Source organism: Helianthus annuus, chromosome 11 (assembly GCF_002127325.2).
Source record: "Helianthus annuus cultivar XRQ/B chromosome 11, HanXRQr2.0-SUNRISE, whole genome shotgun sequence".
NCBI classification, from domain to species: domain Eukaryota; kingdom Viridiplantae; phylum Streptophyta; class Magnoliopsida; order Asterales; family Asteraceae; genus Helianthus; species Helianthus annuus.
This window is the reverse complement of record NC_035443.2, coordinates 183,326,459-183,398,547: the sequence shown is the minus strand read 5'-3', so window position 1 is coordinate 183,398,547 and position 72,089 is coordinate 183,326,459. Positions and strand designations below refer to the sequence as shown.

Sequence of the window (72,089 nt, the reverse complement as noted above, 5' to 3'; positions counted from 1 at the left end):
GCGTTAACAAAACTTTGAACTCACCAGCGTTGTCTGATACACTTGTTGCATGCTCGCAGGTCGTTAGATATCTTGGATTTGGGAACTTGCTGCCTGGAGTAGCTGGAGTGGTCATGGGTCGACTGGAGGGATTCATGTGACTGAATTATTGATATTATACATTGGTTTTGAAACAGTTTAACTTTGGTTTACTATTTGCTTCCTCTGAACATGTTGGTTTTTATTGAAACTCGTTAATGCTATTTTTTCATTAATAATTAAGGATTTTATTTTGAAACTTGTATGGGTTCAATGTAAATAGTGGCTCATTGTTGGTACGTCATACGCCTAACAGGGGTATTCCCTAGGTGGTATTTTAGGGGTGTGACAAATTTCTATAGGGTTTGGTTATTTTCCTTAATAATAACCGGTTTCAACTCATACCAGTTTTCTTCAAATTTGACCAAACTAATTGGTTAAAAATAGCGCTTTTTAAACTAAAATGTATATGGTGCAATTTTATGTATACATAAAAGTTAATTTGTGTAATTTTGTCAAATTTAGTTGTTCACATGCTTTTTTGAGATATCTTTTATATTTTTGTTTGCCTAGCATTGATGCTGGGCAGAGAATTTGATAAATTGTTTATGCATGTGGAGTTTACAGAGCTGGTTTTGTCAAAGTTACCTTTTTTTTTACTATTATGGGGGCATGGGCGTAGCTTCCTTGGGGCGGATTTCGACGCGTAGTGTTATGAACAGTATTTTCGTATAGAAACTTTTAGGTATATACGTTTTCGCCCCCTCGGAATTGGGAAAAATTGACCCCCAAGCTTTGCCAATATGGGGGTGTTTGGCTAAGCTTATTTATCTCAAAAAAAGTATCTTTTTGTTAAAAAGACTTATTGACTTATGACTTCTTAAAAAATAGTTTTTAAAAAAGTGTTTGGATTAATTTATGTGATGAGAAAAGCCAATAAGTCAATAAGTTGTTTTTTAAATAGTGTTTGGTTTAACTTATTCATGTAAAATGACTAAGGAGCTTCAAAAAGCCACCATGTTCTATGAAAAGTTATAAGAAGCTACAAAAAATCACAGTGTTCTAATTTTTCAAAACTGACTTTTTCTCTCTATACAAAAAGTCATTTTAAAAAGTCATTTGGAGTTTGCCAAACACTTTTTCTCCTTATTAACTTTTTATAAAAGTCAATAAGTTATAAAGAGGTGTGAAAAAGTTTAGCCAAACACCCCTATATATGTGCCAAATGAGAGATAGAACGAAGTGTGGTCTTTTTCGTTTTTTTATATTAATATTAAGGTAAATGTATAAAACATAAATTCATGTCATATAGGTCTTAATTAGGGCTGTAAACGAACCGAACGAACACGAACAAGGCCATGTTCATGTTTGTTCGTTAAGAAAATTAACATGTTTACGAACGAATGACGAACATAAGTTTATATTCGTGTTCGTTCGTTAAGGAAATTCAGTTGTTCACGAACAGTTCGTGAACACTGGTCTCGAACACAAATGAACGCAAACAAATAAAAAAGAACGCAAACGAACATTTAATTTGAAAATAAAAAAATAAAAACATTGTTATCCTTAAACATTGGCTATAAGTAGTACCCTTAACTTCGATTCGATATGAGCCCATCTTCTACCTCTGCATCTAGGTTAATTAGAAAACCTAAACTCTTCAAGGTGGATTTGGATGGTAATGTCTTTTGCTATCACGACATTGTTGCAGTTCTTCGAGTAGTAGCTGGAGGAAAAAGTGAAAGACATGGTCAACAATTTTCGACTGCTCTCATTGGCCTGTAACTTCCCTTGTTCATCTTCCCTCTTTTTGGTTTGAATTTTTTAAAGTTGTGTTTTGTAGAGATCTGATTGCAAATTCTTCTTGTGGAAAGAAGATATTGATAACATGTTTAAAGAACATTTAAACGGCACCTCAACTCCAACCAGTTATGAAGACCCGAAGATACATAACCTTGAATAACAAAATATGGTGTTAGTAGAAGAGAACAAGATCTTCAAAGCAAGGATATGTGGTATAGATTCGAAGTTGAAGAAGCCATTTGTGTTAACCTTGTTAATTGCCACTGCAATATGGTTGTATTTGTCCAATTAGTATTTAGTGAGACCTGTTTGTATTTGTACCAACTTGTTTTGAATAGAATTTGCAAGTAGTTTCCCATTAATGAAGATTTTGTTACTTTCACCAAACTATAAATCTAAGTGTGATAATCAAAATGGCATTAGTGATAGAAAGTGTAATAACATTTTCTAAACTGCACATGTAAGTGTAATACACAAAGACTAAACTGAACCTGTAAGAAACTTTGACAAAAACTGAAATTGTAAGTGTAAGACACATTGACCAAACTTGAAATTGTGTACACAATGACCAAACTGAACATGTAATAACAAACCTGAAACATCTAAGTGTAAGTGCACATGTAATTACAAGGACCAAAATGCACATGTAATTACAAGGACCAAACTAAAATTGTAATAACATGGACCAAATTTGTGATAAACGGCAAAATAGCAGGTAATCCTGTACAACAAATAGCAGGTAATTCTGTACAACTTAATCACTAATCAAATATATAATTACGTATATTAGACTTAACTATGCTATAAATTGAGCCCCATAAATCTAGCAATCTACAAGAAAGCGCATATACATTTGCATATCATATGATCATATTTGCCATGTCATTGTACAATAAACAAAATTTCAGAGACCGTTGGTTGATTATCCGGTTACACTATTCATGTCAGGACGGTTCTAGTACACCGTGAAGCGTCACCTATAAGGCATTATATTATGTCAAATAGAAAACATATAAAAAACCCTAAGTAGGGAAACAAGTATATATGCTATAACTTTTCGGAAAAATATACAAGTAATACATTGTTCGAAACGAGCAATAAAAGTTACAATTGTCAACAAACCGGCTAACAATTACATGGTTATGGGAACATATGTGATCATAGATGATGTGATTATCATAGAATGCATCAAAGGTGTAATATACATTATAATAGTATTCAAACATTATTTATCAAATAATGTTACATAAGTGATCGCCATACGAATCATAAACGCAATTAATTGTCCAATCAATATCAAATAACCATCAAAGTCTAAACTAGTAAACTAGGTAATGCTAGCTAACACCCTAACACTAGTTTAGTGCACTAAACACCTCAGTAAAGCCGAACAACATAAATATCTTCAACCAAATTCATCACATGTTCTAAATCCATAAACAATTCAAATAACAGAAGGAACTCCCCCCCCCCCCCAAAATGGATGGTCATCATGGGGGCCCCACAAGCTCCCATGTTGTTATGTTGGAAGATCTGGATATAAGGTATGGTCTTGCACTTTTTATAAAGGAAGAAGTATGGGTGCAAGATTATAAGTGACATAACCAAGATCACACCCATCATATTTGCTTCAAAAATTAAAACCAAAACATATCTCACCTCACTCCCCAACGTTCGGCTCCCTCTCTCTCTACTCCCTATCTTCATTTTAAAATTTATACAAGTGTTCAAGGGTGTTCTAAGGCTAGAACAAGGGGTTACAAGGTGGTGCATGCATAGAAGATCAACAAGGAGGCTTTCTATACAAGATTTGGAGCTTTCTTATCTTCTTCTTTTCTTCAAGAACCTTTCCTAGTCGTGTACTAGTTATAAGTGTTTAAAAACCTTCCATTTTGCTTCTTATTAGATGTAGATCTCAAAAGTACAAATTGATCATCAAGAAACCTAGTTAAAATATACTTAAAATTTTGAAGTAACCGACATAACCTAAATAGTATTAAGAGTAAATTACAAGTTTTGTCCTTTATGTTTGTCCCAAATTTCAGGCGCTGTCCTTTACCTTTAAAATTGATGAGTTTTGTCCTTAATGTTTCAAAATCTTGCACGTTATGTTCTTTAGGGCAAACCCAGTTAATTTTTTTTGTTAAAACTGATCATCCAAGGGTATCTTTGTCTTTTTATCTATATATTTAATATTAATATTAAAAAATACTATTATTATTACTATTATATATATATATATATGAAAACATTAATCATAACCTTCCCCAACTCTCTCTCTGTAGTTCATCTCTCTCTCTTTAAACTCAATCCACCAAACACCCACCACCACCAAAGGGTTTTGATTCCACCACTGGCCACCACCTAATGAACCTGAAACTTTCCACCGTCACACGTCATCGCCACCGGAACTACTGTGCTCAACCACCACCACCACCATCATCAATCACCACCTCCCCACCTGCGATGATCCACCATCACCGTTTACATCTTCAAAAGATTGGGTTTTTGGGGATTTTGGGGGTTTTTGATTTTGTGGGTTTTAAGGTTTTTGATTTTGTGGATTTTGGGGGTTTTTGATTTTGTGGGTTTTAAGGGTTGTGCTGGTGTCAACGGTTGTTCTTTATTTGGTGGTGGAGGTGGAGGGTGGTGGTGAAGATCGGTGCAGGGGAGGCAGTGGGTGGATAGTAATGGTGGTTATGGTGGTGGTGGGAGGTGGGGGTGGTGGGTTTAATGGTGTTGGTTACTAATTTGGATTGTTGCAGGTTGGGGTTGGGGTTGGGGTTAGGGTTCCGGTGGGGGTGGGGATGGTGGAGACAGTGGTGGTGGTAGTCTGGTAATCGATGGTGGTGGTGGGTTAATCGATGGTGGTGGTGGGTCTGCAGAAGATGGTGAGTATTTATTTTAAAGGCTATGATGATAGTATTCTGATCCAACTTCTTCAAACTGGGACAAGATTTAGAGATGTTCTGTAGCTTGGTAAGGCAAAATCAGAGGAGGGTGAAGTGCTCTGCACATTGCAACCTCTCTTTTTGCAGCCATGGCAGATCATCCTCTTGCTCCCGCTCCCTTTCTTTCTTTCTAAACAGATCTGAGCCTCCTTTTCTACATTTTTTCTGCATGATTTAATATATTTACAAATAGATGATTTTATTTGATTTCGATTGTCTAAAATAACTTTAATTATTTGGTTATTGTTGCAAATGAGAAGGGTTGAATTATGAGACTGAAAAGTAGATTTTGGTGAAGGAAATTGCCACCATGGATTCCATGATGTATGATTTTCCACTTCCCTCTTTTAAATACATTTTCTAATTGATCAGATACTCTTTGATTGAATAAATTGATGCTCTTTGGGAAAGAATTTGGGATCCGTTGTACTAGTCGTTTGGTGGTGATGAATCGATGGTGGTGGGTGGTGGTGGTGGCGGCACTAGGTTGTGGCAGGTCTGATTTAATCGATGGTGGTGGTGGGTCTACAGAAGATGGTGGATATTTATTTTAAGTTAATTACATAAATTTCCCTAAAAATGAAATTACAAAAATGCCCTCATGTACCTTGCAAATGATCAGTTTTAACAAAAAAATTAACTAGGTTTGCCCTAAAGGACATAACGTGCAAGATTTTGAAACATTAAGGACAAAACTCATCAATTTAAGGGTAAAGGACAGCGCCTGAAATTTGGGACAAACATAAAGGACAAAACTTGTAATTTACTCTAGTATTAATGGTTTTGTGTTGATTTTGTTGTTGATGAAGTGGTGAACATGATAAACCTGCAAAATGATGTAAAAAAGATGATCTAATAAGATGTATAAATAGACCTAGCACGTTACGTAAGTAAAAAGATATGAAGAACTTGTTAAGTAACATACATGATCTTGAAAGTTGTTTTGTATTATTTAAAGTTATATAAGTTTTCATAATCTTCATGTTCATATTTTGATTTTAAAAGTGTATGTATAAAAGTTGTTGATATAGAACTTGTTTTAAAAGTGTAAGATCATGGAGAGTTGTATATAAATTTCATGATCTTGAACTTTGTTGAAAAATATATTAATGCGTATTCTTGGTGTGTTGAAACCTGTTGATGATAATTTTGGAAAACTTGATGAGGTTGATGATTTAAAAGGGAAAACTTGGTAGTTTAGGGGAAACCATGCCAAATTTTCTACAAATATAAGTTGTGATTAAGCGTGATTAAACAAGGATTTAGTTCACTAATCATGTTTATGTGCAACTTATGGTGGATTAGGTTTCTATAACTTAAAATGGATACTAATATATATATATATATATATATATAGATGATTATAGATATATATGGAAACGTAAATATATATATATATATTTAGCTTGAAAATGTAGGTGCTTATGACTTGAATGGTTGTTGTTTTCTAGAGGTTTAGCTACGTTCGAGTGTGTCCCTTATCTTTATGTATATTTTTCTTAGCTTCTTGCTTTTAACATATTTTTGTTTGTTAGTTTTTGGGTAAAACTATTCAACGAATGTGTGGGGAAGCTAGAAGCTTATGGTTTTTTCCTTGTGGATAGGAGCTTACTATCATAAGCCTTTAATTTTGTTGGTTATTGAAACGTTTCGTTTCTTTAAGTTTCTTGTTCATGCTTTGATCCACTTGTCCACTTGCCTATGCAAGTGGTACCGGACGACCAGGACTTGATTGATGGGACGTCGCCGCATGGGAGGTATTATTGCCCTATGCTTCCAGCTAATGGCAGTTTTAATCTTGGCCCTCCACCTGTTTGTAAATATAAGGATTCAAACTTTGAATTTATGGTTATCCTTTATAACCGTGTGACTTCCCTTCTTTTCTTTTCATCCTTTTCTTTTGCAATTCCCTTTGAAACACTTTAGATATTTCGGTGATCTTCCCTTTTTTCTGGCGAACTCCCTTTCCATAAATCGGTAAGTGTGTTTTCTTTTTGTTCATTGTTTTGTAATGGAAAGTTCTGAGAATGATATTCAAGTTCAATTTTCGCGTCTTACTCAAACTGAAGTTGATCAATTTTGTCTTGACCATGGCATTAATCCCTCGCTCGGGGTTGTTGCTCCTGGTGATCGGACAACGAATAAGTGTCCTGAAGGTCATGTCATGTTTTATACTCGCATCCTTGATCAACCTAACTTGTGTTACCCTTTTACAAACTTTTTCTTGGAAGTTTAAAAGTACTACCATTTATCCCTTGGTCAATTAGCCCCCATTGGGGTTGCTCGTGTGATGCATTTTGAGATACTTTGTCGTGATTTTAGTTATGAGCTCTCTTGGGTCATTTTTTGTCATTTTTTTCTTTTAGCTCGCCATGATGATTTGCTTACCATTTCAAAAACACAATGTGAAGCAGCCTTGATTATTGGGACCTTGTTGCGGTTCCTGTTCAGCCCGTTATAGAGGCTTCTGTGAGGGAAGAAAGCTTCCGACCATGTTAGAAGATCTGCCAGGGGAGCTTCCTCGGCTGGTACCACATTTCAAACTTCTGACCCTATCTCTGTAGATAGTGGAGATGAGAACGACATGGATGTTATAGCATTTGTGACTGGGGTCAAGCTTGTGAAGGCATAGAATGTTCAGGAAGTTCCTGGTGATATAGGGGGTGCTTCGGCTATCCCATCTACAGCCGAGATTTCTGTTGTTTTAAAGAAGTTGAACGAGAACAAGCAGACTGTGGAGAAGGAGTTGTAGAAGAAGGTATCTAAGGATGGTGTTAGTGGTTCTAAGCAGTCCAAGAAGAAGAAAGGGAAAGTAAGTTTGTCTGAGCCTGTGGTTGAAGTGGTGGATGAGGTTGTTGAGAAATGGTGGCTGGGAAAAGTAAGGGCATGATCGAGGGTGAGGCTTCGGTCGATGAGCCTGCGTTGTTTGTGCCAAAATGGCAAATTTGTCCAATTGATACCACCATGGATGGGGTAGTGTGTCATGACTTTCTCATGAATGTCACCCCAGCTGAGAAGAAATTGTTAAAGAGGTCATTTGACGAAGACGTTGCTTGCAGGATGGTTAATCATGTTGTTCGGTTGGTCATGTCACTTCCTGAGGGATTGAAGCATTGGGTTGCTCTTCGCCATGAATTTGATGATCTGAAGGCTTCTTTTGATGTAAGGGAAACAAAGCTTTAGGCCTTGAACAATGAATTGGCTGCTTCCCACGCCAAGGAAAGTGAGCTTGTGAGCAAACTGGCTGCTTCCCGGGTTAAAGTGGACGAAGGGATGAGGAAGTTGGAGACTTATTCGTACCAATTATCCTGAATTTAACAACAAACTTGCTAAGGAGAGATCAGAGTTAAATATGGAGCTGAATAAGTTTAAAGAGGAGAAGGCTACCAATGAAGCATATACGGAAGAGCTGAGGCAGCAGGTTGTATAGTTGAAGGATGAAAATATGTGGTTGATTGGAACCGGTGTTAGTCATTTCAGCACCTATCATCTTCAAAGCCAAGAGTTCAATCCTCCACTTGTTGGGATTATCATAAGGCTGTGGCTCATGGAAGGTATACAGGTTTAATTGCAGGTTTTAATGCTACTACTTGGGGGGAAGCTATCAAGAGCCATCCTACTTTCAAGTCAGACTCTCTACAAGAGTTTGTAAGTGCCGTGAAAGAGATGGAGATGTTGTCCTACCCCTTTGTCAACGCCTTGTCCCACATGATGGAGCAGCCTGTTTCTAAACTTGAAGGTATTGAGAAAGAGCCTTGTTCGAGATAAGTGATGATGTCGGGCCTTCATCAAAGAAGCTAAAGATGAGCGAGGAGCCTAAACAAGTTACTTCAATGTCCATTCCAATTGATGTTGCTCCGTTATCTTTTGTGAGGGTTGAGTCTGACCCCTTGCCACTGAAGATAAAGATCCTAAAGGTTTACATGGTTTGTATGATAGTCTTCCTGAAACGTCCCTGGTTCCTCAAGGCGAAAGAGCTGTTAATGAAGGTGTTAACGGTTCAGACCCTATTTTAGTGTTTTTATTTTGTGTTTCCAGGACTTTTGTGGTTGTCATGTTTGTAGGCCTTTTGTAAAGGCATTGTGGTTGTTGTGCCCTTTAAGGGATTTTAGTTATATGACCTTAGTTAACCTTCTAATGAAATGGGAGATTCCCTTCAGGGTGTTAGGCTTCCCTTATGTTTACATATGTGTGCTTTTCTATTTTTTTGTGCTCGTCAAATAGTTTGTTATTTTTACAACTTGGGATTGGACTTGACTTCTCATTTTGTTATCTTTCTTGTGCATGTGTTTCATGAGACTTGTTTAGCTTTTGCTGAGGGAAGGTATGCTTGAGCTCTTTAATTTATTTGTGTTTGTAATGTCTTTTTTATTAAACTAAGGCTAGATGCTGCAGACATCTTGGATTAATTATGTTAAAAAAGAACCGATGCAATTACTTTATCCTATCGCTTTTCTAGTCCATAACTTATATTTTTGTATGGTATATTGTACACAAGCTTCTACCTTCTTACTTTGTGCTTGTGGAGCAGGTTTGATGTGAGGTGCTCACCCTCTTTCATGGAGTTATGTTTTTTGTTTATTCGATCCATGGAGTAGTATTGGTTTAGGCACTCAACCTATATACAGAAAGGTATAGCGCCTTGTTTTCCGCTAAGCGATATGGTAAATATACCGTAGGATCCCATGGAGCTTAGTTAAGAGGAGCTCACCCTTAGGATAGGATAACAAAAATGTGTTTAACAAAAGTGCAACTGTTGTTTCATTAGAATTTTGTAGCCAAGTAAAAGCTCATTCATATTACATTGTTGGTCACCTAAACTATGAACTTTTTTAGGTGTTTGACCCTCCTTGGTGAACTTCGCCTATCACATATGGACCTTCCCACTTGGGGCCCATTATTCCTTGATTTTCTTACTTGCTAGCTTCATTGTTTCTAAGTACCAGATCACCCGGTCTGAAAGTTTCTTTACGAACTCTTGTGTTATAGTATCCTTCAAGCTTTTGTTTGTATCTGGCTAACCTGATTAAAGCAGCTTCTCGAGCTTCTTCTACTAAGTTGAGAAGGATCTCACAACCGTTCGTTGTCTTGTTTCTCCTTGCACTTCTTAGCGATTGTACTCCTATCTCAGCTAGGATGACAACTTTTGAACCGTAGACAAGGCTATGTGGGGTTCTTTGATGGCTTGTTTTTTTCTAAGGTTCATATGTTCCAAAGTACACTTGGGAGCTCCTCGACCCAGTTCTTTCCATATCTTCCCAACCTCATATTTAGCTCTTTGACTATGCTTTGGTTAATTCTTTCGACTTATTCATTTGAATAAGGATAGGAAATGGAGCTAAATATTTGCTTGGTGTTTAGCTCCTTGTTTTACCAACTTACCACGTGTGATAAAAATGAAGTGTCATCACCATGCAATAGAGAAAAGGGCAGACAACATCAGAAATGCAGCTCAACTTCTTGGTAAATCAAAACGGATCCTTAAAATACTTAAAGCACGCCAGCTTCGTAACATAGATTTTGACTCAATGACATACATCAATAAATGGTGTTTGCTACCCAAGAGTTCAATATCTAATGGTAATGCTCCCTTAGTTGTGATTCACCAAAATTGTTCAAGTTCAAATGAATCGCTCATAGTAAGTGATGTGTGTAAAATGCAACATATAAAACACATCAATTAAGGCATAAAACTAACCCTTTTTAAGTACTAATGTTGGAAAAAGAGTGTTTTTGTCTTCCTTTTGTATTTTCAGGATGAAATGAGCTCAAAATCACAAAAGAAGCAAAAAAGACCACTAATTCTACCATAAATACAAGAAAAGGAACAAAAGTGGACTGCCCGGACCCTCAACGGCACCTCCCAAGACAAAGAGAAGAAAACAGAGTCTGAACACGCCCCGTGTCCAGCGAACACGGGGGGGTGCCCAGGAAGCAGCAGAAAAGACAAACCAGTAGAAGCTTCCATTGCTGGGCACGGGGCCGTGTCCAGCGAGCACGGGGGCGTGTTGAAAGTACAGCAGGCGCATTAATTGTAATTCGCAATTACAATTAATGAAGAGAGAGAGTGTCAGACGGGCACGGGGCCGTGTCCAGCGGACACGGGGCCGTGTCCAGCGTTCTGTCCAGCCTATAAATAAAGGAGCTTGGTTTCATTCTCTCTCATCCCTTGGCACACCACCTCTCTCACACTTCATCCACCACCCACCACCACCATAACACCATCATCCATCACCATCATCCATTGTCCATCGTAGAGTGTGTGAGTCGTCTCGGGATCCAAGATTGATCGTAAGAGTTCTTGACAATCAAGGCCATGTTTGCCTAAGTCTCTTACATCACTTGGTGAAGACAAGTGTTTAGTATAATACTTTTTATTTTTAATCTTTTGCACTTTTTATTTGGTTTTGTATTAATGACTTTAATAACTAGTTACTTATGTTGAAGGTGATCTTTCCTTATCGTTTGTCCGTGGTGTCTTGGCATTATTTTACTGTCTATATAAAATAAAAGATTTTCACCATTCATATCTCCACGGTCTATATGGAGGTATGTTGGCTACCTGGTCGGGGGTTAAGGGAACGGTTTGGTAAGGGTCTTGCCCTTGTTCAGCGTTTAGAGGTCCTGCTTGGGACCTGGGTCAAATTTAGTAGGATCTCCTTCAATGCCCATAGGTATTGGATGGCGGGGATCCAAACTCTTTGACCCCCTCATAAGTTAACTACTATTAATACTATAACCCGGCTATTTAGGACTGTATCCCTGCTGACTCAGACTACTTAGCCGAGGGTAACGTCACCGCCAAAAGCGGGGCCTACCATAATTTGCATTAATAACTTAATTCATTATCTTTCAATAATCCGACCCTTTAGGATTGTATCCTTGCTGACTCAAACTACTGGGTTGAGGGTAACGTCGCCTTCAAAAGAGGGGCCTACTACAATAACTAAGATAATCTCTTAAACAAGTGCAAAAGTGCGAAAATAATCAAAGGTTATACTAATACACGTGTCGGATCCAAGTGATTCATCTTGTCTATCTGTTTTTATTTTTATTTTATTTTTCAGCATTTAGTTAGTTTTTATTTTTCTTAGTTTAAAACATTTTTCTAACTTTTTGATTTGGTTAGACGTTGAGGATAAACCGGTATTAAAAGCTCTTGTGTCCTTGGACGACCTCGGTATCTTACCAACACTATACTACGTCCACGATGGGTGCACTTGCCCATATGTGTGTTTAGTGTTAGTGAATATCGTGTTTTATAAATTTAAAACTTGGTTAAAAGTGTAAAAAGGGCTTAATTATTTATTAAAAACATATACACACTGACACGCATCAAGTTTTTGGCGCCGTTGCCGGGGACACAAGGATTTTAAGAAAGTTAGGAATCAACGGCCTAATCATCTTTTTATTTTTCTTTAATTTTTAGGATTTTTTTTTAGATTTTTCAGCTTCTGTAGAGCTCAGCACGGGGCCGTGCCTGGTCGGACACGGGCCGTGCTCAGCAACGTTACTGGCAGTTTTTGTTTTTCAAGTTACAGAAGGCTGACCACGGGGCCGTGTCGGTGCAACACGGGGCCGTGTCCAACTTCCAGTAACTGGGATCTGAAAAACAACCACTGTAACTCCGACCACGGGGCCGTGTTCGCTAGACACGGGGCCGTGGTGAACCTTCTGACCAACATTCTTTTCTGTTTTTATTGCAGGACTTGGAACCCGACACCAACTTCACGTAGTGTATGAGCTCCAGTTCCAATAAAGACATAAAGGAACCATTAGAAGAACCCGAACGCTTTCTCAGAAAAAGGTTAAAAGCCAAAAACCAAGAGAAGGTTTCGGGTGATCCACCCCCAATGGCGGACCAACGTACCCTCATGGATTACTTACGGCCCACCGTAGGTAATCTCGGCGCCGCTATCAATGCCCCGAATGTCGAAGCCAATAACTTCGAACTTCGACCGCACTTGATACAAATGCTCCAAAACTCCGCGACCTTTCACGGGCTCGCGGACGAGGATCCCCATCTACATATAACTAATTTTTTAGAAATATGTGATACCTTTCGGATCAATGGAGCATCAAACGACGCCATCCGCCTTCGTATGTTTCCATTCTCACTAAAAGACCGGGCGAAAGCTTGGCTCAACACCCTCCCAGCTGGATCGGTAAACACCTGGGATGAACTAGCCAAAAATTTCTATATAAGTATTTCCCTCCTTCTAAAACTGCTAAATTAATGGCTGAAATTAACACATACTCACAAGAGGACGGGGAATCCTTATATGAAACTTGGGAAAGGTTCAAGGAGCTATTACGCAAGTGTCCCCATCACGGCCTCGCAATATGGCAACAAGTATCCACTTTCTACAATGGGTTGTTGCCACATACTAGGCAGACACTTGATTCTAGCTCCGGGGGACTTTTAGGTAATCGTCGCCCACACGAAATATATAATCAGATTGAGGAAATTGCTCAAACCAATTTTCAGTGGCACACTCCCCGGGGAAATAAATCTATCGCCCCGGGCGCCCATAAGGTAGACGAAAGCACCTCTTTACAAGCCCAAATCGAGGCCCTTTCTTCAAAAATAAAAAAATTAGAAATGACCAAAACAGTCTCGGTCATGGCTTGTGAAGGGTGTGGTGGGTCACATGAAAATTGGAGTTGCATGAAAGAAACGGACGATCAACAAGAAATGGTAAACTACATTGATAATAGACCTAGGCCGTCGGGTCCTCCAACGGGGACCTACAACCAAGGATGGCGAAACCACCCAAACCTTGGTTGGAGGGAGCCCGGCAATAGTAGTAACCAACAACCGCAACGAACAAACTTTCAGCAATCAAGAAATGAGTCGCAAAATTTCACTCAACAAAGTGGAAGAGAGAGGCTCGAATATACCATATCTCGCCTTGTCTCCGACACTGATAAGAAAAATTCGGAAAGATTCCTACAATTAGAATCAAATTTTAGGAATCAACAAGCTAGCATTCAAAACATAGAAAAACAAATAAATCAACTAGCTCAAAATTTTTCCGAAAGACCACAAGGCGCATTACCTAGCAATACCGAAACCAACCCAAAGGCGCAAGTTCACCTCATCACACTACGAAACCGCACCGTAGGGCCTGCAGAAGTACCTCCAGCAACGGAAGAATCAACGCCAACACATCTGCAGGAGAAGGACACTCCCCCATCAACAGAGCCTACCAAGGCCCCTCGAGTTCCGTACCCCGGTAGGTTAATTCGTCAGAAAACCAATGAGCAATTCGCAAAATTCGAAAGTTTGCTAAAACAATTGCATGTCAATATTCCTTTTATCGAAGTCCTAACCCAAATGCCCAAATACTCTAAATTTATGAGGGACTTCCTTACACATAAAAAGAAAATTGAAAATTTGCAATTAGTTAACTTAGGCGAAGAATGCTCTGCCCTCGTACTCAATAAACTACCCCAAAAGAAGATCGATCCCGGAAGTTTCACGATTCCATGCTCAATAGGGGAATCTCCCATCCGCAATGCCTTGGCCGACTTAGGGGCTAGCATTAACCTCATGCCCTCTTCAATGTTCAAAAGGCGTGGCTTGGGAACCACAAGCCCTACAAAAATAAGCATACAACTCGCTGATCGATCGGTCAAGTTCCCGCAAGGTGTCATCGAGAATGTCTTGGTAAGGGTAAGCAGATTCGTTTATCCTGTTGACTTTGTCATACTCGACATGGAGGAAGACACCGAGGTCCCCCTTATTCTAGGGAGGCCTTTCCTTGCCACCGCACAAGCAGTAGTGGACATGAATGACGGGACACTAACTTTGAGATATGGGGACGATGAGGTAAAGTTTGGAGTTGGGAAGAGAATAGAGGATGACGACCCGGTCCACTACATGAAGGTTATTGATTCAAGCTTGGATGCCGCTCTCCGACGGTGTAACTTGGGAGGCAAGGCACTCCAATCAAAAGACGTGTGACCGGGAATCGGGTCTAGCCAAGGACCCTTATAAACGTGGCGCACCACGGAGGCATTCCGCGGACCTATCCTTAGTTTAGTCTAATCTTTTAGTTTTTGCAGAATAAATCACACTCATGGTGGTAATGGATGAAAAAGGGAACGAGAAAAAAAAATGGAACCATGCAGAAGAACAGAACAAACCGACAAAATCTCCATAACAGAAGGCTCCACACGGGCCGTGCCCAACCAACACGGCCCCGTGCTGAGCCCCTGCAGGAAATCACCCAGTTCAGGTAACTGGACACGGGCCGTGTTCAGCGGACACGCCCCCGTGTCCAGGCTTCTGTTTCAATTCTATAATTTTTGTTACTGGCACTTGACCACGGGGCCGTGCCCGGTCAACACGGGGCCGTGTCCAGAGCGCCAGTAACACAAAACTTTGTTTTTAAACACACTTTTACATATTCTAATCAACCAAAAACTTTATTTTTGGACACATTGAGGACAATGTGTAATTTAAGTGTGGGGGGGGGGAATGCTAAAACCTTGAAATTTTGCAAAATCCTAAAACAAGCCTTACACAAAACTCTATTGGAACCGCTAAACACCCCAAATTTTTTCAAAAACTTTTTCATTTTTTTTATTACTTGTCTTAGTTTAAGTTGGGAATAACAAGTTATAAAAGGGTTATATTTTTTTTTACAACCGATAGCGTCGTGATAAAAAGAACTAACATAAGAAAATTATGAAACGGTATAACAAGTCTAGTTAAAAATTCGATTATATATGCTTGGTCACATTAAAAACCCATTCCCACAAAAGTGAGTTTTGAGCCTTTATTGAGCATAAAAATATACATATTTAGATTAAATGCTCATTTTTCGTTTCTTGTGTGAATAGCCGCTCGGTCTTTACAAATCTAGAACTTGCCACGACGATACATTCCCGGTCCTTACCAACTTAAACCCAAGTAAGTAAATGATGGAGGCATTAGGACTAACTATTTTTCTTTCAAAACCATTATTTTTCATTTTTTTTTACCTACCCAAAATCCCCCTAGAAAAACCCCTTTGAGCCTAAACCTTTCATTTCATTACCCCCAAAACAATTTTTTTTTTACCCACCAAAAAAAAAAAAAAACCTTTTTCATTTTTTTTTCACCCTTATTTTAGTAACAAGCTCGGTTTTTCATAAACATACCCTTTACGTGACGAAAAAAAAAATGAATAATGAAGTCAAAAACAAACAAAAGCTACAAAAGCTTGTTTGGAGAAATACTTCAAAAATAAATGTCACTAGAAATAAGGTATTTTATGAAAACCGACACTTGTTACGATTTTCGCCCTTTTTACTAACCACTAACCAACTACCCACCTTTAAACCCAAGCCTTCACCCCAAAAGTCCTCTTGATATTTACAAAGGTAAAAAGTTAAAAAGGAGGAGGATTGATCGCTTGGCGAGCCTATGGAAAACGTAAGTCCGTGCCGCTCTCGAGCGATTCACTTAAATATACACCTTCGGCCGAGTGATTGAGTGATCTCCCGTGAGGTATGTGAACTTGTATATAAATGGAATTTTAAAAAAGGCATGTTATGCCCAAATAAGTAGTTTATCTTATGAAAAGTTCAAAATAAATCATGACGAATAGGATTGTAAATAAAACAAAAATAAAACCTATACAAACCTTGGATTCCCGACACTCTAGGACAAGCTAAGAAACTTCTCTTCTACCTATTCCATTTGGGAGTGTAAGCCACATTAAAAGAGTTTTGCTTTAGGACAAGCAAAAGTTCAAGTGTGGGGGTATTTGATGTGTGTAAAATGCAACATATAAAACACATCAATTAAGGCATAAAACTAACCCTTTTTAAGTACTAATGTTGGAAAAAGAGTGTTTTTGTCTTCCTTTTGTATTTTCAGGATGAAATGAGCTCAAAATCACAAAAGAAGCAAAAAAGACCACTAATTCTACCATAAATACAAGAAAAGGAACAAAAGTGGACTGCCCGGACCCTCAACGGCACCTCCCAAGACAAAGAGAAGAAAACAGAGTCTGAACACGCCCCGTGTCCAGCGAACACGGGGGCGTGCCCAGGAAGCAGCAGAAAAGACAAACCAGTAGAAGCTTCCATTGCTGGGCACGGGGCCGTGTCCAGCGAGCACGGGGGCGTGTTGAAAGTACAGCAGGCGCATTAATTGTAATTCGCAATTACAATTAATGAAGAGAGAGAGTGTCAGACGGGCACGGGGCCGTGTCCAGCGGACACGGGGCTGTGTCCAGCGTTCTGTCCAGCCTATAAATAAAGGAGCTTGGTTTCATTCTCTCTCATCCCTTGGCACACCACCTCTCTCACACTTCATCCACCACCCACCACCACCATAACACCATCATCCATCACCATCATCCATTGTCCATCGTAGAGTGTGTGAGTCGTCTCGGGATCCAAGATTGATCGTAAGAGTTCTTGTCAATCAAGGCCATGTTTGCCTAAGTCTCTTACATCACTTGGTGAAGACAAGTGTTTAGTATAATACTTTTTATTTTTAATCTTTTGCACTTTTTATTTGGTTTTGTATTAATGACTTTAATAACTAGTTACTTATGTTGAAGGTGATCTTTCCTTATCGTTTGTCCGTGGTGTCTTGGCATTATTTTACTGTCTATATAAAATAAAAGATTTTCACCATTCATATCTCCACGGTCTATATGGAGGTATGTTGGCTACCTGGTCGGGGGTTAAGGGAACAGTTTGGTAAGGGTCTTGCCCTTGTTCAGCGTTTAGAGGTCCTGCTTGGGACCTGGGTCAAATTTAGTAGGATCTCCTTCAATGCCCATAGGTATTGGATGGCGGGGATCCAAACTCTTTGACCCCCTCATAAGTTAACTACTATTAATACTATAACCCGGCTATTTAGGACTGTATCCCTGCTGACTCAGACTACTTAGCCGAGGGTAACGTCACCGCCAAAAGCGGGGCCTACCATAATTTGCATTAATAACTTAATTCATTATCTTTCAATAATCCGACCCTTTAGGATTGTATCCTTGCTGACTCAAACTACTGGGTTGAGGGTAACGTCGCCTTCAAAAGAGGGGCCTACTACAATAACTAAGATAATCTCTTAAACAAGTGCAAAAGTGCGAAAATAATCAAAGGTTATACTAATACACGTGTCGGATCCAAGTGATTCATCTTGTCTATCTGTTTTTATTTTTATTTTATTTTTCAGCATTTAGTTAGTTTTTATTTTTCTTAGTTTAAAACATTTTTTCTAACTTTTTGATTTGGTTAGACGTTGAGGATAAACCGGTATTAAAAGCTCTTGTGTCCTTGGACGACCTCGGTATCTTACCAACACTATACTACGTCCACGATGGGTGCACTTGCCCATATGTGTGTTTAGTGTTAGTGAATATCGTGTTTTATAAATTTAAAACTTGGTTAAAAGTGTAAAAAGGGCTTAATTATTTATTAAAAACATATACACACTGACACGCATCAGTAAGTATTATATAAGAAATGTTGATTCATTGATCTTCTCATAGTTTGACATATACTTCTAGGATCATCCTACCTGTCATTTGTGCTTATGTATAATTTTGTCATTATTATTTCGGGTAATATTAATGGTAGCCGGTGCCAGTAATGTAAGACCCGATCTTACGTAACGTAAATTTAATAAGTAATCTTGCATTTATAATTATAATGCAAATATCCATTCATACAAAATTATGGATAAAACTTCTTAAGTATTTGAAACGATCCATTACGTTAACATAGTTTGTTTTTATAAAAAAACTAAACAAAAGCGGAATTTTTGATCTTCTATTGTGTTCGGTTCGTCCATTATGCTTGATCTTCATCCGTAAGGTCCTAGCTATCACCTATACACCAATAACAACTCATATGTTAATTATAGGGTGCTTAGACATGGATTAGTAACCCAAATTTATCAAACAAACAAACAAAAATATATATATGAAACCCTCCGTAAGCTACGACATATATGTGGTAGCCTACGGGACCCTTAAACAACAAGAAGGCAGTCAACGTCTGCGGTAGCCTACGGAACTCAGCCGTAAACGGCTTGATTCTGCTGTCTTTTCTTTACCACCGTAGCCTACGGCAGTCGGCCGTAGGTTACGGTACATGCCTGCTGGTTCTTGTCTTTCCTATTTTGCCCTTTAACAAAAAAACTTACATATCTTTTTGTACACTTATCCGTTTTACCTCAAGTTTGTTCCAATGTGATCGTAAATTGATCACCCATATTATAGACTGAAAATCTGCCCTCCGGGATAATGAATTCTCACACTTCTTGATAGCGGCTTAAGATTAATTTATGCCATTATTTGACCCGTTACCATATTTAGCCATATTATCCACATTTCTATGATAAGGATTGATTCCTTACCTATTTTAACCCTCCTCCGGGTTTTCTAAACATGCGTTTACGCTCCCATTACGCGGTTTGCGTTTACGCATTTATTTTGACCCGTTTGAATACTTTGACCAAACAAAAACTTATTTTGACCCATATCTTAGTTTCACCATTCATAACCTGCACTCCCACTTTATGATCTTTATTTACCTATCATCACAACTTTAATTGTTATGGATTGTGATAGAAATCATTATGTTCCTATCCTACCCTCAAGTTTGACAATTTTACGAAATTGACCCTTTATGTAGCATTATGCCCAAATAGTTTAAATCTTCGATTGTATACTACCGGAAGGATTAACCAAATTATAAAACTCATATTCAAACTACCTTTAAAGGTCATTTGCCCGATTTGCTATTCGGGGGCGTTTTTGTCAAATTTTAGTTCTTTTAACTACAAAGGACATTTTATATACTTGTTTTGACCAAATGTACTCTTTTAACCCATATTCCATTTTAAATTAATTATGTCCCGAAGGACATAATATCTCAAATTCAAATCGCTAGATATACCTTAATTTAGGTACATCCAATTGTTCGACCATAACTCAATTAGCTCTCCACGGCCCTAAGACCTTATTGAGAGTTTGACCCATTACACATACCTGGCTCGGGTCAAAGCATTGACCCATTTTAATACCTCACCTTATTAGTTGCTAATTAATAGCAATGCAATCCCTTACGTTATTCGCCCCTGTGAGAATAAGACTCAACAAGCAAACATTAGTCGTTATTGTCAAATGGTGAATATATCACCATTTGACCCGTTTGGCCTAAACGATCAAACATTATATCTATATAGCAGAATGGTATTTATTTACCATTTCACTCATTTGTCCCATTACGGATTTTCACTATATGGTCGTATTTCTTAAAGTCCTTTCCTTACGCGTTTGACCCATCATGGCTTGCGCCATAGGGCTTCTTTTAAATACTTCAACCCTTATTCGTCAACACGTGACTAAATTACCATTTTACCCTTTTTTACCCATTATGGCTTACACCATAAAGTAACTTTTCAAAACTCATTGTTTATCCGTCAACACGTGACTAAATTACCATTTTATCCTTTTACCATCAAATATGGTTTCCTACCATTTTTATTTGTTCCGATCCGTATCGATTCGCATCGAAACGTCATATTTCAAGGATTCATTTCAAAGCTAAGTCGCTTGTCCTTAATCAAACACAAAAGTAGATGTACTATTTTCAAGATGTAAGCTTAACTTACCTTGCATTCCAATTATGCTTTTCTCCCATATTTGATCCGTTTGACCCGCTTCTTCCCAAGCTTCCACCTAGCTGTCAAGCGTCAAACTACCATTATCATTCGCAAGATGGTTAGATTAGTCATCATTTAACACAACTACCCCACCTTACGGACTTTATACCAAAATCACCATTTGATCCAATTATAGGTCATTTTGACTTTTAAAAGTCAACTGCCTATTAACTTATGCAAATCCACAAATAAGTTCAACAACTCCTTTAAGCATTTCATTAATTATCCGGTAGGCGTTATTCTTAGGCTACCATTTTAACTACATTCCTCAACCAAGCCCATGTAATTTGTTAACATCAATTAACATAGTCTCAATCATTGTATGCTAATCTATCAATATTATACAAGAACTTCAGTTGTTTCATCACTATGAAACAACTCATTGCATCATATATATGGAATTTACCCAAACATCAAACTTAGCCAAAGACTTTAAACATTCACATACACATGATGATTTCTAGCATCTATTAACATGAGTATAACATCTATCTCATCCGTGTTATACGAAACCCAATTCATTGTAAGCATGAACTTGAACTCAAACTCAAACTCATTGATTGTTCAAATATCTTCCTATTACTATCATTCATGATGATTATAAACATAGATATATCATCAACTCAATCATATTATCAAAACTCAATCATATTATCAAAACTCACTTCATAATCTACTTGTTAATCACTTACAAGTAACCTTACATCAAATATTTCATAGTTTCCTCATGTTTAACGAAATTAAGCATACAACTACACCTAATTTCATCTTTGGATCATAATCCAACAATCTAATTGCAAATATTCTACTTGTCTCAAATTATAACTTTCACCGATCTAGGTTTTTAAACATACCTTATTATCCCCTTGTCTAGGTGATCGTTAATATGCGTTCATGCACGAATTTGAGGTCCAATTTCCTCTTCAATTTGATGATTCTTGGGTGGACAAGGGTTTGCCCCTTGTTTGCTCTCCTGATGATCGACCTACACACACACACACTATCTGTATGTAGTGTTTTAATTTGTTTATGTTTTAAAACACAACTTTCCTTTTTAATAGCTTTGGTCCCTCAAGTTTAGTTTTGATTATATAAAGCTACAACTCATTGTTTTATTGCTTATTTACATGTTACTAACTAGGTTAGTTTGTTCCTAGTTATTTGTTTACGGGTTAACTTTTACCTCTAACGGTACTTTACCCGCTCTTTAATATTAACGTGGTTTGATTACCAAACCCGTTTTTTTCGGTGTTACAAGTAATCATCCTATCTCTCATTGTAACTTTTTTTCGCAACATTTCGTTATTGTGTTGGTGCAACCTGGGCAACATTTCGTTATTGTGTTGGTGCAACTTGGGCTAAGTGTATTGTGCTATATGTACTCTAGGCTCTAAAATTACCCAACTGAACTTGGGCAATTTTTGTTAAAAATTAAAATAATAAGCCCAATTTGATAAACCATGTTTACTTGTTCATAATGTCGAAAGGAAATCCAACTTGCACCACGACCCATTTGTCGGTTAAACAGAAATTTGACCGTTTTTGTCCATCCAACTACCTTTAATTTTTTTTGAATGGCTAACGAATCATCCAAATGGGTTACTGACGAAATTCACCACATTGGGATACACTCGTCTCTGAACTGGGGAAAACCCTCACCTATGGCAGAAGCCCGTGAACACTCGCTCAAAGGCACGACAGGGCGGTGAGGTAAAACCCATTCAATTCAAGAATCGAACTAGCCATCGCCGCCTACTCGCCTAGTCTCCCATCATCACCAGGTGCCGCTGAAAACTAATGGGGAGAAGCAGGAATTGAACTTGGGTCTCTTGGAAACCCAAATCTTTCCCTTACCACTCCACCACAAGCTCATTGGCAACTACCTTACATATTCATTTGCAATATTTTTCTGGGATTCAATTTAGTTCTCTTGTGTTGTGTTCTTTATTTCGGTACTGATTTGTCATCGATTCGGGTTCTGAATTATACCATAAGATGAATGTTGGTGTTCTTGTGTTGATTTTGTGATCTCAAGTGTGTAAAAACTCTTCGCAAAATTATGTCGGGGTAGTTACCTCGAAATAATTTACTAATTATTAGACCAACTTATCCAATTAAATGTTTATTATAATATCAAGGGACTATTTTAGAGGTGCTCATCCAAACTGGATGTCCTTTTCTAGAGATATCTCATCATTTTCTACAATGAATGATCATATGGCTATGTTGAACGTTCTCACATGTATAGTTGTTTCTTGCATGTTGCAGAAGAAGTTTGTGTAACGTTTCTAAAAGTTTTTATAAATGTTTTAACTTTTAAGTCTATACTAGTCCTGTAAAAACCTACTTATATATTCACTACGTATCCTTTAATCGTTTAGTTATGTTTTTTTATAGATAGTCCTGTAAAAACCTACTTATATATTCACTACATATCCTTTAATCATTTAATTAAGTTTATTTATATTCAGCTGATGAAGCTTAAAATCAAAGTTTGGGTCCTGCATGTCTAAAGCCCAACCTTGTTTGAGATTAAAGTTTTAGCCTTTAAGGCTAAATTGCACTTTTCGTCCTTAATGTTTCAGGGTTTCTGCAGACGCTGTCCTTTAAGTTTAAAAATTACACTCTATGTCCTTTATGTTTGCAACCTATAACGGGCGATGTCTTTTCTCATAAACCCAGTTATCTTTTAATGTTAAAATCCCTTGTCTCTCTCAACTTCAAATATGAGGGACCTTTTATGTAAAACCCAGTTCACTCTTCTTCTCTGTTTCAACAGATCGAAACCCTTCAAAATTACAACATCATCCAATCAACTAAAGTATAATACAACTGATCAAAATTACAACATCATCCAACAAACTTTCAAATTTTAATGGATTTTTGACAAACTTTGACTCAGATCTAAACCAATTCGTTGAAGAAAAGTTTACACCTGCAACTACAACTGAATTTTCTTCTTCTACAAACAGCAAGATATCAAATTCAGATCTGTAACAATGATACGTGTTTGTTGATGAATTCGAATTCAGATCTGGATTCAACAGTCAATTGTCGCAACAACAATCAGAACAATTTCAGTAAATTCGATTCAGATCTTGTATGAAACTTTCTTCATTTCTGTTACAGTTTCAAACGACACACCGGCGAGTTGAGAGGCACAGAAAATCCGGCCAAATCGAATTTCAATCTATGAACGGAGTCAACGGCGGACTGCCGCCGTACACCGCCGGCGTAGGACTGGTGGTTTCACGCGACGGAGTTCACTAAAGGAGTGGCGGAATTGATCGTTGAGTTGAATTCGGCAAAGGAAGCAGAGATGTGGTCAAACAGAGTATTCTGAGAGATGATTCTTTTGCAGAGATGTGGTCAAACAGACTATTTCCAAATCAAACCCAAAAGAGGGCAAATCGCGTGTAATACAGGGATTTGTCACAAGAAAAACGGGTTGAAACGACTCAAAGACGAAGACGAAGTTCCGGGTTCGCCGGAATTGGTAGTGCTTACCGGATTACCATCCAAGTAACGAGATACATGCTGAAACTTCGTTGTTAAGTTGTTATAAGATGGAGATGATGTTTATTGCGAAAGAAACGGACCGAAAAAGTGTAGAAATGGGGTTTCGGAGTTGCCGGAATCCGGCGAAATTGCCGACCGGATAAACGTAGAAGATGGCGGCTGATGCTTTTGTTTTATTTTTGAATGTTTCACTTTTTTACATAAAAGGTCCCCATTGTTTGAAGTTGAGAGAGACAAGGGGTTTTAACATAAAAAGTTAACTGGGTTTATGAAAAAGGACACCGCCCGTTATAGGTTGCAAACATAAAGGACATAGAGTGTAATTTTTAAACTTAAAGGACAGCGCCTGCAGAAACCCTGAAACATAAAGGACGAAAAGTGCAATTTAGCCTTAATTTAACGTGCATTTAGTTTCGCATTAACTTTTTTTTAACAAAATAGCATTGTTCCAAAAAAATCAATTACAAGTAAGTGACATGTGAACGGGCAATAACCTACCGAGGCATGGTGCGGTCTTGAGGGCAACCCGGTTTTACCCAGCTGTTACCCCAGCGAGTCTCTCGTGTGGGGGCGGTATGGTTTCCGGGCGAAGGTTAGTTTGCGCAACGGCAGGGGCCCGATCGAACATCGCGTCCGGAAGAGCGAGGCTGACGGGGGATTGTCATCGACATGAACCCGGTGACCAATAGGTCCTGTACATAGAAAGGCACCCTTCAAAAAAAAAATAAGTGACATGTGAACGGGCAATAAGCTACGTCGCAACCCATTAGACTACATGGTGTGGGCTCACGCCCCCTTCCACGTCAGCCATATAGCGCCCCTAGCACCATCCCAGAGGCACCAAAGGGTGGCGCCGTGCTTGGCTTCATTACCTCCAAACAGGCACGAGAGGAAGAAAATGGTGGGGCCACATGCAAAGGGCCAATCAGATTTGTTTTTTTTTCTAAAAAAAATTATTTTTTTATAAATGTATTGTTAAAGAAGACTTTATTTCATTGTTAAAGAAGACTTTATTTCACACCGTACAAGTTAACGATAAACCACTGCTTATGTGTCACTTACGTGGCACTGATATGGCTCACACCATATAGCCTTACAAAATTGTAAACTTTTTGAAAATTCATGGCCAAGAGAGGTAGGGCTGGCATATCGTGTCAACCCAACCTGTTAAGACTCGAACACGACAAGACACGAACCCAAAACAGGTAAACACGAACACGACACGAAATCTTATCGTGACAGATTTTTCAATCACGAACCTGATAATAAACAGGTTACACGAAACGACCTGTTAAGACAGGAAAATTTTACCAACTTATCATACAACCTGTTAAGACACAAACCACAACCTGTTAAGACATGAATACAACATGTTACTACATGTTTGAGATTTAGCCATTAACAAGTCTTAACATGTATTGTATAATGGTCTTAAGTCTTAACACGACCTGTTAAGACACGAACATGATAAGACACGAACACGAAATAGATAAACACGAATACGACATGAATTTTAACAAGTTTTATCGTGTCGAGCTGTTATAGACACGAAACCTATTAAGGTTAAACACGAAACATGTTAACTTCGTATAAGTTCGTGTCGTGTTATCGTATTCGTGTCAGAATTGTCAGCCCTAAAGAGAGGTGTTCGCAGATGATGAAGTCGTGGTGGTTTTCCGTGTTACCGACCTAACATCATCAGCAAACATAAATGGACAGAAAGTATGTATGGTGTGGTGAAACAAGTAACAAGTCTATGGAAAAAGAATAAAATCGTAATTTCAATCATTTATATGCTAAAATTTTCTTTTTAAATTAGAGGATCTGTAATTATAAGAGACATATATGGCCACATGGGCTTCTACCCTCAGTTCCATACATGGCTTCAACATGAATTGCACTTGTAACTTGTTATTTGTTTATTTCATGTGTCATCACTGAAACAACAACCTTTTTTTAGCATCAGATTTTTCATGATTTTTGTTTATCTTTTGCTGTAAAAATATGTCTGAAGTTGTTTAACTTTGCTATTTATTTTTCCTTTTGTGAATAATTTTACAAGTTTATAAGCTCAGACAACAGCATAAATGCACAGAATCAAAATATTACAAAGCCTGTGTTTACTTTAAGTGAGGCTTAGCTAAACAATGCATTTACTAGAATTCCATCCACTTGTACAAAATATTATGTTTAGGAGGGCTGACCCGTGATAAGGGGAAGAAACATTCAGTTAGATCAAATTGGAAAATAAAATACAAGTCATACCTTCCAAGAACTTGTAAACAAATATGTTTGTAACCTTCTTTTAATATTTAAAAATGTATATAAAACCAGGTATGTTGTTGCTATACTAAATTAAGCACAATCTTCATTTACCTATCGTCTAGCATAATGGTTTGGGATTCTCCTAAAGTCGCCATGCCATGGGTGGGCTTGTATGTTAGTGTAGCATCTTTCATATGCACCTTTGCAATGGCAGCCGATGTTGTCCAAGCAATTTGGCAACGGAAACTCTGGTTTCCAAACAAATTTTTCACTCTCAATGCTTCCACCATCACTCTTATTGCAATAGCAATGAAGCTACCGACGGATCTAACCACTAACAAATGTGAGGGAACCAAAGTTCCTATAGAACTGTGTGACCCTAAAGTTTATTTCGAGCCAGATGGTATTGATATTACAAAGATGAGCGGGATCAGTTTCTTGGTCACGATGTTAGCAAATTTTCTCCCTTCATTAGGACTTATGGGTGACAAAGAGCTTCTAATGAACATCGTGGCCTTGGGCATCCTTGTTATCACCGTTTTTGTAAATATTGTGATCCAAATGTTTACTGAGGTACTCTTCGTTTTTCCTGAAACAATTCCTGTACTTCTATTTACCTTTCTGTGGCCATTTTCGGTAGCTTTAACAGTTTCACCATCTAGAAAAAAAACTAGAACAGCGATACAGGGAATCACAACGACTAGTTTCAAGTCATCAAGAGAAAGTATTTTCATCTAAGGGACTAAAAAATTACGTTAAGAAGTATTGGATGATGACAGAAACTCGTAACCCACAATTTGTGATTGCTTACTCGCCGGTTTCTTCAGCTTTTGGGGTTATATGCTTATACCTTTCTTTTATTTCTGGTGTCGGATTGGTAGATCTTCTAAAGATCAATGAAATTAAAGTGTTTAATATTTCAGATTATAAGTGGTCACTCAAGATTATTTTTATTGTACAATCAATTGGGGTCGTAGTAGGTAGTGTTGCACCAGTTTTTAGATGTTTCACAGCTATTGGTCATTACAATCTCTCTAAGGAATGGAGCAAGAATCATTTAAACGTCTTCCGAGTCGAAAAAATTTGGATCCAAAGGCTTCAGCAATGGAAATGTAACTATATTCATTCACATATTCCAGGTCGTCGTTGCAAAATAGTGTTTCATTGCGTAAAAAACACATTCTTGAACTTTTGTATAGCACTTCATATTCTGGTTTTGGTTATATGCAAAACAATATGTCTTCTCCCACGAACTTCTTTGATCTTACTCTCGTATTGTTGCTATTTTTGTGCATCACTATTAAAAAGGTTTACAAGGGTATCAAACATGCCTAATAGTGGTGTGACCTCAGAAACAGAAGAATATGCCATGTATGTTGTACAAATTGACGAGGCGGAGAAACTTTCAAACAGAATATTAAGAAATACTTTGCATTATATAACTAATTTCCTTGTCGCGTCTGAAGAGAAAGTGCCACGTAATCTTACGATGCTTCTAGAGAAATCGACGGGATTCACTGGAGTTACAGAGTTCAACAATGATCGGGTTCAAGCTTTATATCCAGAAGAAATTTACAATTGTTGGAGCCTTGTAGTAGTAACATTGGCATCAACTGCCATTGCACTTCCTAACATTTCAAATGTTCGCTTGAAGGGTTTACTTGCCAGCATAAGTGAAGGCCTCTTAATTGTAAGACATATCGAAGAATGCCTCAATACAGATGGTGACATGGTAAAATCTAGCAAAGCAGCAAGACGGGTATGGACAGAAGTTGAAATATATCGCTCGTGGCTAAAAATTGATCTTCAAAAGAAGGCTCACAAAGGAAAAACATCAAAGGAGATTCTTAAATGGTTGGGTGATGAAGCAGAAAACATTGTGAAAGAGTTTATGAGTGGTAGAAGTTCAAGCATAGATGAATCTCCTTATAAGTTCATACTTGCAAGTACCATGTATAGAATTAGTCGGACCATATTGTTGCGCTGTGATGAACAAGATTAGTGGCTAGAAGATGAAGAACTTTTCGAATGGATATCAACAATAATTGCAGATGTACTGTTCGCTTGCTTTACCAACTTACCGTGTGTGAGAGAAATAAAGTGTCATCACCAAGAAATAAAGAAAAGGGGAGACAACATCCGAAATGCAGCCCAACTTCTTGGTAAATCCAAAAATATCCTCAAGGTACTTAAAGCACGCGAACTTCCTAACATAGATCTTGACTCAAGGGCTTACATCGATAAGTGGCGTGCACTACCCAAGAGACTGATACTTGATGATGGTGCTCCCCAGGCTAGGACTCACCTGGATTCATCAAGTTTTAACGAACCACCCATAGTAAGTATTATGTAACAAGTGTTGATAGAACAATGTTCTCATGATTTGACGTGTATGTAGAATAATCCAACTTGTGATTTATGTTTATGTATAATATCTCTTTATTATTGTTATTTATGATAATCTACCATATCAGTCAATAAACCTGTATCATAATAACTTTTTCGCAAAATTACGGTGTGGTGTTGGTATGATTAGGAGTCGATTCCAATGACTTGTATATCAATATTAACCTTGCGAAAAAAAATTAATGTCCAAACGTTAATAAAAATAAGCCTAGTCGGCTAGTTTCTATTTTGGTAATCTGACTAGTCAAATGATTGTTTTGGTAACTTTCCCAATTTTAAACCCACATAAAAAAATATTAAAATGGTATAATATATATAAAAATAATTGTGTAAGAGAGGCATGGAGTGGGGGTGCACAAGCACAAAAAAAGATCCGCATCTATATCTATTATCTATATTAAAACAAAACACTTTGGTGCCACTTGGCATTTGCTTAGGTTGCTTGATGACACATGGCATCTCATCCCCTCCTCTTTTTTTCCTTTGAGCGGCAAATTATTTCTTCTTCCTACGCTCTTTATGTTTTTGAAACCGCCAGAATTTTAGAAACTAATCAATTCTCTCAATCAATTGAAATCATTATCCACCCAAACCCTAAATCATTCTTTCAACGGTTTCTCTTCAAATCTTCAGAAACCCTAATACATTATTTCCTAAATGGTATGGGATGAATACTCTCAAGTTTAATGTCTATCAACGTGAATAAAAGATTGTTGCTTCAAACACAGGTTTTTTTGAGTATGTTTCTTCAACCCTAGATCAGATTTCATTCCTCATTCAGCCCGCTCACTCATGTCGTTTATTCTCTCTGCGAAAATGTAGAACCGCCATCGGTTACGTCCCTAATCGGACTCGAACGCCAAATAATCGCCTTTTTCAGCCTAATTGGACTCCAGCCGTCGTCCGCCGCTGGCCGCCGTCGTTGTTATACATTTGCAGTTGCCGCTTAGCGGCTCCATCTTTATAGGTTTGGCTTTTTTTTTACATTTTTATTACATTTTACTTTCATACCATTCTTATTGGCTAACATTGAAGCCTAATTGCTAACATCGCAGGTGAAATACGGAACTTTTGTTTTGGAGATCAAAGGCTCAGTACCATTTTTTTGCACTTGGAAGGTATGACGGTGCCTTTTTTAGTTATTTTGCACTTAAAAAGCATCACTTTCACTTAGAACTGCACATATCAGTATGCCATCTTTAAATAACAAATATGTTTTTCATCATTTTCACTTGAGTCTTTACACGTCTGAAATTGTTATTCTCAGAAGAGCCAAATGGTTGCGAAGGGGCCTGGATGTGGTATTATATTGATGAATCTGCTTACATTGATGTTCATGAAGTAATTGTGCCCCAAATGATACAAAAAATTGTTTGTTAATATCTTACAAGTAGCTTAGAAGGCTGAATTGATTGCTGGATTTCTATAAAAGGTTGCTCTAAAGAGTGGCTTGCAGGATAATAAATTAAAGGAGATAGTTATGATAATATGGATCATTACTAAAGCATCATTTTATCTGATTAATGTGTGAGATTAAGTTATTGTTTTAATAGATAAAATAAATAAATTGTTTGTTAATATCTTACAAGTAGTAGTAAACAGTAATGCCAGGGCATCTGATTTTACAAGGATAATATCAACATTGTAGATTTGTGAGGATGGCGCCAAGACCATGTCTACACGTGAAAGGAAGGTTGCCAAATACTACTTGAATGATCTACACATTAACTTTGTTCAATCAACAAGTTTATGAGGATGGTAGTTAAAAATTTTGCATCTGATGTTTATATATTTTGCATGATGACAGGTATTTAATGAAATTCGCAGGCAACCTTCATAACTTCCAATGCCAATGCTCTGACTACCCGCACCTATGTCTGTTGTAGATATATTTCTCCTTAATAATCACAAGAAGATGAATGCTTATAAAAGTCCAATGGTACTCAGGGTCGTTCTGATGTTGCTTCTATTGTTGATGTATGTTCTATAATAGGGATAAGCATTTGGTCCCGGGTACTGGTACCGAACCGAACCGGTATATTCGGTACCGGTACTGGTACCCATTTTCTCCATTTTTCGGTACTGGTACCGGTACGTACGGGTAACACACTGGTAAATACCGGTACCGTACCGGTACCGGTACTGAACCGGTGTATTCGGTACCGTTACTGATACCACTTTTCTCCGTTTTTGATACCGGTATTTTCGGTACCGAACGGGTACCATGCTCATCCCTATCCGTAAGCATGATATATTCTTTGTTTAATTGTACCAATAAAAATATAATCATTTTACACTTTTGGTTGGGTAGTGTTTAGGTTGTAAGCTCGAGGAAATGGTCATTTTTGTAATGTTTATACTATACAATTCATGCGCATGTTATATCGATCTGTCAACACAATTTTGACAAAATAGGTTAATGGTTTTTGGAAAACGCCCATCATAATTTATCTAATCTGTTATTTTGTGGCTCATTCTCCTACTTGAGATTGTAGAAACATTGAGATTTACTAAAAGTAAGTTTAGTGCAACAAGTTGGTTCTTGGAATTTTGATGCAACTTAAATAATTTTTTATTAATTTGTGTCTTGAAATATTAATGCAAGTTTAAATGATTTTCTTGATTAATTTGTGTTCACTTTTTCAGTTTGGTGAACTTGGGTACACCTTCTTGTAATCCTCACAATGATCCTTTAATATTTGGTAGGGGTTATCTTCGTCAAATGGGTTTTGGATAGATCATGACTTAAGTTTCATTATGTATGAATCCATGTTTGGGACTTGATAATTAAATACTACATTACTCAATAATCTAAATGTATTCCTTCACATGATATGTTTTCGAATTTGCTACTTACTTCTGTTATAATAAATATTTACAAATTTTAGAATTATATCATTTTTCGTATGCAACCCGTGTATGGTGACATATAGCTGCCGTTCTGGTCAGTTTTTGGCTGAAGCCGTGAACACATTTCGCTTAACTGATCGTGCCTTGACCAGGTGAGCGGTTTAATATGTTTGATTTTTAAAATTTTGAAAAATATGTTGTGTCATAAGTTAAATAGTTCTGGTATAATATGAAAAATTTTAAAAGAGCAAAAAGCAATGAGTATCATGTTTTTAATTTAAACGTAAGTATTTTACATAGATCTCTACTCTTTGTTGTAAATTTGTAATTTTAGTGTATTAACATGCAAAAAAAAAGTAAAATAAATAAAAACTTTTGGACTAAACATGGCAGGTTCATGTGCGGACACAAGTGAGAAAAATGCAATATTTAACTATAGGAGGAAGTATCTACCCACTCAGCAGGTAATGCAAGTATATTTAACATGACCTGTTTAATTACTCGCGTCGAAAAACTTAACCCTAACCCATGACCCACATTACCAGTCTTGATGTGTCAAATGGGTTTGTAGGTACCTTCTTTGCCATCTTACAGTTACTGATGTTTAATACCTTATGTTTGTAATATCACATAGTGAATGCCAACAACAAATATGTGAGATTCTGAGAGCAACTCCTGAAGCTTCATCTGCGGATGCTGCTGTTCAAACTGCTACACTTGCAAACAAGATTCCTTCAAAAGACAAGAGGCAAGCTACTATTGGTTAATCTTCCTTTGTAAATACTATGAGAGTATTAAATAATATATATTCTCATTTGTGGTTGCAGGGACAAGTCCGAAGATGGTCGTGCATTTGTCGTGCATTTGCCGTTCACTTCACTGATGCTACAGTTTCTAGCCAGGGTACGCACGAGTTACGACTTCCCTTTTCCTTAATAGTTTCTAATTTACTAAATTTCCCTGAATTTATCTTTTGTTTGATTGTTTTAACTAACGTCAGGTGTTGATTTGATTCATCAAGGATGAAATAAGAAAGGTCAAAGTGTCAAAAGGGGAGTTCAAAATTCATGCAATCTACAGATCCCGTCCAGGTTTTGTACTCCCTAAGTTATATTTATTTATTTCAATTTAGTTGGTCGATTTAGTCTCACCATTTCATGTTCATCTCATTGATTGGACAATATCTATTCATTGATTTCATAACTTACAGTCTCACATACTTGCATTTGTTATAGTCAAGTGATGTTCTACCAATTGTATGGATATCAACTGTTTCCTATTCTCTTTGTTTTAGTGTTGGTTTGAGTTTGCTACATACAGAGTGTATGTCAGATTGATAACAAGGTTTTCTTTTTACTATTAATTTTATGGATATAAATTGTTTATTATCATAGCATTGCCTCTGTTGATGAACCATGACATTGCAAAGGCGATTAACAATAACACAAAAGGGTGACCTATAGGTTTGTTTAAGCTTTCAGAACATAAATATCTCAAAGTTTAGATTATTTTAAAGTAAACTGCCAACATGGTCCTTGAGGTTTGGTCACTTTTGCCACTTTAGTACAAAACTCAAACCTTTTGAATTTGGGTCCCTGTGGTTTCAATTTTGTTGCCATTTTCATCCAAAAGCAAAATCTGTTCATATTTTTAAGTTAACATCCAGCTTTTTTGTTCTTTTCCTCCCTTTTAATGAAGGGCAAAATTGTTAGATTTTTTTTTAATTTGTTATAATAAAACGTTAAAAGACCATTTTGCCCTTCGTTAAAAAGGAGGAAAAAGACAGAAAAGTTGAATGTTAACTTAAAAAACTGGCCAAATTTTAATTTTGGATGAAAATGACGACAACATTGAAACCACGGGACCCAGATTCAAAAGGTTTCAGTTTTGGACTAAAGTGACCAAACCTCGGGAACCATTTTGGCAGTTTACTCTTACTTTTATAAAATTGGAATTTAACATAATATATATATATATATATATATATATATATATATATATATATATATATATATATGATAAGGCTTTAAGCTGGATGATGTGATAATGGGAATCTGGACTGCGAATTTACAAAAGAATTGTTTAGAAGTATGATATGAAAAAGAACAAGTGTATAATGAAACAGATGGGTATGTAGTTGCACACTATCAAGGACCTCGATAAATGTTGTGTACATGGCAAAAGCTTCAAGTAGATAACCAAGCTTTTTGTTGTGGGAACTAATAGATTCTTAATAATAATACGAGTGTTGTGTTGTATCATTTGTAACTAGATAGGTACTTCGACCGATTATGCATACTATTACACTTGAATTTGTTTTCAAAATAATACCAAGTGCACACATGGGTTGCTGTTGGTTCAATTAATCACATGTCCTCATTCTGACCATATAAAATTCAAACAATATGATGAACAGATGAAGTAGTCGTGTTGTGCACCGATTCGAATCTATTCAACCGGTGTGTAACCTTATTAGTTTTAAAACTAAAATCAAAGTACAAAAATAAAAAAGTTATAAAAATACATAATTCATCTTTGGGATAAATTTTTTGACAATGAATAAAGTGAAAACTAACCCTACAAGATGGGTGAGTCAGATGGGCTGGTGGTCTTAATGGGTGCTGAGCAAAATTAGTTTGGGGCAGTTTTGACTGTAATGGATAAAGCAAGTCCTTTCAAGGAAAAAAAATCTCAAAATAGGTCACCGAATATATTTATACGGCGGCAAGTAATGACGTGTGAAGGTTAACAAATATTTTTGTAGGATTATTGATGTGTTATATCGTTGTAACCATGTCTAAACACCTTGACCCATACTAAAAGTGACATGTTTTGACCCGTTACTGGCTTACCCATTTGACTTTTGACCCAACTTGCTACCTTTAGTTTTACCAGTTTGACATGTTAAAAAAAATGGTAGCATGGAGCTCACTTACTATATAAACATTTGTGATTAATCCTGGGGATAGAGTCGAAGGAACGGATTGTGGTATGCTTTTTGGTATTTCGGGATCTCATTTAGTTTCTAATTCATGAGATTAGTGGTCTTGGCTTCTTGATGATTCGGGTACGTTTTTGGTCCGCATCTTAAAATAATGATTTGTACTAAAAAGGTTTGGGCAGCCGGGTAATGCTATTCATTGGAACAAATGGGTTCCTATGAAAGTGGGCATTTTGTCATGGAGGGAAAAGGCTTCCAAGGAGGTGTGCTTTAGCATGTCGAAACGTTAATCTGGCTTCCACGATCTGCCCTGTGTGTAGTGAAGCATCGGAGATGGCTGAGTTTATCTATATAACTATATAAAGCCCTGTGTGGAAGTGGCGGCTCGGTTGTCAAGGTTGTTGTGTTGGATAGTGGTGGTGTCAGTGGAGGTTGGTTGTGGTGGTGGTGGTGAAGGCAACAACAGTGGATTGAACACTGGCGACGATGGCAAAAAAGGGTTCTGGCGGGTATTTTGGTTACCAGGGTAAGAACACTTCGTCTTTCCTCTCCTCTGATCTTGCTTGATTTCATCATGAATTTAAGTTTAACAGATATTTTTGGTGCTCTAGAAATTTGGCACGATCTGATCTTGATTTTTAGACCGAAATCGAAGCTACACGCCCTCTGGAATCACACTGTTAGCCATAAAACCAGTGAGTTGTTTCCTTTAAATCATTATATTTACGATTTAAATTTCAAAGTAAATATTATGTTTTTGATTGATGGTTACCTTGCAGAAGTTGCAAGTGATCGGAACCTCACACACACTGTTTTCACAGTGTTATCACGGTCAATCCCTGATGCTGCTAGACCGGTACATGATGCAATCTATGGCGCTGTTGACGTTTACTTGAAAGAACACCCGACGTTAACGGAAGTCGAAAGGAAGAAAGTTTGTGAGTTAATTGATGTGAAAAAGTTGTCAGCAGACGCGTCCATACACGCTGCACAGAACGATCGGCTTCTGCTGCGAATGGTGGTGCAGATCCTGTTTCACGAGCAGGTTCGAGCCACTACTGTGATCAAAGAGGCAGCACGTGGCAACCGGGCGCTGGAACAAGACTGGGAGATTAAAATGCCGCTGCGTTCTAAGTAGCTAAGAACACCTTCACGGATGAGGTTTACGGATGGGGATGTGAAGGAGGTGTCGAGTGGTGGTAGCATGCGGTTGCTGCCATCGAGTTCACGGAGGTTTTTGGATAGGTTTTGGGTGGTGGGGATGGGTCAGCGGCACGGAGAGACCCGGACGTCTGGTAGTTCGCAATCTAAGTTTTCGAGTTCATCGTCAAGGAAACAGAGGTATTCGATTTCTTAAACGGCATATTATGTTTCTGGGGCTAGGTTTAGTTTGTTTTAAAACAAATGTGTTTGAGTAGATGTATAAAAAGCATGAGGTGATTTAGGTGTAGGAAGATCTTAACATGCCTTTTCTTTTTGTATTTTAATAATTCAGTTCTATTTGTATATTTTCATAGCATGCTTATGAGTTGATTACATGAATTGTTTGGTGATGTTTTTAAATCCTTATTGCTTTAATTTCAATTTGTAGAAACAATAATTTTCTGGATATGGAGGGTGATACATAGAGTAATGGTTCTATCTCATTATGTTTGAACATCTGAAAAATATCGATGTGAATTGACGATCGTGTATTATAATGTCGGAATGATAGGTCTTCGCAAAAGAGTGGATAATCTTAAGAATTTATAAAGGGGGTTGATACTGATGATGGCTTTGACTTTGTATGTCTTACATATCCAGATGACCACATCCCACAGGTCTCTTAGTTAAATATATATTTCAATATTATTATTCATTATCTTTTTTTTTGTTTGCACAGATTAGGAGAACGCTTGAGGAGCACTTTGGGCAATGCGAAGAGATTTCAAGCATGTCTATTCTTAAAGATGTTGAATTTGGTAGTTCTAAAGGGTAGGCTTTTTATTCTCCTCCGCAAGCGTGCGTTCATCGCCGGCATGCACTAATACATCAACCACAACAATTATTCTGGCGAGAATATTTTCTTGTGACTATAGGTTTGGGATGTAGCAACTGGTACAAAGGAATACACTTTTGAAGGTGATAATAATGCTCCCGTTTATTCCGTATACCCTCACTTCAAGGAAAACATTCAGGTAAACTGGTCGGATGAGTGGAGCGGGGTCAAGCGGATTGGAAGTCGCCTAAAGTGTGAAACTGTATAAAATCAAGTTTAGAGGGATTTGAATAATTTTCTGTTTGTTTCGTCCAATGTATGCGTTTGTACAGAATATTACAGTTCAAAGTAAATAATATGGTTTTGGTTGAATTCCGCGTATCATCATGTATCTCGAGATATTACATTATTTGTCTCATTGTAGTTTACTAATTTATTATTACTTCAACGGTTATTTAATTCAAACGATTACTTCAATAAATTAAACTTATTCATTTGTGTTTTAGTCCACCCGCGAACCTCGCGGGTTCTTAAACTAGTATATATATAAATGAGATGGATTTGGGCTAGGTGGCATTTGTATTTGGCCATCTTGGCTGATGTGGCAACTTGGTTTAGGAGGGAAATCACACAAATTCACAATGGACACGGGATCCAGAAAGCATCGGGTCGGACTTTTGGATTTGGATCAATCATGATGGATCCTTTATATATGTCTTTTTTTCTAATTCTTCTTCCATACTCTTCAACAATCTTCACAACCCTAAAACCAAACCCTAGATCAACTCAACCTTTCTGGACGTCACAGCGATTTCTCATCTCTCTAATCAGATCTTCTTCCGCTATTGAAGGTATGTGGTTTTACCCTTCAATCTATTTTTCTTAGCCGTAGATTTTAATTTTATTCTTTTGATTTCTCTTTCTGATGTTATTTTGTTTCTTCACATATAATCTACCTCACATCTTTGTCGTTGTTGTTCCATAACAGATTCATGTTAGCAAGAAGTATTTTGATGATAAGCACCGAAAAAATTCTACCTGCACGTCTATTATATATGTAGTACTACAGATTCGATTCTGGCATAAATGTCCGATTGATGTTAACTTTTTTTGTATTCTTATTAATTTTATGGAAATTGGTTGATTAGATCCATGATGACTGAAAGTTAATTTTAGTGTAAAATGTTTGAAAATGTTTTAGTTTTTGGATTGCACGCAAGGTGTTTGATGAAATGCTTGAATGGGATAACGGGTTTTTTTTCATAATTTATGAGTTTATATTGATGGTTCTCTATGTTTGTGGTGATTTAGTAGAGTTTTTGATGCACTTTTTATAGATGAATTCATGTCTGTTTTGCTTAGATCTAAAAGATTTTATATTGAAGCGTCACATTGAGTTTCAGAGACATGGCTTCTGGGTTGGTTTTGCTTAGATCTGATCTAATGTTGTTCCGGTATATTGAAGTTCTTCAGTTTTAGACAATATTTAAGTTTTCTGAAAAAATTTATTATTTTGGCGGAAAACTGATAATTTGAATCCTGATATGTAGTAGTTTTTCGTGATTTTTTGATTTTTTTTGTTGTAATTGTTGTAAATGATTGTTTTTATAAAGATTGTTTCGATTGCTAAAAACCATTTGTTTTCTCATTTCTGTAGATCCGATAAAAGAAATTAAAGGTGTTTTGTTTTTTATGTTATTCGATTGTATTATACAAAGTTGTTTTTATGAATATTGTTGTGATTGCTAAAAATCATTTTTTGTCTGATTTCTGTAGATCTTATCAAAGAAATTAAAGGTATGTTTTTATTTATGTTGTTCGATTGTATATAAAGTTCATTTTATAAAGATTCTTTTGATTTCTAATAACGTTTTCTTTGTTCTGATTTCAGTAGATCCGATCAAACTTTATCTTTTTCTTTCTTTGGATTTCTAATAATCTTTGTTCTGATTTGTAATAACTTTTTCTTTGTTCTGATTTCTGTAGATCTGATTTCGGACTCCGATAATTCGTCAATCAAAAGAGGTTAGTTAAGTGTTATAGTTATTTTATCTTTTTTAAGTATGTAATATGTAATTTTATCCTTTATGTTCATTATTTTTTTACCTATTAATATATGTTCTGAATGATTTATGGTTTGTATTTTCTCATGGTGAACCCTCAATCTTTTTTGAAATTCGGACTCGGATTGTTAGTCTACCAAAATAAGTTATGTTGTTCTGAATTTTGTAGATCCGATCATAAAATTGAAGGTATGTTGTTTTAGTTTGTTGTTTATCTACCGTGCATCTTTAATCTAAGCGATTGAACATTTATATTTTTTTTGCAAACAATATCAAGATCAGAGGTTTTGTTATCATCATCTACATTCTCTGATTTATGTAGTGTCTATGAACGTTAATCATGTCTTGGACATTTATCAAACTTACTTATTTTTGTTTATTTTGATTTTCATGTGAATCCCTAAGTCTTGGATAACAATCGGACTCCGATCATTCAACAAGCAACAGAGGTTAGTTGAATGTTATAGTTGTTTTATCTTTTTTAACTTTGTAATGTTTGATTTTATCATTTATGTTCGGTGTTTTTTTTTTCAAAAATTAATAATATATGTTCTGAATGATTTATGGTTTGTTTTTCTCATGTTGAACCCTCAATATTTCGTGACAATCGAACTCGGACAGTTCGTCGACCAAAACAGGTTAGTTCAATTTTCTTGGTGTTGTTTGTTTTTTGATATCTATAGTCTTTGGTTTTAAATTTTGTCTTTATGCTATATTTTGAGAGTTTATGTGATTATCTTTTGAAGTTCATATGGTTTGTTTTGTCAGTTATATTTTTTTGCTATTTAGTTATGTTGTTAATTATTTAAGGATACTTTAATTTCTTTTAAAATTGTTTTTGTTTCTATAAACAGATGGTCATTTTTAATGTTAATTTTTTGTATTCGAAATTATTATTCGGTTTCTGTAAATAGACATTGTTTCTATAAATAGATTATCTTTTAAAATTATTATTCCTTTGCAGTTATGGATCCTAAAAACAACGCTCTTTCGTTGTTAAAGTTGATTGATCATTATAATCCTAATTTTTTGATATGTTTCTTTAGTTTTCAGTTTTTTTTAATTAAAAATATATGTTCTGAATGATTGATTGTTTGTATTTTTCCATGGTGAATCCTTAATCTTTTTTAAAATTCGGACTCGGAATGTTCGTCTCCCAAAACAGGTTAGTTAAATGTTGTTGGTATTGTTTGTTTTTTGATGTCTATACTCTTTCTTATTTCTTATTAAATTTTCTGTTTATGCATAATTTTGAAACTTTATGTTATTATATTTTAAAGTTCATATTGTTAGTTTTGTCAGTTATGAGTTTTTCTATTTAGGTTTAAGATACCTTTAATTTATTTCTAAAGATGTTTTTGTTTCCATAAACACATTACTGTTTTTAAGGTTAATTTTACTATTCTCAATTATAACTCTGTTTATGTAATTAGACATTGTTTCTATAAATAAGTTGTCGTTATATTTTTTAAAAAAAATTCCTTATTCCTTTGCAGTTATAGATCCTAAAAACAATGCTCCAATCGTTTTTAAAGTTGATTGATGACTATCATCCTATATTTTTGGTATGTTTCTTTGGTTTTCATTTTATCAACAGACAAAAAGTTATTTAAGCTTATAAGTTTTTTTTTTCGATTCATAGGAAATACCGTATGATGAGCCAGCTTATTGTGGGAAGGAAAAGTTTCATATGCTCAATGTATTGAACTTATTGATGATGACTTATGCAACTGCAGGAGTCTGAATCTTCTTCGAACACAAGAGGTTAGTTTAATTTTATAGTTTTTTTTTGGTGTTTTTTGATCCGGTATAATGATAGTTTTCATCGTTTATGTCAATCTCTATAATTTTTAAGTTATTTTGTTTAATATTTTTTTTCGCAAATCTAACTATGATATTTTTTGAAATTTGAAAATCTTTGTTTTTTTACTAATAAATTTTGTATTGTATTAATATGTATTAATGATTCTTTTGTTTTGGTTTTTTATTTCTGTTTTTTTTTCATGATTAACTAATAAATTTTATATTCTGTTAATTTTGAATCCATTAAAGATTATGTAAATTTTTAGTGTGAGATATGTTTTTTTCGGAATATTGATTGTGTTTCTAAAAATAAATAGGTTTTAAATTTTTTTGAAACCGTTCCTTTTTAATTATTTGTTTTAGAAGTTTCTCCCGATATTATAAGTTTGTTTCTATAAATAGTTTAGCCTTTTAATTTTTAAAAAGCCTTCATTTTTAATTTCCATATATGGATCAGAGTAACAACTGTCCTTCATTTTTAAAGCTTATTGAGGAAGATGTCTCATTACTTTTGGTATGTTTATTTGTTTTTTATTTCTGTTTTTCTTTTTTCATGATGACTATGATCCTATATTTTTTATATGTTTCTTTAGTTTTCAATTTTTTTTTAAATTAGTAATATATATGTTCTGAATCATTGATTGTTTGTATTTTTCCATGGTGAATCCTTAATCTTTTTTAAAATTCGGACTCGGAATGTTCGTCTACCAAAACAGGTTAGTTAAATATTGTTGGTATTGTTTGTTTTTTGATATCTATACTCTTTCTTATTTCTTATTAAATTTTCTGTTTAGGCATAATTTTGAAACTTTATGTTATTATCTTTTAAAGTTCATATTGTTAGTTTTGTCAGTTATGAGTTTTTCTATTTATGTTTAAAGATACTTTAATTTCTTTTTAAAGATGTTTTTGTTTCCATAAACACATTACTGTTTTTAAGGTTAATTTTTATATTCTCAATTATAACTCTGTTTCTGTAATTAGACATTGTTTCTATAAATAAGTTACCATTATTTTTTTTAAAAAAAATTCCTTTATTCCTCTGCAGTTATGGATCCTAAAAACAACGCTCCAATCGTTTTTAAAGTTGATTGATGACTATCATCCTATATTTTTGGTATGTTTATTTGGTTTTACATTTTATCAACAGACAATAAGTTATTTAAGCTTATATGTTTTTTTTCGATTCATAGGAAATACCGTATAATGAGCGACCTTATTGTGGGAAAGAAAAGTTCCATATGGCCAATGTCTTGAAATTATTGATGATGACTTATGCAACTGCAGGAGTCTGAATCTTCTTCGAACACAAGACGTAAGTTTAATTTTATCGTTTTTTTTTTGGTGTTTTTTGATCCGATATAATGATAGTTTTCATCGTTTATGCTAATCTCTATAATTTTTAAGTTATTTTGTTTATTTTTTTGGCAAATCTAACTATATGAACTCATTTGTAACAGTTAGCAAGTTAGCAAGCGAAGGCAACTTTCCGAGTGAGCTGAAGGCATTGATAAACAAGAGGTTTGCGTTTAAGATAGCCATAGCTTCGTTTAATATAAAATAGAAATCAGATGGCTACTCTGTTTCCAAGTTGACTGAAAATCCTTCCATCATCAAAGATCTTGATACTCATTTTGATGTTTACCAGATTCTATATGTACCCTAAACGTTAACTTAAATTTTTTATTATAGAAATCTTATACCACTTATGAATACTTATTGGAATTTATGAAATACATACAGGCTGCTGATGAAGAACCTTTAGATCCTGTTGCTTCTGATCCAAATCCAATTGTTAACGTTAACATCCGGGTTTGTTAAGCAACTTCTTTATATCAGTAAACCTTTATTATTGTTTTGTATTCAACTTTTATGTCCATTTATATTTTTTACTTTTTAAATTTTGTTGTACAGGATTCTGTTTCCCGTGTCGTTGATGAAGACACTCCCATGTCCAGTTTGAACAACAGCATCTTTACTACACCCTCTGGAGCTCATAATAGTTGTTCTTCAAAGATGTTGGACAATGAGCTGAAGCGTAATTTGGAGACGGTTTATGATGTGGATCTTTGTTCTTCTCAGTCTTCAACTAAACCTCGTCAGGGTGATTGTGAGAACAATGAAGGTTTGAAGATGAAAGCAAAGCTGGAAAATTAGTATTAACATTTAATAGTCATTTCAGTTTTTTCGAACAATTTGAGATGTTTTCTTTTGGTTAATTTTTTCCGGAACATTTATTTTAGTACTTGATGTTTGGTTTCATATGGATATTTCGTTTATTATCGTGGTATTAAAAGATTATTTGTTTGCTTTAATATTTATTAAATTTCCTCTTCTCTATTGCATTAATTCAAACCTTTTTCTTTTGTTACATGTAAATTGAATAGTTTTATGGATTAAATTATTTTACATAAATTGTCAAGTTAATTTATTTTGTTATATAACATTTAAGTTTACACAATTATTTGTTTAAAACTCAATAATATAATTTACAGGAAACATTTTGAGATCAACGGATTTGACTAACATCATTTTTTCGCCTAAAATTCCGAAATCACATCTTATTGGTTTTAATATTCGATCATCTATTCCATGCGATTGTATTACAAAATGACCCTTTCATTGTTTTATGTTACATGGCATTCTTTTAATGAAATTTTTATATACTTTTTAAAGCTTTCAATGAAATCTTAAGCTGCAATGTTATTTGATGTTATTATTTACATATTTTTTATCTACATCTACATTGTATATATATGATATTAATTGTTCGATATATTTGAACTGTATTAGACTTTTACAAAATTAAGAAAGATTCTTTCCTTCCCAACTTTTTTTTAAAAAGAATATTTTTTTACGATTTATAATACACGTATTATAACATATTAACATTTGTTTGTAAAAAAACATGTTATTCGAAATGTAATATTGATGATATAATATTTATCCGTTATTTGATTAATTTAATTGATTAAATACCAAAAAACAAAAAAATACTTTAAAATATATATAATTTTAAATTTCGAAACACTTATTAACCATTAATCAAGATGATCTACATAAATCTTTCATAAGTTTTTCATTATTTGATAAAATCGTATATTAAAAAATTAAGGTTTCCAAATTAGATTTTCACTATATGATGAAAGTCCTATAAATACCCATATTTCGTGTAATTCTTACTCATTAGAAAATTCATATACATAACACCTCCACTTACACGGTTAGTTACTTTGTACTGTATTATAAATGTTTAATCTTCCATTGATAATTATCAATTTTTTATACAATAACTTTGTATTCAATCTTTTTTTTTTATTTTTTCAGATTATTAGGAATTATGGAACTTATTGGGGATGACATGATATTTGAAGAGATCTTATCGAGACTACCTGCAAAGGCAGTTTGTCGTTTCAAATGTGTTTCTAAACAATGGTGTTATGAATTATCCACACCAAAGTTTGTTTTCATCCATACTCGGCGAGTTGGAAATTCAATACAAAAGAAGCTGCTCTCCTTGAAAGAAAGTTCCATAGTCGTTGACGACATAGTATCTGGCAACTTAGAAGTCGATACTAGCAAAACCGTAAATTTTCCGTATGATGTCCATCCATCCTTTTTAAGCATTATATGTTCGTTTAATGGTCTGATTTTAGTTTGCATTAAAAGGAATCCCAATGAGCTGGTCCTTTGGAATCCAACGACGAGACGTTTTAAGTTGATATCGGACGACTACTTTATTCGTTATTTTGGTCGACACTACGATACTGGTGGAATGTACTTAGACGAGGACAACGATCTAAAAGTGCTTCATATTAATTGTTACTGGGACGTAGTTACTGCTCGTGTATATTCACGACGTCATGACTCATGGAGGAAATTAAACTTCTTGAACGGAACTCAATTCGCTTCAAACTTTTATTCATGGTCTTCTAGAATTTATTCCGGCAAAACAATATATTTCATTGTTTCAAGTTACTGGATTCCACCTGGTGAAAGGAACATAGTTGCTTACGATGTTATCTCTGAATCTTTCAGTTTACTTCGTTTTCCGGAGCGTATTGAAGTCAATCCTTGCCAAGTACATTTTCTAACAATTTCGAACAAGCTCCATGTCATTGTTGTTCATTATGCTGGTGAACTAATTGCAGATTTGGTCAAATATGAACATGATGACTGGATCAAGGTCTTTTCTTTCAATAAGGCTCGCATAGTTCAACATTTGGAGCCTCAGCAAAGGACAAATGTAATTCAAGACAACAAGTGGTTGATAACCAGTATTTGTGGAGATACTATTGAAGTTCTACTTTGCAATGATTCTTTTAACTACATCCAACATGTTGACAGCTACAACGGACCGAAAGGCGCATTATTTTTGGAGACAATTGTTTCGCCTTTCGATTAAAAATTAGGAATTAATTTGATACTATTTCATCTTTTGTTTCTCGAACAATCTAATTTGTTTCAATTATCTGAAATTTTATCCTATCGTTACTTTAATAATAAAAGAATTTAGTATTATTTTTCATCTTTTCTTATATCCAATTAAACATTACAGTAAATTACATATTTTAACATTCACTGTGGTGACTGCATTCTTTATTACCAAATACCATCATTGATTAAGATCCATCCTAAGAAAATTACAAATCTTATAATTAAAAAAAATATCTTTGATGTTTATTAATATAGATAATAGATTGTAACACCGCCATAAGCATTAACAATAAATATGAAAAACTTTTTAAAAAAATTCGTATATTTTGATTATACAAAATAAGATATGTAGTTCAATAGTTTAGAAATTATATATGTATTTCAATACAAAATATGCTGATCATAATTTCCATAATCAACTTTTTTTATATGCAGTGTCTAAAGGTGTTTCTAAACATATATAGTAATCAAATTATAGGAACTATTACATATTGTTGTTTACTGAATTTATGATTTCATATGAATAAATAATTAAAAAACATACACATGACGTTTCATGAAGAAACTATTACATATCTATTTTATATTATAAGATGTTGTTCACATATTATTTATGTTATTAGTAATATTTTTTTAATAACTAATTAGATGCGGTTTCTGTGACACCCCGCGAAAACGCTTAACAAAACTAGCTTCTTCAGTGACTGGTTGCTAAATTTCGGGACGAAATTTCTTTCAAGTTGGGGATGATGTGACAACCCGAACTTTCAAGGTTTGTGTCGTTTAGTTTTGTGGGCTAACATTTAATAATTCGCTCATTTCACGTCTTTGATATATTAAACCTTTGTTAAACGTTCCCTATAATTAACTGTCGGGTGTGATACGTACAAGATTGATGTTAGCATCGGCTCACAATTGTCTTGTGTCTTACTTGAATTCCATTGGCCCAATCCCCATTCATTGTAGCCCAACAGACTTTATAGCTAGCAACCGGCCCACACGTTTTTCTTTGAAATACTAACCGACCCACTTGGCTGATGTTGGTTATATAACCTTTTGGTATTACCCTCTTTAAGATTATCATAATATCCCTTCACAACAAACCCTACACCGTTCTCCCTGATTGCACGAACTCAGCAGACCCCCCCCCCCAATTCGCAATATCATCTTATTCAACCAAGACGTCCGGTTAGTGAATTCCATCATGTTCGTTTAATGTTTGCTTAGAATTCAGTTTATGTTTGCTTAACGTTCAACTTGTGGCCTGATATGAATTAACTAAATTAATTGATTAGAGTGGTAATCGAAATTGTTTATGATGTAACAGTGGAATTATGTGATGCATGACTTCAAATTGTTGGTGCTAGATATGGCAACAAGTGTTGTAAATATAATATACGTGCATGTATTATTACTGAACTGAAATTCATGTGATATTATCGATTAGCGGCATCATGTCTGTTGTGGTTAGAAGCATAAAAGAAAATTTAAAGTGGCCCTTTAGATAAACACTAATTGATTTAGGTCCAATCAAATGTGGGAACTAATCGGTCCAATGGCATCCGGAAAACATAAACAGATGGCGGCCAAGTAACATTAAAACAAACAATAAATATAGTTGACTAGTATAAGGGGGCTGCCATAGGACCCCTTCTCAAATTCTGGCGGCGGCTACTGTTAGGTGAATGGCTGCATGTGTTGTAATGGGCATGTGATTTGATGAGTTAAGTTGAATGGCTCCATATGTAGATCATAGGGTCCAATAGGGGCGGCTTGTGTATGGGTAATAATTAATTATGTATGCTTAGTTAGTGGGTCATAATTGATGCTAAGTGTGTTAGTGGTTTACATGATATAAATACATGTTTTGATGGCTTAACCGATTACTTTGCAAAGTTAGAATAGTCCATGTTTACTTGTTGATAAATAATCATGAATAAATCGTTACGGGAACTGCTATGTCTTCGGTAAACCTGAATAAACATGATCGAAACTGGGTTGGGGAACTGAACAATGCAACCGAGTGGACTGGGCCAGATGGGCCAGCCAACTCCTTCAATATAATATACGGATTTGTGAACACACTGACTGAATGAAATTACTTGTTGTAGCTATTATGTTGTGTTGTATGGGTGTCTCTTATGTGAAGGCTGTAATGTTGCATGACTAAATGTTATAATATGCATGAAACTAAGTGGGTACTATTCGTGTGATATAAATATATTCAAGGAATACTTGGTTAAAGGTTTACAAAACTAATTGTTATCGGTAATCACGATAGGATTTGGTTGATCCACTTGGAATACGTAATTTAATCTACCGAGCAAACCCAAGGTGAGTTCATTGCATTTTCTCAAGCATGCGTCCCGGTGGTTTGGGACAACTGGTAAACATTTGGAAGGGAAACATTGGGTAAATAACTTAATCGGTTTTGGTTATTGCCTGGAGGGCAATGGGGGTGATTAGTTGATAGCGCTATTAGGTGGGAAACCTCACACCGGGCCGTAAGGACGGGCGTGAACTAATTATCTGGATAGGGCTATGGTTGTTAGAGGCACACTCCTCGGATACATATGGGCACTCTCCCTAGGGTATCTAACGAAGGCAACATAGCAAACGGTCGTTAAGGGGTACCCACTCCCCGGATACTTATGGGCACACTCCCTAGAGTATCTAACATGAGCAACATCGAAACGTCAAACAACATAACAACAAACAACACATCATTTTGCAAACTATTTTACTCACTTGATCGGTAACACAACTTGGTATACGAACACAAACCTTGAACTCACCAGCGTAGTCTGACACACTTGTTTACATGCTTGTAGGTAATTATTGAAGGAACTTGGGGAGCTTGCTGTCTGATGCTGCTGGAGTGGTTGTGGTCATAATAAACAGTTATTTGATTTGCTTTTGATACATTTACACACTTATACATTTATGCTTCCGCTCAGTACTTTGGTTTTGGTTTAACTTTCAAACGATACATTTCTTTCAATTGGATATTTTATTACATTATGACTTGTGTTTGATATGATTGGTGGCTCTTTGTTGGATCGTTACACCTCCTTTAGGGATACGCCCTAGGTGGTAATTTGGGGGTGTGACAGTTTGGTATCAGAGCCACTGGTTATAGAGAACTCGGTTTTAAAAAAATGTTTTCATAAAACCAGACTATAACCGAATTGATCCAAACGATGACCATGACACTCAGCTTCAGACTGCAAGGTTCGTTCCTCCTTAGCTTATGCTCTATATGCCTAGTAAACGTAACTGTATTTATAGCATGCACGATATGACATGGTAGGCATCATGACACATTGAAAGTGTAACATAACACTTGCATCTAGTAAATTTTAATCTTGTTGGTAGTGCTTATTTTGTGTTGATTGGGGAGGGAGAAACTTCAAGCATAAGTTAAGAAGCATTGAGAGGAGCATGCAAACCGCCTTATTATCATGGGTGCACACATAATAATAACGCGTGGTGCATGCAAATCCCAATGAGGCTTAACGAGTGTAAGAGGGGTTCTTCCCTGTTTGTGTATGAACCTGGTAGTTAATCGTTCTCAACGTGATAAACCTGAACACTTTCCTCGTTTTCGACCCCTGAATCAGTTCATTTCCATATATAGAAACATGAGTGGACGAGGAAACGGACGTAGCAACTATTGATTGAAACCTTGTGTGCTTACTCCTTCTGTCATTTTTTTTTCTTTCCTTTCTGCGCTAATACCCTCTTTTGGAACGTTGTGAGTGTGCATCCTTTCGTTTAACTTGCGTTACGTCATCAACTCGACAGGTATGTCTACATCGTCTGCATCTTCCGACCAATCCCGGGCGCCAGGAAGGCACCCGCTGATACTCATTCACCCCCGCGTCAGATGGAGACGCGTGCTGCTTATAGGAAGAGACTCGCACAGGGCGGGGAGTCTTCCTCCCGACCTATGCATGCACTACCAGTTAACTCCCTCAGCGCTCAGGCCGAGTCGGCTGTGAGTAAGGCCCTCCGAGATTATGCCCTGCCACACTAACTCTTGTCACCGATTTGCCGCTTTAAGAAAGGAAGATCGAGTGTCTTCCACTTATCCATGAATTTTCTGACTTGCCTCCTGAAGAGTGAGTTGGCTTACTTCCACACCGTTAGGCGGAATTTCAGATTGACCTTATGCAATTTCAGATTAGTTTGAACTTAAACCTAAACGTGTGTTAACCTTAGTAAGTAGGAACCTTTGTTATACGTAACTTTTGTTAAACGTTACATGTTAACATATTTGGGCCACCGCACTTGTTTTCTTTGAGTATTTGGGGCCACCACACATTAATGATCCAGCCCAGGTTATTTATGCATGCTATCCATTGCCCTTCGGCCCACCCATCCCCCTTTCATTAGCTTGGCCCAACATTAACCCTTTTTGTATACGTATACTAACTATGTATTGATATTTAATAATCCCTAATTTACCAAAACAAACTCTATCTTTCTCAACCCTGGTCGGTAGCCTCATCTCTCTCGAAACCCCCCCCCCCCCCTGAGGTCGACGACAATATTAAGAAAAGCCAGCCTAGTCGCAATCCTTCCTTGCGTGTTAACAGGTCGCCGTGTGTCGTTTGTCGGGTTAGTGTTCCATCATAGTTAACTATTATTGATTGACGCATGATATGTGTATTTAATTGTGTTATACATGGTGTATGCGTGATTTGTGTTCTGTTATCATGTGAGTATGTCGCTTGATGAATGAGAACCATGATGTTTTAGGGCATAGAACTCAGTAATTATAAGATGTTATTGTGTGACTGGTTTTGGTTAGTAATTCTTGATTCTTGCCTGCAATATTCATCGTTGTATGGTATTGTTCATATGTGATATTGAAGGTGTGATTTTCATATATGATTGATTAATCGTGTGATAATATGTGAATCCTTGTGCATTGATTGAATAGGGTTAGTTGTCGTGGTTAATAATCTGATTTCTTGATCTTGCTTTATATGCATATCATGTTCCGATAACCCTTGCGTGATCTTGTTGTATATGTGCTTTGAAACCACCCACAGCCATGAGGAATTTATAAGATGATCTTATGTGATATGATGACTGATCTAATGTGTCATGCGTATGGAATTGGTGTAACTGGTCTTGTGAGGAACCGGTTAGAGTATATGCGAAAGTAAATGGTGATCTTAAGTTTGGTTCGTGAATGATAAGATAGTTGTTTTGATACTGGATGTTATGATCGTATGCTTGGTATAATAAACATAAATCCCTTAGGTTTGCTAAATACTATCACAGCTGCGTCGTAGGATTTTCGAGGGTTTCGCAACTTCAGCCTCCTTAGCATAGCGGGGAGCTGTGAATCCCTGAGTAATAAGACCGATCACAAGGGTTTTCAGTGCGCCCTTGTTTCAATAGAGCTAACCATGTGAAGGCATCGCTAGAATGGAACTTCCGAACGAACACGGGATTAGGAAAACTATACCCACGCATCCCTGTAAACGAACCTTATCACTTGCACTTGTCATCGCCGCTAGAAGTGAAGCAGTCACAGTTACACGCGTATGTCGTTTTGCAACACTAACCTTTACCCACCAAACTCTGTTTTGGACAAATGATACACTCGCGCGACCGCAATGTAACGAACCTCCCTGTTGTGCCATGCCGCCATGAACCACTACTGGAAATTTCTTCTTGACAACAAATTTGCTGGCCAAATCCTTCGGACGTTTAAGGGACCCCTGTTTCGCTCGAATCTTTGATTGGCAACTGATATAACAACACGCTAACCACCATACCATGATTTCCACCGATCACAAGATTAGCCCCCCAGGCGTTGTAAAGTATCTATAAATCGAGTTCGTCGGAACTCACTTCAAGCCATTGTTTTAGATCAATTTTCGGGACGAAAATTCTTTCAAGTAGGGGATGATGTGACACCCCGCGAAAACGCTTAACAAAACTAGCTTCTTCAGTGACTGGTTGCTAAATTTCGGGACGAAATTTCTTTCAAGTTGGGGATGATGTGACAACCCGAACTTTCAAGGTTTGTGTCGTTTAGTTTTGTGGGCTAACATTTAATAATTCGCTCATTTCACGTCTTTGATATATTAAACCTTTGTTAAACGTTCCCTATAATTAACTGTCGGGTGTGATACGTACAAGATTGATGTTAGCATCGGCTCACAATTGTCTTGTGTCTTACTTGAATTCCATTGGCCCAATCCCCATTCATTGTAGCCCAACAGACTTTATAGCTAGCAACCGGCCCACACGTTTTTCTTTGAAATACTAACCGACCCACTTGGCTGATGTTGGTTATATAACCTTTTGGTATTACCCTCTTTAAGATTATCATAATATCCCTTCACAACAAACCCTACACCGTTCTCCCTGATTGCACGAACTCAGCAGACCCCCCCCCCAATTCGCAATATCATCTTATTCAACCAAGACGTCCGGTTAGTGAATTCCATCATGTTCGTTTAATGTTTGCTTAGAATTCAGTTTATGTTTGCTTAACGTTCAACTTGTGGCCTGATATGAATTAACTAAATTAATTGATTAGAGTGGTAATCGAAATTGTTTATGATGTAACAGTGGAATTATGTGATGCATGACTTCAAATTGTTGGTGCTAGATATGGCAACAAGTGTTGTAAATATAATATACGTGCATGTATTATTACTGAACTGAAATTCATGTGATATTATCGATTAGCGGCATCATGTCTGTTGTGGTTAGAAGCATAAAAGAAAATTTAAAGTGGCCCTTTAGATAAACACTAATTGATTTAGGTCCAATCAAATGTGGGAACTAATCGGTCCAATGGCATCCGGAAAACATAAACAGATGGCGGCCAAGTAACATTAAAACAAACAATAAATATAGTTGACTAGTATAAGGGGGCTGCCATAGGACCCCTTCTCAAATTCTGGCGGCGGCTACTGTTAGGTGAATGGCTGCATGTGTTGTAATGGGCATGTGATTTGATGAGTTAAGTTGAATGGCTCCATATGTAGATCATCTAGTGGACCAAGCAAGGGTCCAATAGGGGCGGCTTGTGTATGGGTAATAATTAATTATGTATGCTTAGTTAGTGGGTCATAATTGATGCTAAGTGTGTTAGTGGTTTACATGATATAAATACATGTTTTGATGGCTTAACCGATTACTTTGCAAAGTTAGAATAGTCCATGTTTACTTGTTGATAAATAATCATGAATAAATCGTTACGGGAACTGCTATGTCTTCGGTAAACCTGAATAAACATGATCGAAACTGGGTTGGGGAACTGAACAATGCAACCGAGTGGACTGGGCCAGATGGGCCAGCCAACTCCTTCAATATAATATACGGATTTGTGAACACACTGACTGAATGAAATTACTTGTTGTAGCTATTATGTTGTGTTGTATGGGTGTCTCTTATGTGAAGGCTGTAATGTTGCATGACTAAATGTTATAATATGCATGAAACTAAGTGGGTACTATTCGTGTGATATAAATATATTCAAGGAATACTTGGTTAAAGGTTTACAAAACTAATTGTTATCGGTAATCACGATAGGATTTGGTTGATCCACTTGGAATACGTAATTTAATCTACCGAGCAAACCCAAGGTGAGTTCATTGCATTTTCTCAAGCATGCGTCCCGGTGGTTTGGGACAACTGGTAAACATTTGGAAGGGAAACATTGGGTAAATAACTTAATCGGTTTTGGTTATTGCCTGGAGGGCAATGGGGGTGATTAGTTGATAGCGCTATTAGGTGGGAAACCTCACACCGGGCCGTAAGGACGGGCGTGAACTAATTATCTGGATAGGGCTATGGTTGTTAGAGGCACACTCCTCGGATACATATGGGCACTCTCCCTAGGGTATCTAACGAAGGCAACATAGCAAACGGTCGTTAAGGGGTACCCACTCCCCGGATACTTATGGGCACACTCCCTAGAGTATCTAACATGAGCAACATCGAAACGTCAAACAACATAACAACAAACAACACATCATTTTGCAAACTATTTTACTCACTTGATCGGTAACACAACTTGGTATACGAACACAAACCTTGAACTCACCAGCGTAGTCTGACACACTTGTTTACATGCTTGTAGGTAATTATTGAAGGAACTTGGGGAGCTTGCTGTCTGATGCTGCTGGAGTGGTTGTGGTCATAATAAACAGTTATTTGATTTGCTTTTGATACATTTACACACTTATACATTTATGCTTCCGCTCAGTACTTTGGTTTTGGTTTAACTTTCAAACGATACATTTCTTTCAATTGGGTATTTTATTACATTATGACTTGTGTTTGATATCATTGGTGGCTCTTTGTTGGATCGTTACACCTCCTTTAGGGATACGCCCTAGGTGGTAATTTGGGGGTGTGACAGTTTCTTTAGGTAACGTCCTTTTGTAGGTATTTCTTATGGCTGAAGGTTCATCAAGGTATTTATTTTTAATTTTGTTACTTTATGTAACATCTAATTTGTATTATCTTTGTTTATTTTTTCATATTTTTTTATTTTTCTCACACTAACCTTTACTTATTACTCTTTATTAATGTTGTAATTTTTAAATTAGTTTCAGAGGATACTGGTTCTGTAGGCTAATGAATGTAGCGGACGAAGTTATTTTGGTATTTTGATAACTTACTTTATAATTCATATTTATTATTTTGTTTTTTATCATTATTAAATACACTTTAATATTATTGTACTGTTTATATATTTCTTATTATACTAATAATTAAGAATGTATATGTTTGTTTTTTTAGTCTATTCCGGACGACGCTGCGTGCAAAATATGGGGTGTAGACCAAGGCCTTACAAATGTCATGATACACACTGAAGATGAGTTTATTAAAAGCTGGCCTATCAATTAATAGAATATACATGTGAATACTATGAAAATATGCACATCTTATTTGTTAACTTGCTTTTTTTATACTTTTTGTGAACATATCTTTCACTGGGAGCTTAGTTACCTTGTGATGTTATTTAGAATTGTCTTTTAACTTGCAGATCTATAGTGATGGCCGCAACAAGATATTATAGATGGCTCTGAGAAAGAGTAACTGTTGTTTGTCTGGAGACACTTTAATTCTTAACAAAAGTAAAAAAATTTATTGTTTTTTACTTTAGTGCATTTTAACTATATTTTCATATTGTTAACAAGTAATTTATGTAATGTGTCACTTTTATATTTGTATTTATATTTATACACTTTGTGATAATGTAGATAAAATTTTCCTATCCGCGAAGTTCGCGGGTGATAACCTAGTGTGGTTTATAAATACAAACCTTCACCCACAACACAAGTTGGTCCGCATCCATGAGGTCTGGAAAATCCGGACAAGCTCATGTGAGCTGCATTGTATGTGCTCTAACACAAATGTTTCTGTATGTTTAGATTTTTTTTCAAGAAAGTTTTTGTTGGATTATTGTTCGTTTTGTTCTTCCATAAGGATGTTTGGAACGATTTGGGTGGTTAATAGTTGGCGATAATACCAAAGGGGCTCGGTCTAGTCACTAGTGGTACCAACTACAAAGTGTGTGTTGAAATGGTGTTTTCTCTTAGTGGTGATGGTCAAGTCAGTGGTAGAGCTTGAACGAAAAATCAGTGGAGGTTGGACTCTCAAAATCCAAATCAGTGTAGGGTGAGACTATTAAAAATCCAATATTTTACACTACAATAAAAAATTCAGAAATTCATAGTAAAACTAACACTACAAGTGAAAAATCAATGAGGGCTGTGGGACCCCTGGACCATCAAGAAGATCCGCCCATGGTTCAAGTCCCATAATCGATAAAAAAAAATAGTGTAAATTTAGGAATAGATTAGAGGGTACAAGAGCTTGTTAAGGGACAAGCCTAGCTAGTTGTATCAACTTGGCTCTCATAGTAGAGGCGCACAACCAAACTAGAACATAAACCGATTCAATAACCGGTTTGGATAGAGCCAAAACTAGAATAAACTTAATCACCAGTTTAAATCTAGTTTTGAGAACATATCAATAGAAACCTCCGTACCAGATTATTATTTAAAAAAACGGTATCCAATCCAACACACTTTGGGCCGACCCAGCTTTGACCTTCTTTGATTAGATCCAACCCGTTTTTAACACGATCCAGTTTAACCCAAAACTGATATTGTGAGCCTCTATCTCATAGTGTACAAACTCTTCGCATTTAGGTGAAGTATTCCTCTGAATCATGTCTAATAAGCCCAACTTATCCTATTAAAAGCAAACTAAGCCCAATTTTGATAACCCATTTCTCCTTGAAGAAGCCTTGTTAAATTTTTAAATAAAGCCATCATTTAGAAAGTCCAATATAATGAGCCCACTGATCTTCTCGCCTCTTTGAAAATCTGGTAACATGCTACTGAATTTCGACTAATAGGCTTATTTTTTGAAATATACTGTTGAATGTTGAATATTGCATTGCTATTGTATTTGATTTCTCTAATATGGATGTAAACATCAGAAGAGTTGTTACAAACGCCTACAACTTTGTTTGTTTATGAGGAAATCTTTGTAATTTCTAAGGAGAATTATGGGTTTTATTGAGAAATTTTGAAGCACTGTCATCGCTTTCTAAATATGTCAAACAAGCCGACACGGTATTGACGCCAAACTAAGCTCTATAGCTAAAACGTATTCTTTGGCTCGATCCGTAACTGGCTTGAACCCGTTTAGACTAAATCAAAACCTATAAATCTTTTGTTCTTTTAAAAATTCATACCCCTATTATATAGATGCATTTTGGGTTTTTCCCTTCTAAGAAATCAATAGGAAATTATGGTCTTGTTACAAAAACTCATGGACGAGTTTATGATGATTGATTGTTTGTTTTATTAGTTGATAATAAAATAATTATAATTATTATTTTAAACATAGGAACCCAACTATGTTGCAAGAGAAACTTGTGTAATATTATAAATTGGGGCAAATTCATTTAATCGAAGTTTATTATTAATACATGAATACTATGACATCATTCTATTTATAAACTATTGAGAATGAGAATATTTCGACCCGGCAATCGTTTGACCTATACAAAAGCACCTTTTTTTACCTCAATGCCCGTTTTTTTACTTATCATTATCAGACTTTTTTTACGGTTAACTTACACGCCCACTTATTCTACTTATAAATTTATACCTTTTCCTTTTAAGACTAGAGACATCAACCTCATGGGGTATGGCACATTTCTATCACATCTTGATACTGCTATGCTACGGGCTCTTAGATCTTTATACTGGTCGTAATTAGCTCACCATGTTTCATATTTCCTTTATTGAAAGTTTTGTGTTTCATAACTTGAGTTGAGTTGATTTGCTACATTTTTTTGCTATAAACCGTTTAATTTGATTTTAAAAGACATCTACACAATCATCAGATAAACAAGTCGATTATAAGGCGGTCAGTGATTGTCGTGGGACCTTCACTTTCATTACATCGATGTGGATTTGATGTAGCGCGTGATACGAAAAATGAAGATCAACACGTTGATTCTACGAATACCCGTGTAGTTCTTCCCCAACCCCCAAATTGCAACCCAAAGGCCACGGAATTTGAAGTGAAAATTCGATAGTTTCAAAATTCAATTCTGATCATTCATATTACTAGAGGGACATATAAATAGAAACCGAAATTCGAAATGGGCCTAAAAAAGATTAACGGGCCAAACACACGGCCTAAAACAAAAAGCCCAAAATAGTTCAAAAAACATAAAAATGCAAATAAGTAATGGAAATAAGCGTTTTTTGGCCCGGACGATGACTCGTAGGCGGTTTGCAGCAAGATGGAGCTCGTTCTCACGTTCGTTTCGCCTGGTCGCACGCCCAAAACGGACCTCCGTAGCCCAAGTTAGAGTCATTTTAGTGAAGCCCCTTTTGTTACGCGGTCCTGGGCCTCCAAATACAAAATAGCCCGTTCCTCCACACTTGGGCCCGCATCAGGATTGCTCGTGAAATTGCAATAGACCTTTTTCGGGCATTTGTAATTTGTGACCTAATTAGAAAACATCTTGCTTCAAACATAGAAGTTGCTAAAAGACAAATTCGAAAAACAAAAACCAATTATATAGGAAATACTTCAAGAAATTCTAGATGACCATGCTAATACATACACTAAAATAATCAAGATTTTTTTAATTTTAATTCTTTCAATTTTACGATAATCTAGAAATATATATTTCATTACACCACTCTATTTATTCGTGTGTATTAAAAATAAAATATAAAAAAATCCAAAATTAATAGGACTAAAAAAATAATAATAAACATAGGGATTGATTGATGATCCACTAAATACCAACACAAAAGCAAGAAATATATTAGATTTGTTTACACAAACAACATTGGTGCCCCGAATGTAGAAAACCCAGTGATCTATGGGTTTGCCTTGTCAATGTTTTTTTTTTTTTTTGAAAGGAGAACTTCATTAAACACCACCGAACCCGAAAACCGGGACGGGAAAACAAACAAAAATTACAGATTTACAAACTTACACCAATCCCCCCATTCAAAAACCCCTTTCTTCGCTCTATGCTTAAACCAAAAATAACTAACGACTCTAACTTCACTAAAAATCTCCTCTACGCTACTTCTAATGCCGTTGAATCTCCGCTTATTTCTGGCCTTCCATAACACCCAACATGTCGAGATTACAACGCCATGCAGAGCCTCACGAGACGCCTTATCTCTATCTCCCACACTATACAATTCAAGAAGGTCTCTAAACGAAAAAATGAGAAACCTCGGAATACGACACCAAAGGCTAACCTTTTCCCATACCCCCAATGAGAACGGGCAGGCTGAAAACAGCCTTGTCAATGTAATTGTTCGGCTAATGTAGGGTGTCCAATGATTAAAAACTTAAACCTAACAACGACATTTTGTTTATATTGATGGCTTTTTTTAATAAAAGGAGCCACAAAGATCACAAGTCAAAGGGTGTGAGGTTGAACATGACCCATATTATTATTTATTTAAGAAAAGATATTAAAAGAGTGAATGAGATTGATTTCATTGCTTTACAAGAAACTTAATTTGATGACATTTCAGGTATCGTTTTTGAAAAATTCTGGGGAGCTGGTAAATTTGAGATGGATCACGTGCCGGCTAATGGGAGATCTGGAGGGATCGTCAGCATTTAGGATCCTAACGTTTTCAAGGTACACGATTTTGTTAAACATTCAAATTTTCTTATAACTATCGGGGTTTTAAAAGGGAGTAACAAAGCGATCAACATCATGAATATTTATGCCCCGCAAAATGTCCCCCAAAAAAAGCCCTGTGGGAAGAAATTGGGGGGATTATGGGAAATTATTCGGGATGGTGGGTGATTTTGAGAGACTTTAACGCGGTGCGCTCTTCGGGCGAAAGATGGAACTCTAAATTCAACAAATACTATGCATCAAATTTCAATAATTTTATTTTGGATAATGGGTTGAAATAATTCAACATGAAGGGTAGGAAATTTACTTATTGTAAGGATAATGATAATAAATAAAGCAAGATCGACAGAGTTTTGGTTAGTAATGATTTTTTCTCGGAATGGCCGATGGCGTGTCTGCGGGCTTTACCTAGGTTTATCTCGGATCACTGTCCTCTCATTCTGATTTGTTCGAATAAAAATTTTAGTCCAAAACCGTTTAGAGTTTTCAATTCGTGGATGGACCGGAAGGACTTTGACAAGGTGATTAGAAAGGCGTGTAATAATTTTATTGGAGTTGGGGATCCTGACGTGAAGTTACTCCAAAAATTCAAAAAGATCAGGGGAGATTTCAAAAAGTGGAAAAACGAAACTTTAGTCAAGGAAGGAGAAAAAGAAAGGAATCTTAAGGAAGAGTTGGAGAAGTTGGAAGAATGGGCGGAAGCGAGGGAGTTATCTGAAGAAGAGGAATGGATCAAGTCGGAGTGCGTTAAAGAATTAAAGTAGCTTGAAGAACATAAATTGAAAGATCTTAAACAAAGAGCTAGAATAAAATGGGATATGGAGGGAGATGAAAATTCGGTTTTTTTTCATGGTTACATTAACAGCAGGAGGGCCAACAACAATATTCCTGGTCTTATGATTGACGGTGTTTGGACTTCGAAATCGTTTTTGGTCAAAAAAGAAATTAGGGATTTCTTCAAAATGGCTTTCGAGGAAAAATTCCCTGATAGGCCTGCTCAGTTGCCATAATATTAGACGTCTTTCAGAGGAGGAGGCGGTTTCACTGACTGTGCCTTTTAGGAACGATGAGATTGAACGCAGTTTTCGAATGTAGGGTCGATAAAGCACCTGGGCCTGACGGGTTCAACTTCAAATTCATTAAAAGGTATTGGAGTTTATTTGAAAATGATTTTTATAATTTGTTAGCTTCCTTTTATAACAAAGGTAGAATTGCGGGGGGATCCAGCTCTTCATTTATCACTCTCATCCCGAAAAACAAGGATCCGGTGGGGTTGAAAGACTATAGACCGATCAACCTGATTTGTGTGATCAGTAAAACTATATCAAAGATTCTCGTTAATCGTCTCAAAAAGGTCATAGGTTCCATCATCTCAGAAAATCAGACGGCGTTCCTTAAAGGCAGGTACATTCTTGACAGCCCGTTATTGTTAAACGAGATCATTGCTTGGATTAAAAAAGAAAAAAAAATAAGGCATTCTTGTTAAAAATAGATTTTGAAAAGGCTTATGATAACGTCAATTGGAGTTTTCTTTTGGATATCATGGGTCAAATGGGTTTTCCTAAATTATGGTGTAAATGGGTTGGAGGGGTTTTGGCTTCGGCTATATCCTCGGTTTTAGTTAACGGGGCTCCCTCGTAGGAATTAAACTGTTACAACGGGGTTATACAACGAGACCCGTTATCTCCGTTTTTGTTCCTTACAGTTATGGAATCCCTGTCTAGCATTTTCTGCAAAGTGGGGTCGGAAGGATTGTTTAAAGGGATTCAAACCCCTAATAATGGTCTGATCATTTCTCACCTCCTTTATGCCGACGACGCTCTTCTGATGGGCGAATGGGATAGGGTTAATGTGTCGAACGTGGCTAGATGCCTAAGAATTTTTTATCTGTGCTCTGGCTTGAAAATCAATCTTCACAGATCCAACCTTTATGGTATGGGTGTGAATGAAGACGATATAAAAAATATGGCTAAGGTGATAGGATGCAACACGGATAAAATCTCGTTGTCCTATCTGGGGATCACAGTGGGGGCTAACATTCATAGCATTTGTAACTGGGATCCTATAGTTGAGAAATTTAATAAAAGATTGTCGGTGTGGAAAGCAAAAAATATGTCTATGGGGGGAGGCTTACCTTAATTAACTCGGTTCTGGAGAGTTTACCTATATATTACTTTTCTTTATATAAGGTTCTGGCGGGCATTATTAAAATTCTTGAGGCTAAAACGAGAAAATTATTTTGGGCGGGCAATAATGATAATAATAATAAAATGAACTGGGTGGCTTGGGATTAAATTACTTGGCCCAAGAATAAGGGGGGTTTGGGTATTAATAGACTCAAAGAACTTAACGAGGCCCTCTTATAAATGGGGTTGGAGGTATAAGATCGGAAAGCAAAATTTATGGAGGAAAGTGGTAGAAGCATGCCATGGAAAAATTAATCAAAGAAGTTTTCTACCGGGTTAAATGGCAACGTCGCTGGATGTTGGATAAATACTGTCAAAGTGATTTCAAAAATAACAATTAATGGGAAGGGCTTAAATAGGATGATATTGGGTAAGGTGGGGAACGGTATCGATATTTGCTTTTGGCTGGACACCTGGGTAGGGGATTCCCCTTTCCTAGAGAGATGGCCACATTTGTTTGTTTTGGAAAAGTTTAAATCTTGCAGGGTTACGGACATAATAGAGACAATATATATATATATATATATATATATATATATATATATATATATATATATATATATATATATAGATAATGTTGACTTCTCTTGGAGCTGGGTTAGACAACCCGAGACGGATACCAAGCTCAAGGAATGGAAGGAATGTGTAGAAATTTTAAACAGGGTGAGGCTGTCCAATGTTTCGGATTCTTGGCTATGGAACGTTGACAACCAGGATGGTTTCTCGGTCTGTTCGGTGAAAAAGGAGCGCATAAAAGATAGGGGAAATAGTTGTCTCCCTAATTTCGATTGGTGCAAATTGATTCCAATAAAATGTAACATAATGGCGTGGAGAGGTAATCTAAACAGGCTTGTTACAAAAGTTAACTTGAAAAGATGGAATGTGGACGTTCCGTCTGTTATGTGTCCTTTTTGTGACGAATACGAAGAATCAGTGGATCACTTGTTCACAGCATGTTCGTTGGCTTCAAGAGTTTGGGCGGCTGTCAGTGCTTGGTGCAGTATTCCTCCGATCTTTGTCTTCACCTTTAAGGATTTACTGGACATCCATAATTTGAGTCTCTTTGGAAAAAAAAAGCTAAAAAGATTATGCACGGTCTGGTTATAACTACTGTTTGGTGTATCTGGAAAGTTAGAAAAGACTTGGTGTTCAATCAGTTAAGGAGAAGCCCGCAAGAGATTATCTCTGAGATTAAATCTAGGGGTTATGCTTGCGTGAGAAATAGATCATCCTGTAAATATATCAATTGGAATGAGTGGTGTAAATATCCGATGTATATGTTGTAATCTGTTTTCCCTTTGCCCGTTTGGGTCGGGGGTCTTTTGTTTGTTGGTCTTTTGCCCGTTTGTGTAGGAGGTGTGTTTCCTATTGAAGTTTAATTTCCAAAAAAAAAAAATTAGAAAACTTTAATTCTCTTCCATATCCTGTAAACACTTGAAGTCGTGTGACCCAACTAAACACGTTTAACCAATTTATGTAACCATGTCAAACGGGTTGGCGGGTAATAATCAAGTTGTGAGCGTGTTAATCGAGTTGGTTGGCTGTTAAAATGGTTTAAATTGGGCAAAATCGTACCCGACCCATTTAATAAACACGTTGACCCGTTTAATAAACACGTTAAACGTTTGACAACCTAAACCTGATCACAAGGGACCGTATGTAAAATGGAGCGCTTTTACTCAACTGTGTAGGCCTATAAACGAATCGAACGAACACAAACAGAGACACGAACACAGATATACAATTTTAATCGAACACGAACACAAATATATAATTGAACACATTTTTTATGTTAATGTTCGTTCATTAAGAAATCGGGCATGTTCGTGTTCGTTTATGTTTATTCATTTAAAGCCTAAACGAACAGTTCACGAACATAAACGAACACAAACGAACATAAACAGACAAAAAAATATGATTGAACATATAAACATAGACACACATAAATTAACATGATCAAACAAACATAAACAAACACAAATAACCGTAATTGAACAAATATAAACAAACACAACTCACTACTAGAAAACTATATATTTTTCTACAAACGTTTCCCACAAATTTCCCACAACTCAGTTTTTGTTACAATTTTTCTACAGTTTTCTCACAAAAAAGAAAAACAAAAAAATTCAAAACTTTTCTTCAATTTTCCGACAAAATTTTCACACAACTACCAGTTGTAGCAATTTCGTCACAACATTAATTAGCTTTTCGACAAAATTCTGACAAAATAAATTAAAATTTTGTATTATTTGTACCCACAACAAAATAAATAATTTAAAAATAAAATTTCTAAATTTGTCGGAAAGTTGTAGCAAACCGACACCACTTGCTACAGATTTTCGAAAAAAAAAGTTAATTTATTTATTATTTATCAATTTTAGAAAAATAAATAATTTTTAAAAATAAAATATTATTTTTTTCGGAAATTGGTAGCAAATTTACACTAGTAGCTAAGGATTTCCTAAAAAAAAGGTAATTTATATGTTATTATTTAATTTTAGAAAAATAGATAATTTTAAAATAATACGTTAAATTTGTCTAAAATTTGTAGCAAAGTGACGTCACTTGCTACAGATTTTTGACAAAAAAAAGTTAATTTATTTGTTACTTATCAATTTTAGAAAAATAAATAATTTTTAAAAATAAAATGTTAAATTTGTCGGATATTTGTAGCAAACTAACACGAGTTACAAAAGATTTCCTACAAAAAAGTTATTTTGTTTGTTAATTTATCAACCTTAGAAAATCGTATATTTTTATAAAAATAAAATGTTAAATTTGTCAGCAATTTTTCAAAAATATCTTTTGGTTTGTAGGAATTTTGTCACAAAACTTTAAAAAAAACATTTTTTAAGTTGTAGGAAATTTGTCACAACATTAAAAAAATATATTTTTATTTGTAGAAAATTTATAGCAAACTGTTCATAGAAAGTTTTATAATTTTGTAGGAATTTTGTCGCAAAATAAAAATAATTATTCGTAATTATGGATTATTTTTCTTATTATTGTTATTAATTTCAAAAGTAAAATATCTTAAAATAAAATACAAAAATAAGCATAATTGTGGAAGAATTGTAGGAAAAACATAAAAAAAACCTGTTTCTAGGTATTTTGTGGCAACGCTTGTGACAATACATTTTTGTCGAAAATTTGTGGGAAATTTTCTCATAATTTTGTGGCTAACCTGATTATCGACAAGTTTATTTTGCACGAAATTTTTTGTAGCAAATCTATAGGTATGACCAATCTCTTACAAATTTGCTACAAATTTGGCTGTCACAAAGTAGGTAGTTTTCTAGTAGTGACTTAACATTATTGAACACAAACAAACATGTCTAATATATTACAGTTCATCCGAAAACACATCTAATTAGGGTTCATAAATACTAAAATTAAGTAGTTTTTATTTAAATATAAAGTAAGTGATCAGTTACGATCTAAGAAAAATTTTTAATTTTCATTTTTGATTACTATAAAAGTCAATTACTAATTAGTAATATTTATATAAGTAGTTAGAAAACCTAACATTTATATAAATATAACTCTTTATGTGTTTACTAAAATTAAACGAACGTAAATAAACGAACATAAATGTACGAACATAAACGAACGCTCACGAACATAAATGAAAATAAATGAACGCACACAATGTGTGTTGATGTTCGTTCCTTTAATTAAACGGACAATTTTTTTTGTTTGTGCTTGTTCGTTTATTTAATAAACGAACTTCCCACCGAACAAGTTCATGAATGTTCGGTTCATTTACAGGCCTACAACTGTGGAACTCATTTCTTCATCTATTATTTATTTTTTCATAAACTGTAATTTATTTTAATTTGTTTATTAAGAAATCATGTGAAGCAATTTTTGTTTTCGAATCTTTATGTCAAAAAAAAGGAAAAGTAAATAATAATAATAATAATAATAATAATAATAATAATAATAATAGTAATAATAATAATAATAATAATAATAATAATAAACAACAGAAACACGATTATATAACGATCATCATTTGTAAATTTGAATGATTGAATAATATAGTCACCTTTCTTTTGTGATAGGTAACGAGTTTTTAGGACCCGCACGTTGCGGCGGGATCATTAAATCGAACAAAAAACGGTAAAACGTTTAGCTACACATGCACGTCGCAAACAGTTACGTAAACGAAACGATAACATTGGTTTGTTATGATACGGACATTCGCTACAACAACTAAAGAGAAAACCCAAATGCCCAAAAGGATTTACATCCCACAAAAATGAATGACAAATTATAAGCTATATTTTAAATAACGTATTCAAATTCGTGCTTCAACTATTTGAATTTGGGGTTAAGTTATTTTACAAAGGCCAAAACCTAAAACCTAAACCCACTACACCACCACCCAAAACCTAAACACCCACCCAAAAACCTAACCCCCCCCCCCTCCGGCGCGCCAAAAAAAAAACTATACCACACCAATTTTTTTATTTTTTTTTAAAAAGAGGAGAATAAATATTTTGCTAAAATGAGTTGGTGGTTTGATTTAGTTGTGGAGGTGAGAAGAGGTGGTCTGTGGAGGATTATGAAGTTGATGGTTTCTTTCAATGAGTGGGTATGCTTGACTTAGTTGTACACCTTGCTAAAATGAATTGTATAAAATTGAACAGTAAATTTAAGACACATTAGTATTTTGCTAAATTAAAATGAATTGTATAAAATTGAACAGTAAATTTAAGACACATTAGTATTTTGCTAAATTAAAGAGGGGAAATTTGAATGATTGAATAATATACCTTTCTTTTGTGATATGTTACCCCCTATAAATTAAATACTTGTTAATTCTTATAGTTCACGACTTTTATAGTTTATATAATAGATAGTTGTATTATGAAACTTTATTATTAAAATAGGCTTATATATAGCTTTATAATTTATTCCAATAGTAAATTTGGATATCCACATTTTGGTTAACTGCCAAATTTCTAAAATGATTTGGTGCAGTATCATGAGGTAGGTCAGGTCTCAAAACCATCTGGCTCCTCACTACCTTTTGAGTGCGTTCGGTTTGAGTGATTTCTTGGGCTTCAATCTGACTCACAAAAGATGCATCTCGACCATTTGAATGACAGTAGCTTGGGTGCTTTGGAGAAAAAGGAACGGCAAAGTCTTTAATCAAAAGGAGGCTCAGATTCATAACATCAACAAAGACATCAAGACACTATCTTTTCTTTGGATTAAAAATAGATCTAAACTACAGCGTGTAACGAGAATTGGCGCGAGTTCAAAGTTTGCGGTTGTATGTTCGATCATTGTATTGTGCCCTTAGCATCTTGTTAAGGGCTTTGGTTCTTTGTTTAATAAAATCAGTCCATTTTGCTGGCCAAAAAGTGAAATTTAACATTACATGTTTTTTATATAATAAACATTAACCGAATTATAAAAAAGACATTAAATAAACTAAAACTTATATACAAAACAAACTAGAACATCAGTTATAATATAAGAGATTTACATACTAATTATACGAAATTACTAAAAGATGAATTTGCTTATAACATGAAAATGACAACAATAAATCTGATGTTAATAAAGACAATGCCATGTAGGGCTGTAAACGAACTGAACATTCAGCAAACAGTTCGTGAACCGTTTGGCGGGAAGTTCGTTATGTTCGTTCGATTAGCTTAACAGACGAACACGAACAAAAAATTTCGTTCGGTTACCTTAACGAACGAACATGAACACAGGTCTCGTTCGTTCGACTGCGTTCGTGAACGTTCGGTAATATGTTCGGTTACGTTTGTTCATGTTTGTTCGTGTTCGTTTGATTAAATTAAAAGATAATAAATAATAAACCTTTTATCTAAGCATATTAAAAACTTGAAATCTTATTTAATTCTAAGTTAGCTAAAGTTTAGACATTCGAAGATATTTTTGGGGATAATTATGTCTAAGCTAGTTAAACTTGATTCATCGTTTGTTGGTATAGTAGAATTCTTGTGTTTTGATTTATCATTTGTTGGTTGTATTTAACTACTTATATCCAATGTTTAAGGATAACAATGTTTTTATTTTTTATTTTCAAGTTAAATGTTTGTCCATGATCATTTTTTTATTGCTTGCGTTCGTTTGTGTTCGAGACCAGTGTTCACAAATTGTTCGTGAACAACTGAATTTCCTTAATGGACGAACACGAACATAAACTTATGTTCGGTATGCGTTCGTGAACAGTTCGCGAACATGTTAATTTCCTTAACGAACGAACACGAACATGACATTGTTCGTGTTCGTTCAGTTCGTTTACAGCCCTAATGCCATGCACTATACTTCATAAACACTTGGGATTGTTGCGTATAAATCTATATCTATATCTAATAATAATACAAATGAATGAATAGTGCAATACAAATGAATGAATATTGCTAGCACTTGCCTGGCACATATTCATTAGACCTATGTTGTTGGTGATGGTTAGGGGTGTGTATGGGTCTGTTTGGATCGGTTTTGTCTTAAAACCATAACCATAACCGCTATGTCGGTTAATGGATAACCATAACCATAATCGATTGGTTATGGCTTATGTTAATCGGTTTTGATGGTTATAGCGGGTCGGTTGTGGTTGGTTAACCGTGTATTTAGCCTAGCTTAAATGTATTAATTTTTTAACATGGAATAAATTGTTATTGCATATTTGTATATGTTAGTATATTACATAGTATTAAAAATACATGTAATCTATAATATTAACACTGAATATTCAAATAAAGTGATGTGATATATTTCAAAAATTCAAATAAACATTCAATAAAAACCGCAAAACAATATAAAATAACCTGTAAATACTAAAAATCTTTAATCAAAAACATCAAATATTAAAAAAAACTGGTGAAAAGTCCTAAATCCTATAAAGATTTATTACATGTCGGTTCGGTTCGGTTTGGTTATGGTGGGTATGGAAACATTGATAACCATAACCGACCCGCTACATTCGGTTTTCAAAAAAAAACCATTAACCGGCCCACTGGTTTTTAATTTGGTTCGGTTTTATTGGTTAACTCGGTTTTTTGCACACCCTAGTGATGGTTATTTGACACATCACCCACACTTCACACGTGTACTCATGTTGTTATGCATGTGACATATACTAAGACATGCAGATGTCTATCGATAGAAAAGAGAGTCAAAGAGAGTCTGGGAACAGAATCCTGAGGGAGTGGCGGCTGGCCATCGCCCCGGTAGCGGAGCCACTGAGGAACACGACGACGCCACCCAATTATGCATGTTTACGACCCCAACCGAAGGAACAACCCCAACCGAAGGAACAACGCCTGAGGGTTTAAGAGAGAGAGGTTGTGTAGACGACGGGAGAGTCTGGGAACAAAATCCTAAGGGAGCGGCGGCTGGCCACCGCCCCTGTTAGCGGAGCCACGGCGGAACACGACAACGCCACCTGATTCTGCATGTTTACGACCCCTAAGAAGTCATTAGATTCTTAAATTCGATCTAATATTTCAGATCGGTAACATGTTTTCGAGCGAAAACCTAACTGATTTTATATTTTTGGTTTTCTATTTATGTTGACTAGTAGGGTGCCCGCGCGATGCGGTCGGGGCGACACTTTGCATTGCGACACTTGTTTCTGGTAGTTTTTATTATTCGTATAAAATTTATGATAACATTATAGTGGTGGATATATGTCATAAGTGTTACACATATGTAAAGTTTTTTTATAAAAATTAATCATCAAAAGAAAAAAAATATTGTTTTTTTTAATTAATAATCAAAAGACAAAAAAATAAAAAATAAGTTGTTATAATTGTAAAGTATGTTTGTTTTATTTGTTAAATTATAAAGTATAATTTTATTCTATAAATTTAATAACTTTTTTTTAAATATCCACATAGTACTCATCCAATAACTTAAGTTTAAAACTTTTGTTTTTATAAAAGTAAAAAAATAGTGTTTGACTCGTAAGTACATTTTAGACCTTTAACTTAAATTGCTAGATTTCGTCTTTTACAGATATAAAAAATTTATATTTTTATAAAATTCCAATAACTGTTTTTATAAAAAAAATATAGGATGTTAAGAGATTATATCTTTATTAACTTTATATCATACTAAGTTCAGATTTTTAGTTCCTACCTAATCTTATCTATATGAGTCTACTTTTAACTTATAATCCCTAAAAATATGCAACACAATATACTATGTGTCACGACCCCCGACCCCATCTGGCCGGAATCGGGAGTCGCGAGCAGCCAAGCGGTACCGGTGATTATTTTTGAAAAACATTGCAGCGGAATTTTCATCAGGACCGTGAGTTAGGAAAAATATCAGAGTTTAGAAAACACCGGATTTGATTTAAATGGGATAAACCCCTGTTTTACAATGGTAGCTTTAATAAAGATAAATTTTATTTTATAAAACAATATTTCTTAATTTGATTAAAATAAACCACTTCTTGATGCCTTTCAGTGCCGTATCTAGCCTTTATTCCAATCTATGGTAATTACCTGAAACATGTTTGAAAAAGGTTTTGTCAGTGGAAAATACTGAGTGAGATCATTCCATTTTATAAAATATATTGTTATACCTTACAGTATTAAGGTTTTTATATTTATTTGTATTTACCTTACTCAATCAGTATTTTGTCACATGATGGCAGTTTCAATATAACAGCAATAATATCACTCATTGGCTTACTTTCGTCCAATAGTGAATTTATCAAATAACTATACTTTACTATTATTCACTTTAGGCGATTCCTGTGTCGGGGTCATATCACTGTTGATCATTCTTTCAACTAGTGACTCTGGTTATATTACTGTTGATCATTCTTTCAACTAGTGATTCTAATTATAACACTGTTGATCATTCTCTCAACTAGTGTCTTTGGCTATATCACTGTTGATCATTCTTTCAACTAGTGACTCTGGTTATATTACTGTTGATCATTCTTTCAACTAGTGATTCTAATTATAACACTGTTGATCATTCTCTCAACTAGTGTCTTTGGCCATATCACCGTTGATCATTCTTTCAACTAGTGATTCTAATTATAACACTGTTGATCATTCTCTCAACTAGTGTCTTTGGTCATATCACTGTTGATCATTCTTTCAACTAGTGATTCTAATTATAACACTGTTGATCATTCTCTCAACTAGTGTCTTTGGTCATATCACTGTTGATCATTCTTTCAACTAGTGACGCTGGACATGATGATGTCCTATGACATTACTTTGTCAAATATATTATTTATGGCACAAAAGCATGTAATCCAGAATAATGACATTTTATGTCAACTATTATAACTTATTCAATATGTCAATTCACTAATTGTAATATCATGATATAGTAACCTGACTACAAATAGAATACATTATATTTTATTATGGTATCCACCATTTAGATTTATTCTTTAAACATACATTAAATTTATTAATAATTTAATGTTAAGATAATATTAGTTATAATTGTGGTCATGCTATTATTAGCTAACTTTCTGGCTAATCGTAAAGAGGATCAAATAATGTATAAAACTTCCCATACCAGCAGTTATTATAAAATATAATAATCACTGTAAGTATAACTGGTAACCATTTAGGATTTTTAGAAAGCATTTGTAATATAATTGTATTACAAAAAGGTGATAAAAATGTGATAAAAGAGTATGGACTCACAAACGGTGAGAAAAGAGAAATGAACTCACATTGCAGATTTCTACGGGCAAAGTTTAGTCTACAGATAAGCCTTGATATATTGCTGATTCAATTTGGGCAGAGTCTAGCCTACTGATTAACCTAATAACAATTCACACAAACGGGGTTGTAACTAATACAGCAGTTACGACAATTCACGAGATTAAACCCTCACAATGATTAACAAGTGCAATACTTAACAATTCAATCGGATTCGCAACGAATAACAGAGCATAGTCTGAATTCAAACAGCACTCAAATATTCAAGTCGGAATCACGATGAATAACAAAGTATAAGCTCAATTTGAGCAGCACCCGGACAATCGTTGGATAGTTATAATCGATCGGACGTTGAATCGTAATAGCGATCGAGTTATTACCCTGATTGCAGCAGCGTTTCGAGGTGTGTGTGTGTGTGTGTTAATTGTGGTAAACAGAGCATAACTCCGTCTAATTTCCGACTTTGTTCGTCGTTCAAGTGCCCAGAATCAAGTCCCGAAGCCTGCTATTTATACACGAATTTGCTCCTGCTTACGGACCGTAAGCCTGAGCCCTTACGGTCCGTAAGGGACACCTATAATTCTTTGGCTTGCCCCCCACGGGACTAGCCTAGCTGAGTCAATGAAATTGACCAATCAAATCTACACAACGTTTAATTTAGATAAACGTCCAACTAGGGTTTACCCCCTTTGAGTTTTAGGGGCCCTGATCCTGATTCTGATTGTTCTGAAAATTTTAGGGCTAATGCAGAATTACTTGGGTGTCTCAATTAGGGTTTCCTTATTGACTAATTATCATCCTAATTATTGATTTTTGTGACAGTTGTTACATCCTCCCCACCTTAATAAAAATCTCGTCCTCGAGATTTGGACTATGATATTTTCTTGGGGTTTATGTTTCTTCTTTTAATTAAGAGAAGCAATGTATCGTGGAATGGAATCAAAAGATATTTTGAGTGGTATGAGTTTTGAAAGTAAAATGATTTATAGAAACAATTGGATTTAATATCTGAAACGAACTTACTTTGATCAATTGAGGGAGATTCTGAATTTGATAAATATCTATTTGCGAATGGAAGTATGGAAAATGATTTGTTAATGAATATCGTTTACTTAAATGGTACTGGACAATAGAATTTAGTGTATCGTAATCTGAGTACATAATTGTACCAAAAATATGACAAATCAAACGAATGGCGTATGAATAGAGTTTAGCATAGGCTATAAATTTATTCGGACGCTACAAAGTGGTTGTAAGGAGTGAAAGAATTCAATGATGACCGGATAAATTCATTGTTTTTGAATTTGAGAGTTTCAAGGAGGCGAATCTGGATATTTCAAAAGATGAGACATTCTGATGAAATGATATAGTTTCCAAGGTGATTATGTTTAAGCCAAAAGATATATGGTCTATAGATTTTTAGAATGAATGTGAAGAACTTTTTGGAATTTAGTAAAATTCTTTGTCAGAAGAAAACTTACCTTGATTGGTACCTAAGGAAGACTTAAGATTGACAGGTTCAAAATGAAATGAAAACATGAAAATGATTGAATTATGATATGAGAAAATCAATGTGCTAAGATGGGTGACTTGTAAGAATACACGAAGAGACAATAAAGTTAGTGTATTTTCGTCTTAATATATAATTGTATTCAGATGATTTTAATCAAAATGTTTGATTAAAGATAGGTGATATTTTGATTTATTAAATACCTTTTCTTTTTATGTTATCATAAAGCAGAATAATAAATAAATATAGATAGGTTTAAAATATCAAACCCGGGGTAAATTTTGACAAAATAATGATATATTTTTTTATAAATAGGTTTACCCAATATCGTAGAACTCATGATTATCATTTTTTTAAAATCAAGTGTGTTTAATTATAAGATTTTATAATAGGGTATTTTAAATTATAAAAGTAAAATAATAAATGTTTATTTTAATATCAAGCATACTTAAATATTGGCTTGCGTAAATAACATTTGATAAATATATATATTTATAAAAGAATATTTCTATTAATAGTCGTGAAATATTAATCAAGATGAACATTTATTTGTATAATATGTCTTGTTCATTAATATTTAGACAATTATTTAGATAATTTTATTTGTCCCATTGATTGTTTTATGAAAATATGTCTTCTCTTTACAATACAAAGTATACATATTTCTATATATAATATAAAATATTTTTATATATATAATTGAAATTTACTAAATAAGTATGATGACTTAATTTATATATATATATTAAATAGTTATTATCATGGTTGGATATTGGTTAGTGCTGCCTTGTTTAAGCATAGGTGG

General features: G+C 35.4%; 2 protein-coding genes and 8 long non-coding RNA genes across 17 annotated transcripts in view; 9 read left to right on the top strand and 1 right to left on the bottom strand.

Annotated features, from left to right (window-relative positions):
• LOC118484320 overlaps window positions 1–100 on the top strand; it is a 3,087-nt gene extending 2,987 nt beyond the window's left edge. Inside the window, exon 3 of the long non-coding RNA XR_004873319.1 lies at window positions 60–100. This is a non-coding gene — a long non-coding RNA (uncharacterized LOC118484320). The remainder of the gene's footprint in view (window positions 1–59) is intronic.
• Window positions 101–18,388: 18,288 nt separating this feature from the next.
• LOC110887470 lies at window positions 18,389–21,435 on the bottom strand. The gene is made up of 2 exons (XR_002563332.1): window positions 21,303–21,435; window positions 18,389–20,468 (listed from the first exon to the last, which is right to left on the bottom strand). It is a non-coding gene; the product is annotated as an uncharacterized LOC110887470 (long non-coding RNA).
• A 7,674-nt stretch (window positions 21,436–29,109) lies between these two features.
• Window positions 29,110–30,872, top strand: LOC110887469. 2 transcript variants are annotated; one of them, XR_004873317.1, is made up of 4 exons: window positions 29,110–29,605; window positions 29,694–29,756; window positions 30,241–30,331; window positions 30,446–30,872. It is a non-coding gene; the product is annotated as an uncharacterized LOC110887469 (long non-coding RNA). The 2 variants fall into 2 exon arrangements; XR_004873318.1 differs by lacking the exons at window positions 30,241–30,331; window positions 30,446–30,872 and adding an exon at window positions 29,906–30,207.
• Window positions 30,873–31,547: 675 nt separating this feature from the next.
• Window positions 31,548–32,231, top strand: LOC110887468. Its single transcript, XR_002563330.2, has 3 exons — window positions 31,548–31,640; window positions 31,882–31,952; window positions 32,123–32,231. It is a non-coding gene; the product is annotated as an uncharacterized LOC110887468 (long non-coding RNA).
• A 90-nt stretch (window positions 32,232–32,321) lies between these two features.
• Window positions 32,322–32,801, top strand: LOC110887467. Its single transcript, XR_002563329.2, has 2 exons — window positions 32,322–32,391; window positions 32,489–32,801. It is a non-coding gene; the product is annotated as an uncharacterized LOC110887467 (long non-coding RNA).
• An 87-nt stretch (window positions 32,802–32,888) lies between these two features.
• LOC118484319 lies at window positions 32,889–33,644 on the top strand. Its single transcript, XR_004873316.1, has 2 exons — window positions 32,889–32,951; window positions 33,512–33,644. It is a non-coding gene; the product is annotated as an uncharacterized LOC118484319 (long non-coding RNA).
• Window positions 33,645–34,443: 799 nt separating this feature from the next.
• LOC110891414 (coleoptile phototropism protein 1-like) lies at window positions 34,444–36,779 on the top strand. 5 transcript variants are annotated; one of them, XR_004873315.1, is made up of 7 exons: window positions 34,444–34,477; window positions 34,602–34,955; window positions 35,041–35,124; window positions 35,209–35,770; window positions 36,021–36,058; window positions 36,144–36,213; window positions 36,312–36,779. XR_004873315.1 is itself a non-coding variant. In XM_022139107.2 (4 exons), exons 1-3 carry the CDS (start codon window positions 34,916–34,918, stop codon window positions 35,565–35,567), a joined length of 483 nt encoding a protein of 160 aa, XP_021994799.1. In that variant the 5' UTR covers window positions 34,450–34,915; the 3' UTR covers window positions 35,568–35,770; window positions 36,312–36,779. The 5 variants fall into 5 exon arrangements, 1 of the variants encoding a protein (XP_021994799.1); XR_004873313.1 differs by having other exon boundaries at window positions 34,450–34,955; window positions 36,312–36,403; window positions 36,508–36,779; XR_004873312.1 differs by having other exon boundaries at window positions 34,450–34,955.
• Window positions 36,780–36,981: 202 nt separating this feature from the next.
• On the top strand, window positions 36,982–37,556 carry LOC110887466. Its single transcript, XR_004873311.1, has 2 exons — window positions 36,982–37,258; window positions 37,396–37,556. It is a non-coding gene; the product is annotated as an uncharacterized LOC110887466 (long non-coding RNA).
• Window positions 37,557–40,157: 2,601 nt separating this feature from the next.
• Window positions 40,158–53,892, top strand: LOC110891412. Of its 2 annotated transcripts, XR_004873310.1 has the most exons (8): window positions 40,158–40,234; window positions 41,322–41,390; window positions 41,467–41,588; window positions 41,734–41,794; window positions 42,017–42,085; window positions 53,132–53,160; window positions 53,296–53,350; window positions 53,489–53,892. It is a non-coding gene; the product is annotated as an uncharacterized LOC110891412 (long non-coding RNA). The 2 variants fall into 2 exon arrangements; XR_002565309.2 differs by lacking the exons at window positions 53,132–53,160; window positions 53,296–53,350; window positions 53,489–53,892 and adding an exon at window positions 42,188–42,307.
• Window positions 53,893–57,749: 3,857 nt separating this feature from the next.
• Window positions 57,750–59,427, top strand: LOC118484318. 2 transcript variants are annotated; one of them, XR_004873309.1, is made up of 3 exons: window positions 57,750–57,893; window positions 58,309–59,042; window positions 59,124–59,427. XR_004873309.1 is itself a non-coding variant. In XM_035980354.1 (2 exons), exons 1-2 carry the CDS (start codon window positions 57,772–57,774, stop codon window positions 58,658–58,660), a joined length of 474 nt encoding a protein of 157 aa, XP_035836247.1. In that variant the 5' UTR covers window positions 57,756–57,771; the 3' UTR covers window positions 58,661–59,427. The 2 variants fall into 2 exon arrangements, 1 of the variants encoding a protein (XP_035836247.1); XM_035980354.1 differs by having other exon boundaries at window positions 57,756–57,893; window positions 58,309–59,427.
• Window positions 59,428–72,089: the final 12,662 nt, after the last annotated feature.

What these genes read in the sequence shown, in the direction of transcription:
- LOC110891414 (XM_022139107.2), top strand. Translation starts at nt 34,916, where the DNA reads ATGGCAAAAAAGGGTTCTGGCGGGTATTTTGGTTACCAGG. An exon ending in CGGGTATTTTGGTTACCAGG is followed by an intron (nt 34,956 to 35,040) that starts GTAAGAACACTT and finishes TTGGTGCTCTAG; the next exon opens with AAATTTGGCACGATCTGATC. An exon ending in CACTGTTAGCCATAAAACCA is followed by an intron (nt 35,125 to 35,208) that starts GTGAGTTGTTTC and finishes GTTACCTTGCAG; the next exon opens with AAGTTGCAAGTGATCGGAAC.
- LOC118484318 (XM_035980354.1), top strand. Translation starts at nt 57,772, where the DNA reads ATGACATTTCAGGTATCGTTTTTGAAAAATTCTGGGGAGCTGGTAAAT. An exon ending in AGGATCCTAACGTTTTCAAG is followed by an intron (nt 57,894 to 58,308) that starts GTACACGATTTT and finishes GGCTTTACCTAG; the next exon opens with GTTTATCTCGGATCACTGTC.